Below are 72,089 nucleotides of genomic sequence, written 5' to 3'. Positions count from 1 at the left end.
CTCCCCCTTTTAGACTGTGAGCCCACTGTTGGGTAGGGACTGTCTCTAGATGTTGCCAATTTGTACTTCCCAAGCGCTTAGTACAGTGCTCTGCACATAGTAAGCGTTCAATAAATACGATTGATGATGACAGGGTAGGGGCCTGGGAGTCACAAGGATTGCTGCCATTTGTCTGCTGCATGGGGACAGGGTAGGGGCCTGGGAGTCACAAGGTTTGCTGCCATTTGGTTTTGTTGTCTGTCTCCCTCTTTCAGACTGTGAGCCCACTGTTGGGTAGGGACTGTCTCTAGATGTTGCCAATTTGTACTTCCCAAGAGCTTAGTACAGTGCTCTGCACATAGTAAGCGTTCAATAAATACGATTGATGATGACAGGGTAGGGGCCTGGGAGTCACAAGGTTTGCTGCCATTTGTCTGCTGCATGGGGACAGGGTAGGGGCCTGGGAGTCACAAGGTTTGCTGCCATTTGGTTTTGTTCTCTGTCTCCCCCTTTCAGACTGTGAGCCCACTGTTGGGTAGGGACTGTCTCTAGATGTTGCCAATTTGTACTTCCCAAGCGCTTAGTGCAGTGCTCTACACATAGTAAGCGTTCAATAAATACGATTGATGATGACAGGGTAGGGACCTGGGAGTCACAAGGATTGCTGCCATTTGTCTGCTGCATGGGGACAGGGTAGGGGCCTGGGAGTCACAAGGTTTGCTGCCATTTGGTTTTGTTGTCTGTCTCCCTCTTTCAGACTGTGAGCCCACTGTTGGGTAGGGACTGTCTCTATATGTTGCCAATTTGTACTTCCCAAGCGCTTAGTACAGTGCTCTGCACATAGTAAGCGTTCAATAAATACGATTGATGATGACAGGGTAGGGGCCTGGGAGCCACAAGGTTTGCTGCCATTTGTCTGCTGCATGGGGACAGGGTAGGGGCCTGGGAGTCACAAGATTTGCTGCCATTTGGTTTTGTTGTCTGTCTCCCCGTTTTAGACTGTGAGCCCACTGTTGGGTAGGGACTGTCTCTAGATGTTGCCAATTTGTACTTCCCAAGCGCTTAGTACAGAGCTCTGCATATAGTAAGCGCTTAGTAAATACGATTGATGATGACAGGGTAGGGGACTGGGAGTCACAAGGTTTGCTGCCATTTATCTGCTGCATGGGGACAGGGTAGGGGCCTGGGAGTCACAAGGTTTGCTGCCATTTGGTTTTGTTCTCTGTCTCCCCCTTTCAGACTGTGAGCCCACTGTTGGGTAGCGACTGTCTCTATATGTTGCCAATTTGTACTTCCCAAGTGCTTAGTACAGTGCTCTGCACATAGTAAGCGTTCAATAAATACGATTGATGATGACAGGGTAGGGGCCTGGGAGTCACAAGGATTGCTGCCATTTGTCTGCTGCATGGGGACAGGGTAGGGGCCTGGGAGTCACAAGGTTTGCTGCCATTTGGTTTTGTTGTCTGTCTCCCCCTTTTAGACTGTGAGCCCACTGTTGGGTAGGGACTGTCTCTATATGTTGCCAATTTGTACTTCCCAAGTGCTTAGTACAGTGCTCTGCACATAGTAAGCGTTCAATAAATACGATTGATGATGACAGGGTAGGGGCCTGGGAGTCACAAGGTTTGCTGCCATTTGTCTGCTGCATGGGGACAAGGTAGGGGCCTGGGAGTCACAAGGTTTGCTGCCATTTGGTTTTGTTCTCTGTCACCCTCTTTCAGACCGTGAGCCCACTGTTGGGTAGGGACTGTCTCTAGATGTTGCCAATTTGTACTTCCCAAGCGCTTAGTACAGTGCTCTGCACATAGTAAGCGTTCAATAAATACGATTGATGATGACAGGGTAGGGGCCTGGGAGTCACAAGGTTTGCTGCCATTTGGTTTTGTTCTCTGTCTCCCCCTTTTAGACTGTGAACCCACTGTTGGGTAGGGACTGTCTCTATATGTTGCCAATTTGTACTTCCCAAGCGCTTAGTACAGTGCTCTGCACATAGTAAGCGCTCAATAAATACGATTGATGATGACAGGGTAGGGGCCTGGGAGTCACAAGGTTTGCTGCCGTTTGTCCCCTGCATGGGAACAGGGTAAGGGCCTGGGAGTCACAAGGCTTGCTGCCATTTGGTTTTGTTCTCTGTCTCCCCGTTTTAGACTGTGAGCCCACTGTTGGGTAGGGCCTGTCTCTATATGTTTCCAATTTGTACTTCCCAATCGCTTAGTACAGTGCTCTGCACATAGTAAGCGCTCAATAAATTCGATTGATGATGATGATGATGACAGGGTAGGGGCCTGGGAGTCACAAGGTTTGCTGCCGTTTGTCTGCTGCATGGGGACAGGGTAGGGGCCTGGGAGTCACAAGGTTTGCTGCCATTTGGTTTTGTTCTCTGTCTCCCCCTTTTAGACTGTGAGCCCACTGTTGGGTAGGGACTGTCTCTATATGTTGCCAATTTGTACTTCCCAAGCGCTTAGTACAGTGCTCTGCATATAGTAAGCGCTCAATAAATACGATTGATGATGACAGGGTAGGGGCCTGCGAGTCGCAAGGTTTGCTGCCGTTTGTCTGCTGCATGGGGCCAGGGTAGGGGCCTGGGAGTCACAAGGTTTGCTGCCATTTGGTTTTGTTCTCTGTCTCCCCCTTTTAGACTGTGAGCCCACTGTTGGGTAGGGACTGTCTCTATATGTTGCCAATTTGTACTTCCCAAGTGCTTAGTACAGTGCTCTGCACATAGTAAGCGCTCAATAAATACGATTGATGATGATGATGATGATAAGGGCTAAGGGTGACTTTTGGAGTAGATGGAGCTCATCGTGGGCAGGGAATGTGTCTGCTTGCTGTTGTACTGTACTCTCCCAAGCGCTTAGAACAGTGCTTTGCACACAGTAAGCGCTCAAAGAATATGACAATAAATGAATGAATGAAAGATAGTTGAGTTTGATTGGAGGCTATTTCTTGGGGGAGGCAGCCAATGGGTTTTCAGGACAGCTTCAAAAGTGGGGAAGGATGGGGCCTGATATATTTGAATGAGGAGAGGGAATTATTTTGTATGGTATTCATTAAGCCAGGCACTGTACTAAACTCTGGGATAGATACAAGCTCATCGGGTTGGATGCATTCCATATCCCACGAGGGGCTCGCATTCTTAATCTCCATTTTCCAGATGAAGTAACTGAGGCACAGAGAAGTTAAGTGACTTCCCCAAGGTCACACAGCAGACGAGTGGCAAAGCCGGGGCTAGAACCCAGGTCCTCCTGACTCTCAGGCCTGTGCTCCACCCATTAGGCTGCACTGCTTCTCACTATTCCAGCAGAGTTCATATGGACTTTATATAAGAGACCTTTGAACAGGTGCTGAGAACCTTGAATGTCTAAGCTGGTTTAGCTCCTGTAAAGTTCCAAATAAATTAAAAATTTCCAGCTGCCATGATAGGACTATAACATACTTGTAAATCTACCTTTGTTTACCACAAGCGTAACTTTTTAATGATTCCCTTCGAGTCTGTTATTACCCTTCCTCTATTTTTATTAGCAGTAAAATTCAGCAGCAAAAAGATAATTCTGACTGACATTTAATTTGGGGAAATCACCTTATCTGAGCCGTTTTATATGAGTACTGTTATAACGTCATCGGAACCTCGTTCCAAATATTAATTTTAGGAGTTTCATTGATGACCACTCATTTTACCGAGTTTACTGGAAAGTATTTATTAAACCTAATGGCACAGAAATGGCATGAAAATAATGTATTATTATTCATTTTTAGGTGTGATAGCTTCCGATTATTAGTTTCCCAGCAGGTCTGCATCAACTCTAAGTTAATAAAGCAGCCCAGGTACATTGCTCATGAAACATGCTGCTCTGATTCTTCGGCTCACCACGCTTTAGAAGGGAGTTATATTAATAGAATGAGATCCTATTGAAATGGAAAATTTGAAGTGTGGTGCTTCGCCAGATGTTTCTGGTATCTTCTCTTATTACAAAGGTTTATGTTTTGGAGATTTAAAAAGTCCAATTTGCTGTACTGAGATTTGATAAGAGCCAGATGTTTAGATGTATCCCTGGACAAATCATATTCATACTCTCTTTGCCAGAGCCATGTCACCAAAGAATGATTCCTTCCTCCCAGCGTCCTTCGTGGCCATGGTTGGAGACAAAATATTGGGCTGGATGGACCAATGGTCTGAACCAGTATGGCTTTTCTTATGCCAGTTTCAGTTATTAAATTTGCATCAATCTGATTTTGGGAGTGAATTTCAAGTGAAAGTCAAGGGATCAGTCTCAAGCACTAAAGTATGTTAAAATTGACTTGCAGTTCCATTTTTAATTTGGCTCTTGGCCGCTCTTTGAAACTTTCGCCATGTTGAATTTGTTTCTGACACTTTTTAAAAGTTGCAGGTTTAACGCTTCTCGGTAGGAGGCAAAAATAAAGAGTTTTTTTAAAAGATCCCTGCCTCCTTTGCTTTTTGGAATCCGAAACTCGAATTTTAATATCAATTCTAAGTCACTCAACACTGCTGTAATGCAGTCATTATGTTCTTGAAGAAACTCAGGTTATAGGGAAACTGTATTATAGTAGCCATTGGTTCAGTGGGAGTGAATGAATTAGGGAGTCAATTCATTCAGTGATACCACTAGACTACGTGTGTGTGTGTGTGTGTGTGTGTGTGTTTGTGTGTCTATCGATCAATCAATCGTATTTATTGAGCGCTTACTGTGTGCAGAGCACTGTACTAAGCGCTTGGGAAGTACAAGTTGGCAACATATAGAGACAGTCCCTACCCACCAGTGGGCTCACAGTCTGAAAGGGGGAGACAGAGAACAAAACCAAACATACTAACAAAATAAAATAAATAGAATAGATATGTACAAGTAAAATAAATAAATAAATAAATAAATAAATAGAGTAATAAATATGTACAAACATATATACATATATATAGGTGCTGTGGGGAAGGGAAGGAGGTAAGATGGGGGGGATGGAGAGGGGGACGAGGGGGAGAGGAAGGAAGGGGCTCAGTCTGGGAAGGCCTCCTGGAGGAGGTAAGCTCTCAGTAGGGCCTTGAAGGGAGAAAGCCCTCATTTTCATTCCACCCTGCCCTCCAGGGACTCTGCCCCCCACCAAGTCAAATGCCTCCCGTCCTTCTCCAAACTCAAAAAGTACCGCCGTCCCCAAGGGGAATAACGTCAAATACACCCAAAGGACTCAAGCGCTTAGTACAGTGCTAGGCACTCAGTAAGCAGTCAATAAATACGATTGAATGAATGAACGAATGGTATGTGACATTATGCAATAAAGCAAGCTTTGGAGAACACTGAGTTAGACCCCCAAGCATTAACAAAGCAGAACCCACATGGGGCAAATCTGGCTCTGAGCCTTTCACTTCTGCCCAGACCCTTCCAGTTCTGGGAAATAGAATAGTTTTCATGTGGCACAGCTTGTCTCGGCTCACTGGAGTTTGTCCAGGTTGGGCTGGGGAGAGAGGGCAGAGGAGGGCAAACCTGCCTTAGTCCCATCAGAGTCACCCTTCTCTATAATAATGATGGTATTTGTTAAGCGCTTACTATCTGCAAAGCACTGTTCTAAGCGCTGAGGAGGTTACAAGGTGATCAGGTTGTCCCATGGGGGGCTCACAGTTTTAATCCCCATTTTACAGATGAGGTAACTGAGGCCCAGAGAAGTTAAGTGACTTGCCCAAAGTCACACAGCTGACAGTTGGCGGAGTCGGGATTTGAACCCATGACCTCTGACTCCACAGCCCGGGCTCTTTCCACTGAGCCACGCTGCTTCTCTGCTTCCAGACCTGAGGTGGAGGCGGGAGGGGATGGAAAAGAGGGAGGCTGAATGGACTCTCCCTCTCCTCTCCCCTCCTGGCCCTCCCCATTCCCCCGCCTTACCTCCTTCCCCTCCCCACAGCACCTGTATATATGTGTGTACATATTTATTACTCTATTTATTTATTTATTTTATTTGTACGTATTTATTCTATTTATTTTATTTTGGTAATACGTTTTGTTTTGCTTTGTTGTCTGTCTCCCCGTTCTAGACTGTGAGCCCACTGTTGGGCAGGGACCGTCTCTATATGTTGCCGACTTGTACTTCCCAAGCGCTTAGTACAGTGCTCTGCACACAGTCAGCGCCCAATAAATACGATCAAATGAATGAATGAATGAATGAATGACTCTGGCTCCCGTTTCTCCCAACAACGCATGTAGCTGCTAGTTTCAGGGATTGCTGGAAAACACGTGTTCAACAACAGGCAACCGTGATTTCTGCGGAAACCAAGTGCAACAAACACGAAGAAGAAGGACAAGCATTTGGGGTAAGAATAACACAGTTCCCAGAGAACCCCTGAAGTTTATAACTTCTTTCATTCCCTCCTTCCCTTTCTGTCTCATTACTTTCTCTTGATCCCATTTATCGGGTTCACACGACTCAAGCTATAAAAAGGGAGTCGGTTTGGAGTGGAAAACTGTTCATCGCTTCTTAATTCGGGCCAGAAGGATCTTCAGAATGACCCAGTCCCACTACAGAAGGAAAGCTGTGTGTTTCTAGGCGAGGAAATGAGTATAATTCAAAATATAGACTGTCTGAATCATCACACGCATCTGAATGTGTAGGCAGCTCTGAAAACTCATCTCAATCTTTTTCCACCCTCTGGGCTCATACAACAGCTGCAACAAAGACACAGCTATTTTCTCAGATGATGCTTAGAACAAAGGAAGAAAAGCAATGGGGAGAAAGAAGGATTGGAACCTTCAGATAGCTAAGCACTAGATATTCTCCCCACCCTCAGCCCCACCGCCCTTATGTTCATATCCTTAATTTACTCACTTAAATTAATGTCTGCTTCACCCAGACTGTAAGTTTCCCATGGGCAGGGAACTTGCCTAGCAGCTCTGCTGTACTGCACTCTCCCAACAACTTAGTACAGTGCTCCGAACCCAGTAAGTGCTTAGTAAATACCATTTACCGATTGATGGCTAGAGAAAAAAACTCACAGAACACAGATTATGCTGGCTGAGCGCTCAACAAATACGATTGACTGACTGAATGACTGACATAATTTGAACTCTGAGAGGCAGCCACTTTTTCAGCAATAACATTGCCGACCTCACTAGCCAAATCTGAGTCCCCAACAAATTGAAGCAGATGAGTAATTGACTGTGGAGATGACTCAGTAAAGTCCCAGTTACTCAGATTTTTACCACGGATAAATGCCACAGATAGCGTCAAAATTATGAAAACATAATGACACGGCCCTCGACTGACTCTATTTGTAATCCCTCAAGCAATTAGTACTTTGTTGTGCATGTAGGAAGTCCTCAAAAAATACCATCGATTGATCCTGAAATTAGAGAGCTATTACTCAATGGCTCCACTTCCTCAGGCAGATAAATTGGCTGGATTCTCCTTCATTGTACTAATGGATTAGATATACTAAAATGCTTTTCTGGCTCTGATAAGGAAGAATAGATGATGATGATGATGATGATGATGATGCAAGAAAGTCAGTTTCATCACCCAGGACTGCTGTGTATGAACTTGGACTAGTCACTTAACTTCTCTGGGCCTCAGTTTCCTCATCTGTAAAATGATGATGATGACATTTGTTAAGTGCTTACTATGTGCAAAGCACTGTTCTAAGCACTGGGGAGGATACAAGGTGATCAGATCGTCCCACCTGGGGCTCACAGTCTTCATCCCCATTTTCCAGATGAGGGAACTGAGGCACAGAGAAGTTAAGAGATTTGCCCAAAGTCACACAGCTGACAATTGGCAGAGCGGGGATTTGAACCCATGACCTCTGACTCTCAAGCCTGGGCTCTTTCCATTGAGCCATGCTGCTTCTCTAAGAGACACTGTGAGCCCCGTATAGGAAAGGAACAGTTTCTGATCTGATAACCTTGTATCTACCCCAGCACTTAGCACATAGTAAGCTCTTAACAAATGTCATAATTACTATTATCACATGAGAAACTGGAGAATTAAAACGTGAAACTCAACCTGGACTGACCTAGTACCTAAGGTCCAAGCCTTGGTCAAGAGTTAGCAGAGTGAACCAGGTGAGTTTTTATCCATTATCTCTTCCAAATTAAGGAAGGAAAGAAAACAGAAAAGAAAAAGAAAAGTCTGGGTTTGCATGAAATTTTCTGCCAGCAAGTGGAGAGATTTATAGAGCAAGGAAACGTACTTACCCTTCTTTGAAATGCCAACCCTCATACTACAGATTTGACATGCCCTTTGAGGACACCATGATAGGAGCGCTTTAAAGAGAAAAGGCAAAACACATTTTATTCTGTTTTCTAAGGAAGCATGTATTTTTCAGTAGGATGAACGGAGACATAGCAGGCATATAAACAACATGCTCGGGACAGATAAGTTTGAATTTAGAACGCTGAAAAGAATACAACATTTCCCAATTCCTTCGTCAAGAACATCTCCGGAATGACGCTTGGATGCTAGGTTTTCAAGCAAACCTTCCCACAACAAATTGGTCTTTGGACACCGACGTCTTCACTGACTATCTTCTTAAATCATGCTTTACTTGAAGAGGTGATGGAGAAGAGAGTTGTTGAAAAATGATGGAATTTAATAAGAGCTTACTGTATGCCAAGCACTGTGCTACGCCTTGGAGGAGACACAGATAACCAGATTGAACACAGTTCCTTTCACTCAGGGCTCACAGTACCAGAAGGAGAGAGAGCAGGTTCTTTGGCAACAAACAGCTTTTTTGCAATGCTCCATTTATTGCTGAAACAGTCTGGAATTCTTTGACTTTCCTGACGCATTGAAGTTGAGTCTCAGACTTGGGTTTGGGGCAGAAACCTCATTTATTTTCACTGTCAATGAACTTCTCTAAAAGGTCAAATGTCCATCTGCAGTGACTTATTTTGATGTGTGAGCTGCCTTTGATTTCTGGTCCACATCCTCTCCTGGCAAACTCACTTCGGGGGCGTCCCAGAGTCTCTGGCTTTGTTTAGTCACACTCTGGTTTGAGCAGAGTTAGATTTCTTTTCTATCCAATTTAATCTCACCCAGTGAATCCAAGCAGGGAGGTTAACACCTTGAGAGCCTTCCCTTGGGAGGCAAAACCATAACCCTGTGTTCTCTTTTATGCAGCATGTGAAAAAGACTGCTATGAGACACAATAGTTTGCGTTTCAGTATTATCAGGAGAGGGCTGATGCTTGGATAACATTTTAGTAATAATAATAATGAATAATTGTGGCATCTGTTAAGCGCTTACTAAGTGTCATGCTCCTTACTATGTGCTGGGATAGATGAAGATAGTCAGGTCATACACAGTCCTTGTCCCACATGGGGCTCACAGTTAAGGAGGGAAAGAGAACAGATATTCATCCCCATTTTGCTGAGGCACAGAGAAGTTAAGTGATTTATCCAAGGTCACACAGAAAGCAAGGGGTGGAGACAGGATTAGAACCTTGATCCCCAGACTCCCAGGCCAAGCCACACTACTTCCCATTCCCTTTTTCTTTTTATCTTTTTTTTTAAATTTTATTCTTACAAAGGTGGTGAAGTGGCTTGGTTTTCTGTATGCCTGAAAAGAATAGTGGTGGGAATGAAAGCAGAATCTACGGTAGCAGGAATGAGAGGAGGAAAGTTTTTGAAGGATGCTTTGCTTCTAAAACCCACCAGCTGCTCAAATGGAGTCTTTCGTCAAAGCAGGGATTGAGCTTCATGGCTGGGGGCCAGAGAACCTGCCTAGAGGAATTGATTAAACTTCTGGTGATTTGCACAGCACCAATCACACCGACTCAACCCCCGTGATAATAATTACTATTATTATCATGGTATTTGTTGAGAACTTACTATATGCCACGTACTGAGATAGATACATGATGATCTGGTTAGCCCAGTCTCTATCCCACATGGCGTCCACACTCTAAGAGGGAGGAAGAAGAGGTTTTCCATCCCCATTTTACAAATGAGGAAATTGAGAATTTTAAGTGAGTTGCCCAAGTTTACACAAGAAACAATCAATAGAGCAATCAATAGAATTTACTGAGTGCTTACTACTACTACTAATAATAATGATGGCATTTGTTAAGCACTGACTATGTGCAAAGCACTGTTCTAAGCGCTGGGGGAATACAAGGTGATCAGGTTGTCCCATGTGGGGCTCACAGTCTTAATCCCCAGATGAGGGAACTGAGGCACAGAGAAGTGAAGTGACTTGCCCAAAGTCACACAGCTGAAAGTGGCGGAGACTGGATTTGAACCCGTGACTTCTGACTCCAAAGCCCGTGCTCTTTCCACTGAGCCACGCTGCAGAGCATTGTACTAAGCACTCGGGAGAGTACAAAACAGAATTAGCAATCATTCATTCATTCAATCGTATTTATTGAGTGCTTACTGTGGGCAGAGCACGGTACTGAGCACTTGGGAAGCACAAATCGGCAACATGTAGAGATGGTCCCTACCCAACAATGGGCTCACAGTCTAGAAGCGGGAGACAGACAACAAAACAAGTAGACAGGCGTCAATACCGTGTCTGCGTCAATTAGCAGACACGTTCCCTGCCCATAACGAGCTTACAGGCAAGCGGCAGAGCCAGGATTAGCACCCAGGACCTCTGGCTGCCAAACTCAAACTCTTTCCATTAGGCCACACTGCTTCTTGAGCCCCCAAGTCACCTAGTTGGCTTGAGGTGCCAACAGGGGCTTTTTGTCTCAGCTTGCATTGGCCAGCCCCATAGGGGAGGTCCTGTGTGTTGGATACCCCGTCTCCTAGCTTGACTTGCTTTTGATTTGCCATTTAAGTCAGACCACATGTTCCTGCTAATGCTCTGGAGATTTATCTGCAAACAGGAGAAAGGCAGGGGCTTGTCAGTGGCGTGCTTTCAACTTCAAAGTCCGCTTCCTCACCCAGGCTGACGGAGTCCTGGGGTCTTGACCCGATGTGCTTGCAGCATGGCCTCATCAATAAGAAGAGTCTTGTTGGGTGAGAGGGAATAAGGCCAGCTGTATTGTTTTTCCTACTTTTCCCTTTGTACTGCGAGATTTTATGTTTCGTTTGTACCCGAGAGCATCCGTGATGGGACAATTATACAAACTGCAATTAAGCCGTGTATTGCCATTGGCTTATTCAGAGCAACGTAGCTTCCGGACAGAATCTGATTTTTCTGATGCGTAACACCAAAGGGGAGGTCATGTCCTCATTTACACAAACTCCTGTTGAAGAATGAAGGGACTGAGCTCTTCCTTCTTCTATTTCAGCTCCCTGCTTAGTGAAGTTGTTTCACGGAGTACTGCATAATGAAGGAAATCATCAGGCACTTGGTAGTTCCTTTACATGTCTAGATCGGATATTTCCAAGTGGCCTGCTTCAGGGAGCTGTTTGGCCTTGGATGTGAGCCTGGAGGGCTGGTAGTTCAGCACCACCCTGGATATTTGAGGTGGTAAAAGTTGTCTCCCTCATGGATCTAGAACTCTCAGAGAATAGATACCGAAATGAATGACATATGGCCAGCTCAGCTGAAAACCTTGCCTAGAGACACATTTCCACTAAACCTACACTGTTCAACATCACACAAGGGTGCACAGAATTCCTTCAAACATCACATCACATCGTTTCCAAATAATCTCCTGTTCGCAGAGGACTATTCCCTCATTACCTAACAACGTTCTAGCTAACAGGCGCAATGAAGAGAAGCGCTGTGGCAAGTGAACTTGGGTCAAAGTTTTTCCTGAGATCTTCTTTGACGCTGACAGAGAAAATCCCGGATGTGAAATTTTTCAGAGACAGGAGTGTCTGGGCTCAGATAGTGCTCATCCACTTTATCTCCAAATGCAACTCAGACGTCTCTGGGTAAGTCCACGGTGCCACTCCCCAGAACAGGATGTCAGTGATGACACTGTCCAGGAAATTCTCAGATCAACCAATTCATCCATTAATTCATTCAATCGTACTTATTGAGTGCTTACTGTGTGCAGAGCACCGTACTAAGAGCTTGGAAAGTACAATTCGGTAACAGATAGAGATCATCCTTACCCAACAACCAGCTCAGAGTCTAGAAGGGGGAAAGAAATCAAACAAGTAGGTAGTGTGACTCCCAGGGTCACGGTGCTGTGGGGTGGGTAGGGGGCTGTTCTTCTGGTCTCCCCTGCAAACTTTCTGGGGATCCCCCCTGCCAACAACTGCCCCTGCCCACCCCCTGGGAAGCAGCATCCAGGAGGGGGTCTGCTGTTTGGCCGCCCCCTCCCCTGGCTGGACCCCAGAACCCCTCCCTCAATTGGCCCCCGGCTGGGCCCAAGTAAGCTGGGCCTGGCAGGCCACCGTTTCACCGAGCCAAACTGAGCCCAGCCACGCTGAGCGGAACCCAACCGAGCCGAGCCATGTTTCAAGCTGCAACAAAACCACACCTTTTGTCTCCCAGGGTCCCTGGCCCAAACCTCTGTTTTTCCTTTCATTCCTCAAACGAGGAAAGGAAAATGGAGTCCAACGAATCCATCCTCTTATTTTACTTGTACATATCTATTCTATTTATTTTATTTTGTTAGTATGTTTGGTTTTGTTCTCTGTCTCCCCCTTTTAGACTGTGAGCCCAATGTTGGGTAGGGACTGTCTCTATATGTTGCCATCTTGTACTTCCCAAGCACTTAGTACAGTGCTCTGCACACAGTAAGCACTCAATAAATACGATTGATTGATTGATTGGTCCTCGTTCCCTGGTCTAGAGTCTCCCCTCTGTTACCTTCTTCCCCTGCCTTCCACCACTCAGCCTATCCTGGCCTTCCCTCTCAGCGATTGCCAAACACACTGCTTTTGGTGTCTTATTTTCCTCCTCCTCTACTCCTTCTCCTTTTCCTCATCTTCGTCCTCCTTTTCCTCATCTTTGTCCTCCTTAACCAATCAATCAATCAATCAATCAGTATGGTATTTACTGAGCTCTTACTGTGTGAAGAGCTCTGTACTAAGCTCTTGGGAGAGTACAATACAACAGAGTTGGTAGACACGTTCCTTGCCCGCAGCAAGCCTACGTTCTAGAGGAGGTGAGAGATTTGCTCGTTTGTTTTCTAATTCCAGATTTAACAATGTGACACTATATTTTGGGTCAAAAAATTAGTCAGAAGGAAGTTGAAAGATGGAAAGCCACCAGGACAATATTTGCCATAAATTTTAATTAAAAATGGGTATTCATTCACCCATTCCTTTGCTGTCACACTCCGACTGAAAAATACTCTCAGCATAATTCACTTTTTTCCTTATTGTGACATTGTTGTCTTGGCATATTAATCAATGCTCTTTCAATCTGGCAACTATAGCAACAAGTCAGGCTTCACTATCTATACCTCCATGTAAACAGAAGGAGGTGGATAATTAAAGATAGTTAGTTGACATAGCACTGCAAATTATATGCTTTTCCTGCCTCAAATTATACAGGGCCACAATACATCTTATAATTATACAATACATTGTTACAGGAACTGATGCGTTCTACACAGTTTGAACCGCATTTGCTTTCAAGGCATTTCAGCTGCCTTACTGTAGCAAACTACCTTTTCCATAACTTTATAAATCAAAATACCAAGCACACAGAAAGAGAAATAGAGAGTAAGATACTGAAAGTTTTAACTTTTATTGAAATCTGACAGTGGGCTAGGCAATGAGCAGAATAGAATGCCCCACCCTGGTTCATACTTTCAACATAACGAACCAAAATCCAAAATGGGCGGAGAAGCAACATGGAAAGAGCATGGGCCTGGGAATCAGAGGACCTGAGTTCTGATCCTGGTTTCACCACCCTTCTGCTGTGTGACCTTGAACAGGTCACTTAGCTTCCCTGTGCCTCAGTTACCTCATCTGTAAATTGGGGATTACGACTGTGAGCCCTATGTAGGACAGGGATTGTGTCCAACTGAATTATCCAGTGTGGCACAGTGGAAAGAGCCCCGGCTTTGGAGTCAGAGGTCATGGGTTCAGATCCCGGCTCCGCCAGTTGTTAGCTGTATGACTTTGGGCAAGTCACTTAACTTCTCTGTGCCTCAATTACCTCATCTGTCAAATGGGGATTAAGACTGTGAGCCCCCCGTGGGACAACCTCATCACCTTGTAACCTCCCCAGAGCTCAGAACAGTGCTTTGCACATAGTAAGCACTTAATAAATGCTATCATTATTATTATTATTATTCTCTGTGCCTCAGTTGCCTCATCTGTAAATCGGGGATTACGCCTGTGAGCCCTATGTGGGACAGGGACTGTGTACAACCCGATTATCCGCTGCTTAGTACATTGCCTGGCAATTAGTACGTGGTTAACAAATACCATCCCTCCCTCCCAAAAAGTAAAATCTATGCAGGGTAGCTCAGTGACCATTCAGCACTCAAATGGTCTTTTTTTAATAACAATTTATAGCAAATATATTTACTTATTCAGTAGAAGATCTAAAAGCCCACAAACATCTGAAATCCATAGGCTTAAGCACACCTGGTAAAGTTACCCAGGTGTTATCCCATTTCCAATATCCCCGCTTACTTTTCCTCCACGTGCCGGTCTCCTCAGCCAATTTAGTTCTGCAGTCCTCCCACGTGGTGGTGACGCCGGAGCTGCCTGCTGCTTCTGCCCTGCCGCCCACCACTCATACAGGCCTAGCTTCTTTATTCCCTTTAAGATCAGCCTAGCCCCAGCTCAGCAGAATCCCCATCCAAACCAAAAGGTAACCCCCTACGGCCACATGAAGATAAGCCCTTCCCTCCATGGTCAGACCCAAAGAAAAATGAGGACAGCAAATCCCGACTCCGCCGCTTTTCAGCTGTGTGATTTTGGGCAAGTCACTTAACTTCTCTGTGCCTCAGTTACCTCATCTGTAAAATGGGGATTCAGACTGTGAGCCCCACGTGGGACAACCTGATCACCTTTGTATCCCCCCAGCGCTTAGAACAGTGCTTGGCACATAGTAAACACTTAATAAATGCCATCATTATTATTACCCACCCTCCACCTGGTCTCTCTACTCCCGACTTGGGCAGGCCCAGCCTCAGTTAGGGAAAACCAGGGCAGTTGCCCCAAACCCTGTGCTTGAGAAGACCTTCCCTTCCACCCTTGCCCCCCAGCAGAGACACTTGCCCTGAGAGGAATCACCCAGTGTGGGACTGAATCAACGCTCAAGTTGCGAGCTACAGGGCTCAGTGTGGGAGGAACAGTTTAAGGAGAACTCCTGCCGAAGTAGATCATTCTATTGTGCATTCTGGCTGACATAGTACTGGCTCTGGATTCAGCAAGGCAGCTTTGAGCAGTCATTAAATAAAATAAAGTAAGCCTGCAGAGGAACCTAATCCACTCCACTTCTCCTTTCCCTCCCTTTTGCATGGGAACCTGGGTCTGTGGAGGAGCCCTGCGTCTATTCGCTGGAGGTGGGTGCTGTGCTCTCCTGACCGAGAGATGAGGGAAATGGTAAAGCAGAGGAAACACGGGCACAAGTGCCAGCAGACGGAGGGAGATTGCACACTCCTGGGTCCCCAGGTATAGCACAAGAGAGGCTGCAGTCTGAAGACCAGGGTTGGAGTGCGTGGGAAAATCTATCCCCAAGAGGTTTTCTCCGTCTCTGAAAAGACTAACTTCCAGCCCAGCTCATCATCACTGGACATGGACTAATCACTGAACATGAGATCATTTCCAAGGCTTCTCTGGGGAGATCCAGGTCTGCAGGAAGCTATATCAGATTCCTGCCTGAATCTTAGTCTGAGTCACAGACCCAGACTATCGCTAAGCCTTGGCAATGACTTCTTTCAGATTCTTGGAGTTGCTGGGATCTACCCACAGTTTTCCAGAGCATACTGCCTCCATCTCAGGCCTGCAGCTTCAGTGGAAAGGATGGGAAGTCAAGAGATCTGGATCTAGTCCTGGATTCACAAGTTGCCTGGTAGGTGACCTTTGGCAAGTCACTTAACTTCTCTGCGATGGGTTTCCTCGTCTATGAAATGGGGATTTCATACATCAGGTATTTTATAGATCAGATTTCATAGAACAGGTATTTTACTTGTTCTCCCTCCTGCTTAAACTGTGAGCTCCTTGTGATTATCTTATTTCTACCCAAGTGCTGAACATTAATAATAATAATAATAATACTTGCTAAGCACTTACTATGTGTGAAGAATTATACTAAGCACTAGAGTAGATACAAGATCATCACATTGGACAACACCCCAGACCCACAAGGGGCTCACAGACTAAATAGGAGGGAGAATGATTTAATCCCCCATTTTACAGATGAGGAAACTGAGGCCCAGAGAAATTAAATGACTTGCCCAAGGTCACACAGCAGACGAGCGGCAGAGCCGAGATTAGAACCCAGGTCCTCTGACTCCCGGGCCCATTCTCTTACTAAGCCAAGCTGCTCAAGTATTTAATATAATCACTTTTATTACTGGACAGTAAAATTGGAGCTTCAGAAAAAGGAACCATTCAATGAAGCCCATTCCTCTGGCAGAATGTTGACCTGTAGTTAGGAATCTTGCTTCATCCCGTTGGGATGGTCCAAGTTCAACTAGGATCAAATACTTATCCCAGGCCTGTCTCGATTTGGACACGTTTCCTCTCTTAGGAGAAGATGCGGGACTTAGCCATGTGACTTCTATCCAGTGCCCTCTCATCCAGTGACTTACAATCACTGATGGAAGAAGCCCGGCTTTGACCAGAAGCGACCCATTTAGCCCTTTCAGAGAGTGACCCTTTCAGAGAGCGACGCTTCCTCAAACCGAGGAGGGCAGGACTCTTCTAGATTATAAGACGAACTAGGCCCTCCCTCGGTGTACCAGTAACATCAGGGTCTAGTGAGGACAGACAGATGGCTGCCATATGACACTCTTCCGGACAGGGCCCGTCAAGGGCTCCGGAGACCAAGACCACAAACCGCTAAACGCCCCAGCAGAGCAAATTCTCTTTCCAAGTCTGTCTGTTCAACCCAGGCGTGCTTGCTACAGCCTTGCCAGCTAATGCGTGAAGTATGAAATAGGTCTGATGGCAGTTGCTTTTATGAGGCTTTCAAACATGCTTTTGGCTGTTGTTTCAGATTTCTCCACTTAGCTTTGCCAGAATTCAATCTGTGTTTTTTACTGTTATTAATAGAATCATTTCATTCCTTATTCCTTTTGCTTGGGTCAGGATCATTTCTCTCTAATTCTTTCATGCTATCCTAAGCACTTACTACAGTGCTCTGAGCATAGTAGGAGCTCAGTGAAATGCTACTGATCGATTGACAGATCGATTAGGATTGGAAGGGGTGGTAGTTCTTGCTGGTAATTTGCTTGGGGTGATCGGTTTGTTTGGTATGTCAAGTGCCACGTCTTAAGTGGTGCTTTGCACACAGTAAGTGCTCAATAAATATGAATGAATAATGTCTTGCACCTACCAAACTGGCTCGATCTTCCCTTGCTCTTGTTTTCTTGGAAGAAAGAAAGAGAACGTTTGACCCAGGCAGCCTAGGAGCCTCCCAAATGTGTTTTAAATTTGTTCTTGATTTGGAATTTCTAAATTGGGGGTGCGGCATTTAGTTCTGCCTCCGGTCCCGGTTTTGCCACCACGGTTTCATTTTGATTTCTTCTGCCTTTGGTCTTATTTTTAACAGCTGTTAGCTTTCTGCTTTGCTCTTTTCTCTGTTTGCTTTTAGTTTTGGCTGGGTTCCACCTCCCCTTTCGCTATGCCATAGCTCTAGCTTTAACTTTCTCCCCTCCAGCTTCTCCTCTCTCCTCTCAGCTCCCTCACTGTCACCTCCTCTCTCCTCTCAGCTCACTATTGTCACCTCCTCTTTCTTCTCAGCTCTCTACTGTCACCTCCTCTCTCCCTACAACTCTCTACTGTCACTTTCTCTCTCCCCTCAGGTCTTTACTGTCACCTCCTCTCTCCCCTCACCTTTCTATTGTCACCGCCTCTCTCCCCCCATCTCTCTACTGTCATTACATGTTACTGTCAATACCTTCTGGGCAGTGTAATATCTTGATTTGTTGGAGCTGTTTGGCATGCTCTAGGGGTCAGTTGGAACTTCTTTGTGGATCAACTCAGGTTGTCTGAGTTCCAGCTCCTCTGGACTCTCAGTCTAAACTCCAGGCAACCAGTTGAGCCCTATTTGATTGGTTTCTACCTTATTCTACCTCATTTAGTCTTCTAGACTGTGAGCTTACTGTTGGGTAGGGACTGTCTCTAAATGTTGCCAACTTGTACTTCCCAAGCGCTTAGTACAGTGCTCTGCACACAGTAAGCACTCAATAAATACGATTGATTGATTTAGAGGACATCATCAGTAGTTACCCTCTGCCCTGGACGGATCTTTACCAACCATGTTTCCCAAGTCAGTCTGATTGAAATTCCTTTCCCTTCCCTTCTCTCAGAGACACTCAGCCTTACTCATGTATTCGTATTTATCCTCCTTTTTCAAAGAATCATGAGCTTGTAGGTTCCATGCTTATTGATGCCTATGGCCTCCACAGTGTAACTGCCTATTAAAGACGGCCTTATGTTGCCATATTCCTGCATTATGTTTTGGCCTTTGTTGAAAGTCAACTATCATATTTTTGCTGCAATGAACCCTTTGTCTATTTACACTTTGAAAGCATTCGACTCGAGTATAACATCTTTGCCAACTGGGAGAAACACCATGGCTTAATGGAAAGAGCACAGGCCTGGGATTCAGAGGACCAGAGTTCTAATCCTGCCTCAGCCACATGTCTGCTGTGTGACCTTGGCCAAGTCACTTGACTTCTCTAGGCCGCAGTTACCTCATCTATAACATGGAAATTAAACCTGTGATTCCCACATGGCACCTGGACTCTGCCCAACTTGATTAGCTTGCAGTGCTAAGTTTAGTGCCTGGCAAATAGTAAATGCTGAACAAATGCCATTTAAAAAAAAAAAACTGCCTCTGGAATTCAAGCACTGAGGATTGCCACTCGTTGGAGACTTCCGGTATTAGACTCGAAAGCAAAAGCTTCATGAAATTGGGAATGCTAATCTGTACAACACCAAAAAGTTAACCGTCCTATTTATTTTCCGAACAATCCAAGAAAAATGTGGCATTAGAAACTCTAGCCAGAATTTCTATGAAAACTCCCTCAATTTTGGCAAATCCGATTCCCAAACCAAAACAAATGACTATAGGCAAGATTTAATCAATACTACAAACTGGAGAAAATACCAGTAGAAGATACAAAGACTAAGGTTTATGGAGTGATATTTGAAGTCACTGAACTTTAAAATACCAAATATAAAGCTTGACTCTCTGATTACCAGAAGCCACTTCCCATATACTTGACCACCTGGGCCTACTAAGGCTTTGTTTGGGGAAAGTGAATGGGCCAGACTTTACACAAAAAGAACGTCAAATTAGCTTGGCCAGCTTCCTTTTAACCCCAGGTGTATCTTAAGAAGAGAGAAACCTCTCACCTTGTAGAGGTTTCCTCCTGGCTGGATTTCAGGGGAGCAGCAGACAAAACAACAGTTCAAAATAGCTTGCAAGGAAAACCTAAGTGGGTTTTTTTTTTCCAAATTCCTTCTGAAGAAAACTCCACTCCACCCAGCATGGATGGAGTTCTACTGTCGGCAGTGAAGCCAAACTCATTCCAAAGTGCACCAATAGCTTCTTGTACTTGAAACCAGGCCCTTGGTATCCTGGGTTTTATAATTCTGTCCCTTTTCTCCTGTGCATTTATCTTACCAGTTTTTAAACCAGACCTGATTGAAAAGGCTTTAAAATATATCACCTTTCATTCATTCATTCAATCGTATTTATTGAGCCCTTACTGTGTGCAGAGCACTGTACTAAGTGCTTGGAAAGTACAATTCAGCAACAGATAGAGGCAATCCCTACCCAACAACGGGCTCACAGTCTAGAAGGGGGAGACAGAAAACAAAACAAAACAAGTAGACCGGCACCTTGGCTGTGATCTCACCCACTACCCCCTGGGTGTTTTGAATCCAGCCCAGGATTCATTCATCCAGTCGTATTTATTGAGTGCTTACTGTGTGCAGAGCACTGTGCTAAGCGCTTGGGAAGTACAAGTCGGCAACATATAGAGACGGTCCCTACCCAACAACGGGCTCACAGTCTAGAAGCGGGGCACAGACAACAAAACAAAGTATGTGGACAGGTGTCAAGTCATCAGAATAAATAGAAGTAAAGCTAGATGCACATCATTAACAAAATAAATAGAATAGTAAATATTTACAAGTAAAATAAATACAGTAATAAATCTGTACAAACATATATACAGGTGCTGTGGGGAGGGGAAGGAGGTAGGGCGGGGGGGATGGGGAGGAGGAGAGGAAAAAGGGGGCTCAGTCTGGGAAGCTGGGGCTCAGTCTGGGAAAAGGGGGCTCAGTCTGGGCAGTCCCAGACTAAAGACGAGCACGATGCTACGCTGGTGTCTATTTGCAAAGAGTTGACTGGATGTCTAGTGGAGTGGCAGTATGTGTGTGTGTGTGAATGTGTGGTTTGTGAGTTCCAGCCTGCCACCCTCCTCCCTCTCCGCGACCCTGCCCTCTTAGAGGCTCATCTACCCCAACCTTCTTCTTCCAATCCCATTCTCCCAGAACATCTGGTTTGCTCTAGTGCCAAGTCCAATTCTTCCCTGTATCATTGTCACCAGGTCCAGTTCACGTCCTGAGCTCTCACCACCTCTGCAACCCCAAGGGGAAGAAGGAGCACCTACACCATGCCAGTCCAGACTCCCTACTGACACCACCGTCAACTCTAAACCTGAAGACTCTACACACATCGCATCCATCCATTCTCTCAAGTGACCAATCCCGCCTATCGTCAGGCCATTCATTTTTCAGGAATAAAAACAACTGAAGATACAGAGGACTTTGGGCAGAATGTAATTACTCGAGATGGAATTGGTCCAGGAGCAAGGGCTAACCCCTGGATTTAATGAATAGTGTCTTAAGAGCCTTACTGACAACTAGGCTCTGGGCCTCTCTTGTGAATCACACCAGAGATAAAAGTTGACTCACAACATTGCAATACATTGTTATATAGAAGCTTTCTTGGAAGGGTCTTGGCTGCCCCTTTCCCCATCGCCAGTGGAGCAAACCAGGATTGTGTTTCCTACATAGAAGAGTAGAGTACACAGAGAGAGAGAGAGAGAGACAAACACTCACACCTCTGAGAGCTGCAGCAAACAATGCTTTAAGCCTTCTGAAAATCTCTCCCAACACAACAGATGATGAGCATCACAGGCACGAAGTCCCACAGTTGACTGTAAACCATTTGTCAGAGTCAGCACAGCACCATGAAAGACAGTCAGCATGAAGAAGATGGGTTTTGGGCCAGCCTCCCCCAGGGAACTATTATCCACCCCTTGTGGGACAGGAACTGTGTCTCATCTGATTATCTTGTAATACTACTACTACTACTAATAATAATATGTGTTCAGTGCTGTGTGCCAAGCATTATACTAACCGTTGGAGTAGATACAAGACAATCAGGTTGGACACAAGTCCTTGTCTCAAATGGGGTTCACAGTCTAAAGGGGAGCGAGAACATGTATTTCATCTCCAGTTTACAGATGAGGAGCCAAAGCATGGAGAAGTTAAGTGATTTGCCCAGAGTTACACAACTGGCAGGTGGCAGTGCCGGGTTGAGAACCCCAGATCTTTCCACCTGGTAACACTGCTTCCCACAGTCCTTCTTGTAACTGCCCCGACACTTAGCCCAGTGCTTAATGCACAGTTAATAAAGAGCATGATCATTTCTGCAAACCAACAACGTTCACCCCCAAATCAGAACTTAATGTGGGGAAAGAATAATCTTCAGGCTGGAGGCAAGGGTGTTCTGGGTCCAAATATCCATACCCTCCCAGTATTCCCCGTGTTCAGAAGGTGACTTTTGCTGTTCCAGTAGGATTGCAGCTACTGTAACATAAACCTAATGTGTCATACTAAGTACCGTGTTTTCTAAAATGCTGCAGAAAAAACACGTGAATGTTTTGGGATACATATGCCGAATGCTATAATTTTTAAATCTTTCTGTAACTAAAGAAACACGAAAACTTTTTTCCTGCCAAATTTTCATTTTATTCATTCTGTTGCTGAGTTACCTTTTTCTCAGTTAATGAAAGGTTTGGTGGGTGTTTTTTTTTTTAAAGTGAGAAGCACATTTTTCATACCTGCAAAATTCACAAAGAGCTGAAGTTCCTTAGTTGTAAGAAACCAAAAATATTTTGCTTTTGGTAGACGAGCATAGGGGGGGCTTTGGTCAAATGATGGGCAATTGAAAACCCGAGGGTGGAAAGGAGAGGAGAAAAAAGAAAATATTTTTGAAACATCAACAGTGGCATTTGGGACCCTGAAAGCTTTAGGAAGCAGTGGCCCAATTCTTCCTCTCCTTGCCTCAGGCACAACTTGTCTCCCCTCTAAAGAGCTCTTTACACTCAGAAGAGATAAAATGATGAGATTTCAGGCCCCTGGAAAAATGAGTGTTTCCTATTAACAATGCCCTGCGTCTATCGTCTCTAGCTAGTCAGGATAGCGTCACTGAGGACTAAGTGCATGGTTTCTACTCCATCCCGCTACTCACTCCCTTCAAGTGACGGGTTTTCCCTATCGCCTATCTGGATCCAGATGTGTCCTCCCTGCTCATCATGACTGGAGTGACTGCTACTGTGGACTCAGATCAATCCCCTTTCTCTGGGATATTATGCTGCTGCTGCTGCTTCTTCTGCCACGACTGCACTCCTCTAGGGTCCTTACCGTACTGGCCCAGGGCTGGCATCTGTGACCACACCATCAGAATTAGGAGAGCTCACGCGGGAGGGGATTATGACTAGCATGGAAGGAGGTGAGCATGTTCGTTCATTCATTCAATCAATCGTATTTATTGAGCCCTTATTGTATGCGGACCACTGTACCGAGCACTTGGGAGAGTACCATCGAACAATAAACAGATCCATTCCCTGCCCACAGTGAATTTACAGTCTAGAGGGAGAGGCAGACATCAGTATAAATAAATAAATTACAGATACAGGCAGAAGGCAGAGGGAGAAGAGGAAAGGAGGGCTTAGTCCGGGAAGGCTTCTTGGAAGAGATGTGCCTTCAGTAAGTCTTCGAAGTGGGGGAAAGCTGATGTGTGTGAAATGGGGGAATAGGAAGTATATGTGATATGTATATATACGTGTATACATACAGTCTCTAAACTGTTAACCCACTGTGACTAGGGGACATGTTTACCAACTCTACTGTAGTGTACTCTTCGCAGGGCTTACAAAAGTGTTCTGCAAACAGTAAGCACTCCATAAATACCGTTGACTAATGATTGATTTTACGCTGTTTCGAGGATATATAATAAGAAGACATTCATAATTGTGATATTTTTGAAGCACTTCCTATGTGGGGAAGCAGCGTGGTTTAGTGGAAAGAGCCGGGGCTTGGGAGTCAGAGGTCGTGGGTTCTAATCCCTTTTCTGCCACTTGTCTGCTCTGTGACCTTGGGCAAGTCACTTGACTTCTCTGTGGCTCAGTTACCTCATCTGCAAAATGGGGATTGAGACTGTGAGCCCCACTTGGGACAATCTGATTACCTTGTATTTACTCCAGTGTTTAGAACAGTGCTTGGCACATAGTAAGCACTTAACAAATACCATAATTATTATTTTTAGTATTATTATTATTATGTGCCAAGCCCTGAACTAAGCCCGGGGGTAGATACAAAATAATCATGTTGAATACAGTCCCTGTCTCATATGGCGCTCACATTAATGTTCCCCTCCATTAGAATTGATAATTGCAAAGTGAAGATTCTAATTTTATCTCATTAACCAGATAAAACAGAGAGCAGGTTTACCAACACATGGAATTTCTTCCCATGGGAAACTGTGCACATCCAAAATCTGAGCAGGTTCAAGGAAGGGTTTGGATAAATTCAAGGCTGAGGTTTTTGACTGTGAGTCCACTGCTGGGTAGGGACTGTCTCTATATGTTACCAACTTGTACTTCCCAAGCGCGTAGTACAGTGCTCTGCACACAGTAAGCGCTCAATAAATGCGATTGATGATGATGATGATGATGAGGTGGTCCTGGGAATAGGTTACAAGGGGGAAAGTTAGGGATGTACAAGAGAAAAGGAAGATTCTAGATGGTGCGTTCGCACTGTTGCTCTGAACATCTTGTTGATGATGATGATGATGATGGCATTTGTTAAGCGCTTACTACGTGCAAAGCACTGTTCTAAGCGCTGGGGGGGATACAATGTGATCAAGTTGTCCCACGTGGGGCTCACAGTCTTAATCCCCATTTTTACAGATGAGGTAACTGTCTCTCTTGGAGGCAGAATACTGGGCTAGATGGGCCAGTAGACTGATCCAGAAATGACAGTGCTTAAGTTCTGAATTTTCTGAACACCAAGGAAGTTAGGTTAGGTTAGTAAGTCACTTCACTTCTCTGTGCCTCAGTTACCTCATCTGTCAAATGGGGATGAAGACTGTGAGTCCTATGTGGAAAAGGGACCGTGTCCAACCCAATTTGTTTTTATCGATCCCAGTACTTGGTACAGTGCCTGGAACATAGTAAGTGCCTAAGAAATACCACCATTATTATTATTATCATCATTAAGCTACTTGTTTGAAAACATATATCTCATCCCTGTCCAAGGCAGGCAAGGGGCCTAATGCTTTTGATTCCCGATACGAAGCTGATCCTGTGAACGACCCACAGTCATTTAATAACCTTGACATTTATTAACCCAATATGTAGCTCCTCATAAAAAATGTTCAATGGAAGCACATCTTCAGCTCATAAGCATTTACAGTCTGTGACCCCCTTTTAATAATGTTCAGCATCACATTTTAGTATGATATCCTTAACCGTCACAGGTGAAAGAACTCCAGCATACTTCAAGTTTCCATAATAAGCATTTGTTTTCAACATGCAGCAGAACATTCACACAGCATTCAAATTTATTGAAATCCATTTCCCTGTCTTGAAGGAGCGTCAGTTCACCTCGGAGGAATTTCAAGGAACAAAGATCTTATAAACACATGCAAATCACTACTCTACTCTATTTTAAGGCACTTTGATCCACACAGCCTTGGGGACCTGAAGTTACCCTTAGAGAGTCAAACTCATAGACTATTTGTTTATTTTGGGATATACAAAATGTGTTTTCCATCACCGACCAGATGCATGGGCAGGACTGAGCCTATCTATTAAAAAATCAACAATAAAACATTGCCCTCATTTTTGCCTGCTTGCGTGTCCTATTGCCATCTCTTTAGCGAAGCAGCTCGGCTCAGTGGAAAGAGCCCGGGCTTGGAGTCAGAGGTCATGGGTTCAAACCCCAGCTCCGCCAATTGTCAGCTGTGTGACTGAGCAAGTCACTTAACTCTCTGGGCCTCAGTTACCTCATCTGTAAAATGGGGATTAAGACCGTGAGCTCCCGGTGGGACAACCTGATCACCTTGCAACCTCCCCAGCATTTAGAACAGTGCTTTGCACATAGTAAGCGCTTAATAAATGCTATTATTATTATTATTATTATTATTACTATTATTATTATTATTATAACTGAACCGAATCCACTTTCAGAGCTGGTTTTAGAAGCGGGTGAAGTGGGTAGTCATCAGACTGCCAAGTTTGTGCAAGAATTCACTCCCTCAGAGCCTGCTTTAGGGGAAGGCCACATGAGGAGCCACATAAGGGTCTCCACTGAAACCAGCTCAGAATGCTCATCGGCACCAATATGTCTGGTGCTCATGGAGCAGCCCCAAACGAGCAGTGTGGTCTGATGGAAAGAGTGCAGGCCTGTGAGGCAGGGGATGTGGGTTCTAATCCTGGCTCTGCCTCTTGCCTGCTCTGTGATCTTGGGTAAGTTGCTTAACTTCTCTGAGCCTCAGTTTCCTCATCTGTATGGTGGGAATTAAATACCCATTCTCCCTTCGTCACAGACGCTCAACCCTTAGCAGAACAGGAACTGTGACTGATCTGATCATTTTGATTTTGATGTGATCATCTTCTAGACTGTGAGCCCACCGTTGGGTAGGGACCGTCTCTATATGTTGCCAGCTTGTACTTCCCAAGCACTTAGTACAGTGCTCTGTACACAGTAAGCGCTCAATAAATACGATTGAATGAATGAATGAATTTTGAATCTACCCCAGGACTTAGCCCAGTGCTTGGCACGTAGTAGGCCTTCCCAGACTGAGCCCCCTTTTTCTTCTCCTCCTCCCCATCCCCATTCATTCATTCAATCGTATTTATTGAGCACTTACTGTGTGCAGAGCACTGTACTAAGCGCTTGGGAAGTACATGTTGGCAACATATACGTATGTATTTCTGAAGTAGGTGAGCAGGAAGGACATGGGTAGAAGGAGTTCGATGAACGTACAATAGAGTGACAAATAGTTCCCCTCATTATGCCCACTCTGACTCAGGGCTACAAAATTCCAGTTTAATAAAACCTGTATATATGTTTATACAGATTTATTACTCTATTTTACTTGTGCACATTTACTGTTCGATTTATTTTGTTAATGATGTGCATTTAGCTTTTATTCTATTTGTTCCGACGACTTGACACCTCTCCACGTGTTTTGCTTTGTTGTCTGTCTCCCCCTTCTAGACTGTGAGCCTGTTGTTGGATAGGAACCGTCTCTATATGTTGCCAACTTCTACTTCCCAAGCGCTTAGTACAGTGCTCTGCACACAGTAAGCGCTCGATAAATACGATTGAAAGAATGAATGAATGAAGCGTTTAACAGACATTACCATTATTATTAAACTGGAATTTAGTAGCCCTGAGTCAGAGTGGGCATAATGAGTGGAACTATTTGTCACTGTATTGTACATTCATCGAACTCCTTCTACTCGCGTCCTTCCTGCTCACCTATTTCAGAAAGCCTTGGCCGAGGTGAGGTGTAGAAAGACCCCTGACCTTTGTGTGGCCTGACAGTGAGGTGAAAAAGCCCACCGATATTGGATCTGACCTGGCTTTGAGGACGGGGTGGGCAGAAGACACCAACAGCATAAGGAGAGTCACAGAAGAAGTGTGTGGCGCTGGCATCTCAGAGACAGGCAGATACTGTATCTTCTCTCTGTTCTAGTAATTGCCTGACACATTTGGATGTACAATAAATCATATTTGATAGCGAATTTAATGGCCAATGCCAATCAAAAAATATCTCTTCCTTTCTCGTCCACATACACAGAACTGTGCCCTCAAAAAAAAGTAACGGCCAATTGATTAAGAAATGCTTTGCCCAGAAAGATAGCAGTCAAAGCAAAGGTCCTATTTATTTTTAGACTTTTATTATACTAAAAAATTAGTAAATGTTTTTCATGAATTCTGATCAGGATATTACTCTGGGTGTCAGGGCATTCTCATTATAAAACTATACGATAAACCTAAACTCTTCTTCCTTATCAGACAGATGGTAATTGCTTTTTAAAAAAATATACAGCCTGTGTCTTATCTGTTTGAATTATCTGCATTTGGTATATCAACTAGGTGACACCTATCTTTTAAAATTACCTAATTATTTATTCGGCAGAGACTAAAACAGCTCTCTAACTTTGGCTTTCCTGAATAAAACATCGCTGCCTTAATGGAAAAGCAGGACAACAAAAATATTTCCTCAAGAAAGAAGAAATTACAAAATGATACGACTCTGAGATATTGAAGATTCAAAGAAATGTTTAGTTTTTTTCATTTAACTGTTTTGATACATTTGAATGCAAGACAAAGTTCTGACTGCAAACTGACATTAGAAGAAATGTAGGATGCAGGTCTTAACAGATTTCAGTAAATACTGCACTCTGCATGCTATAGTAATTCTTCTGTCATGGTTTACAAGCCACCCTTCTCCTGGCACATAAAAAATTTCATGCTCAACAAATTCAAGGCAGTTTTTAAAATGTGTATAAAATGAGAGTATTTTTTTTGCAGTTTCTCTATCAAAGGCCTCTTCATTCAGACAGATCCTCCCAAATACTTTTTGGAACTAAGTTAGGCACACTGGGAAGATTATTTACTGTAGCAATCAATGATCACATGGCATTCCAGTGGCCTGAAAGAGTTAGAGCTTTTCCCCAAGTTTCCAGCATACTCAGAGGAAGTAATCAATGCCCTGGGAAGATGTGACTGATTATTTAACTAAACAATGTTACATTGGTTTCCTATTGCACCAAGTACCAAGAAGTCATATCTGATGTCTCTGCTTTATCTGCCAAATAACATCAACAAATGTGCTACTGGAAACTCTTCAATTTTACATTACTTCCGAAGAAGAAAATCACATATCTCCCGCAAAGATAACAAAGAAATAGAAAATAACATCTGGATAAATGCTACTCCAGTGCAGAACCTCATAATGTTCTAAAAAGGTCAAAGACCCATCCTTTCCCAGTGAAATGCTGCTTGCTCATTTTCTCCCAGATGCTCAGTCTCATTTATATGTGCTCACAGTGTTTCTCCACTGGTACAAGAAGCAATCCCAAGGTGCCTGGAATTCTTCTACAGGGACAGCAGTGAAACTGCTCAGTTCAGTCAGATAAAAAAGCAAATTAAAACTGGGACTCATGGGTTAATTTCAGGGTCTTTGCCTCCTCATCCACTGTGGGTGGCCAAACTTAAAACTAACCTGCCCGTTAAACCCAATCTGTCAGCAAATCCTCTTGGTTCAACCTTCACAACGTGGCTAAAATCAGCCCTTTCCTCTCCATCCAAACTGCGACCGCTTTACTCCAGGCACTAATCCTGTCCTGCCTCGATTATTGCATCAGTCTCCCTACTGAGCTTCCACCCTCCTGTATCTCCCCACTTCAGTCCATCCTTCTCTCTGCTACCCAGCTTCATATGATCTTGTAAGAGTTATGGAGTCATATCTGACTCCAGTCTTGATCAATCAATCGTATTTATTGAGCGCTTACTGTGTGCAGAGCACTGTACTAAGCGCTTGGGAAGTACAAGTCTGGGTAAGACATTAAAGTTTAATTATGACCTCTGTGCTCTGTTAAAATACTCATGCAAATTGACTGATCCTTTTTTTTCCCTCCCGGTTGTTTTTCAATCAATTACCACATCATCTCAGGTAACATTTGGGTGTACAATTCATTTCCCTCCTGTTTTCACAGACGAAAGCCTGGTGCTGTCATCCCAGTTGATTTCTGTGTGAGAAGTGCTCACACGCCACACACTAAGGGTAAACTCTTCCTTGAACATGGGGCTGTAGCGCGCAGGGAGAGGCATGATCTCAGTCAGTTAGGGAGCTGACAGTTTCCACGCTGCCAACCGGCAGTCACGACTGCGTCATCGCATTGGAGTGTTTGTACTTCCCAAGCGCTTAGTACAGTGCTCTGCACATAGTAAGGGCTCAATAAATACGATTGATGATGATTGGAGTGGAATCAGTCCTGTTTACTTTCCCCAGTCTGGAAGTCCAGTGATGTCCCCCAAAGGAGGGAAGAGTAGGTTTGAACTCTCCTTATGTCTTACCTGGTTAAAAGCGGGAACTAACAGTTCTGCAGCAGACGATGTGATGCTCAGTTGGCACAGCAAGGACAGCTTACATTCACAGAACCATGTATTCACTAAAGATCCATGCTGTTGGCCGTCACCATAGATAAATCTGGGGTGCTCTTCTTCATCCAAGCGGTAAAATCACTAGTGAGAGTTGCTTTCATTAGGACACGGAAACTGAGCTTGAGCTTGCTTCCATCTTGCTGCTTACTATTTAAATACTCCACACACCCCCACTCCCGTCAAAACAATGATAAGAATTCATTCATTCATTCAATCGTATTTATTGAGCGCTTACTGTGTGCAGAGCACTTTACTGAGTGCTTGGGAAGTACAAGTTGGCAACATATAGAGACGGTCCCTACCCAACAGTGGGCTCACAGTCTTGAAGAGATGATGGGGAGGGGATAGCTGTGTCCCCAGGGGGCTTCAAAATCAATCAATAGATGACAATTTATTGAGTGCTTACTGCGTGCAGGCACTGTACTAAGTTTTTGGGACAGTACAATACAACAGAGTTGGTAAACACGATCCCTGCCCACCAGAAACTTACAGACTAGAGGGGAAGAATGACGTTAAAATACATTACAGACCAGTATATACACGCTGTGGAATTGATAATTATAATAACTATTATTATGGTACTTGTTAAGCGCTTACTATGTGCCAAGCACTGTTCTAGGCACTGGGGTAATACAAGTTAATCAGGTTGGACACAGTCCCTGCACCACATTGGGCTCTCACTCGTAATCCCCATTTTTTTACGGATGAGGTAACTGAGGCTCAGAAAAGTTACTTGTCCAAGGTCAAACAGCAGACATGTGGCAGAGCCGGGATTAGAACCCATGACTTTTGAATCCCAGGCCCGTGCTCTATCCACAACTCTGTGCTGCTTCCATAATGCCAAAATGCCGATCCTCAAATCCAACACTACCCGAGTGAGAGATTTCTGTGCAAAAGACCTGTCATATTCTAGGCTCCTGGCAGCAACATCATCCATGTTAAGTGCAGATGCAACGCCACAGATGCAGTACTTACACCTACCAATGCAACTTCTCCTGAGATTGATGGTACAATTAGGTGATCTGATGCTCATTTAGAGCTCATTGGGTCAAACCAAATTGACAGAAATTATTTTTTAAATGAGGGCGTGAAGGAAGATTCCGCTTCTTCAAGTTATTCCACCACTCCGAAACACTGATGTTAATAAAAGATAGCTAATGATCTTTCCATCAGAATTGCTGGCAGTGAAAATAAGAAAATTAGTCTGGCCCCTTAAAGGTCCTTCCTTTATTACATACAAACCAAGGAAAAATGCTGAGTTACTTTTTTCTGCTTAATTTTGAATTCCCTTTAAATAAAATGTGTGATCCCGTTGCCTATCCCTGTCTGTGCCACCTTCCTATTTCTGTTTCATAAAGACCATCACTGACTGCCAATGAAGCGGTAAGCAAAGAAAAGAATCCTGAAGGGAGGTAAAATTTGGCCCACAGCTATACAAAATAAGAAATGACCCCTTTAAAAGAAATACATAACAACCCCCTGAAAAACTCTTTGCCTTAGGTAGCTGTATGCTTCTTTCAGGGAATTCCAAGAAGATTCAGTCTGGCCAGTTTTCTACATGACCTGGTTGCAGCTCTACGTGCCCTAGCTGAAGTTGTAATAGAGGAGCAAAATGAGAATTTCTCTCTGTGGTGAAGAACCCAAATCCAAGCATTTTCAATCTCAGGAGACGGGCCTAATGTGTTTTTTTCCCAAACTTGCCTCAACCTCCAGAAACTCTGGTTCCGAGTCTCTACTACTTCCAACTTCTTCTTCCAGATCCTTGCTCAATGATGTAAAAGAGATGGTGAAGAAGTTGGAAGAGATCACTCCTTATGTACAAGGTACCCGTAAAAAGCAAGCATGTGTGAGCAGGCTAAATTATTTATCCTAAGACCTTCATCTCCCGCTCAGCATTGCCAAATGAGAAAGTCTCCTCTTTCCTTACAAATTCATTCATTCAATTGTATTTGTTGAGCACTTACTGTGGGCAGAGCACTGTACTAAGCGCTTGGGAAGTCCAAGTTGGCAACATATAGAGACGGTCCCTACCCATCAGCGGGCTCACAGTCTAGAATGCGACTTCAAAAATAATTTCTGTGCTGCTTCTCATGGTTCAGTGGACGACTGCCAGTGTTAACCATGGGGAAACTGGAGGCTGTGTCGGCAGGAAGGCATCAATAACCAAGTTGGGACTATTATCCTTCAGATAAGAATATAAGAACATAAACATTACTGGGTCATTCAACTCCATATTCAGTTTCCCACTCTCTCTTAAGTCTGTCTTCCCCTATCTTCCCACATCGCTCATTGCCCTTCCCCATCTTTCCTTTCTTCCCTTTCTCACCCTCTTCCTTCTTCCTCACCTTCTTCCTACGTCTCTCCTCATCACTCTTCATCTTCCCCATCTATACCTCTGTTTCCCTCATTTCTCCTCCAGTCTCCTTTCCTTCTGATCTCCCTGGACTTTCTCACCTCCGGCGACTTTGCTTTCCAACCTCCTCTTCTTTTACAGCCACCCATTTCCTTGCTCTTGCCACTACTTCTTCTTAGATATGTGAGTGATAGAGGAGGGCAGAAGCACCTCAGCCACATTTATAGCTGCCAGTACTGTGATGGCAATGCCTCTGTCCCCTTCTCTGGACATACAAGCCATGACAACTGCAAATACCCAGGGTAGCAGGCATAGAGGTTCCTTTTATAACAATACAAGTACAGATGATAGCCACCCACCCAAAATCTCCTTTGCAACACTGTCCCATGAGCAGAAAAGCACACATTCCCCGAGCCAGCGTGTATGTCCAGTTACCCTGGAGCGCTTGCCATTTTTCATAATTTGGAAAAACAGTGAAGATGGTGAGCAGACAAAGGAATTAATCAGTGGCCTGAAATTTGAGAAATAAATGTCATATTCCATGATTTTATTTATTGGCTCTCACTTTCGAAATCCAATTCTGAAAAGTCAATAATGAAATTTGGAGTTATAACCCAATTGACTTTATATGGTACTATCTGTAATAGCCTAAACATGAATTTGTGACTTTGGTGAACTCTGGCATCCCAGACCAATGGCTAGCCCCAACAAACTCGGGAGGGAAAGTCAAAGAGAGGGTTCAGAAAGATGAAAGGGCATCTACCAATAACTCTGCACTGCCCTATTCATATGGCACATTGATGCAGCTCACCACCCCGCTTACAACCCCCCCCCACACACAAACATACACACGCCCCTAATTAATTTTTATCTGTCCCAGTGCTTAGAACAGAGCTAGGTACATAGTAAGTGCTTAACATGTACAATAATAATAATAATAATAATAATGAAAATGATAACACACACAGATTTTATCTCTAGCTAGTGCTTTGTCCTGCTCAATTATTCATTCACTCATTCAATCATATTTATTGAGCACTTACTGTGTACAGAGCACTGTTCTAAGCGCTTGGGAAGTACAATTCGGCAACAGATAGAGACAGTCCCTACCCAACAACGGGCTCGCAGTCTAGAAGGGGGAGGCAGACAACAAAACAAAACAAGTAGACAGGTGAATTACTTCAGCCTTCTCTGGGTTCTTGTCCTAGCTCTTTGTACTATACTCCTTCAAGTGCATAGTAAAGTGCTCTGCACAAAGTGCTCAATAAATTCCATTGATTGATTGAGCTTCCCTTCATCATTTTCACCCATTCTTCTTCTGCCCGCCCCCATCCCCAACTATGGGGGTCCTGCAGGGTCAGTTCTGAGTTTCCTCCTATTCTCCATCTACAGTCCCCTCACCTGACTTTCCCATCACTACTGACTTTCCCTCCCTGTCTCACAGGCCCATAATCTTGGCATTATCTTTGACTCATCTCTCTCTTTCAATCCCATATTCAGTCAGACACACAACATCTCCAGAATCAGTCCTTTCCTCTCCACCCAAACAGCCATCATGCTGGTCCAAGCGTGTATATCCTCATATCCAATAAGTACGATTGATTGATGGATGGATGGATGGATTTAGCCCAGCTCCTCCTGGGGTCCAAACATTGCCCCTTTTTTCTTTTTTTTTTAACCTTGGGAGGATGGTCCTTTCTTCTCAGATCTCCAAACTCAGGGCAGTGACGCTCCTCTCTCTTTACTTGGGGGTCCTACCCGGTGGGGACACAGAGGAGGCTTTCAGCGGCCTCTTTGGGCGAGGGTCTCCTTCAAGCCCGTCACAATCTATTGCTGCAAACATTCTTTCCAGGACCGGCCCGGCCTTGAGCTGGACAGTTCTTTCAGATGCTAACAAGGCTTTGGGGCTTCTTCCATTACAAAAGTCAATCTATTGCAACCTAATGCTCCGAGACAAAGGGCAGGCTGCTTCACTTACACACACACTCTCTCTCTCTCTCTCTCTCTCTCTCTCTCTCTCCCTCTCTCCCTCTCTCTCTCTCTCTCTCTCTCTTTCTCTCTTTCTCCCTCTCCCTCCCTGTCCCTCCCGATGTTTGGAACAGCAAAAATTCAACACAACCTTGCAGGAACAATTATAAATGCTTCACATACACACACAGTCTTCTAGACTGTGAGCCCACTGTTGGGTAGGGACCGTCTCTACATGTTGCCAACTTGTACTTCCCAAGCGCTTGGTACAGTGCTCTGCACATAGTAAGCGCTCAATAAATACGATTGAATGAATTGATGAACACACACACACACACACACACTCGATGTTGGGAACGGCAAAAAAATTCAACACAACCTTGCAGAAACAATTATCAATGCTTCACTTACTCTCTCTCTCTCTCTCTCTCTCTCTCTCTCTCTCTCTCTCTCTCTCTCTCTCTCCCTCCCTCCCTCCCTCTCTCCCTCCCTCTCTCCCTCTCCCTCCCGATGTTTGGAACAGCCAAAATTCAACACAACCTTGCAGAAACAATTATAAATGCTTCACACACACGCACACACACGTCTTCTAGACCGTGAGCCCACTGTTGGGTAGGGATCGTCTCTATATGTTGCCAACTTGTACTTCCCAAGCGCTTAGTACAGTGCTCTGCACATAGTAAGCGCTCAATAAATACGATTGAATGAATTGATGAACACACACACACACACTCCCTCTCGATGTTGGGAACGGCAAAAAAATTCAACACAACCTTGCAGAAACAATTATCAATGCTTCACTTACACACACACACTCCCTCTCGATGTTTGGAACAGCAAAAATTCAACACAACCTTGCAGAAACAATTATCAATGCTTCACTTACACTCCCTCTCCATGTTTGGAACGGCAAAAATTCAACACAACCTTGCAGAAACAATTATAAATGCTTCACACACACACACACACACACACACACATTCTCCCTCTCGATGTTTGAAACAGCAAAAATCCAACACAACTTTGCAGAAACAAGTATAAATGCTTCCTCTTGTAACTGTTTCGAATATGGCCCTCTATAACCTACTGTCTAGGTGAGAATCTGTGCGCGTTAAAAAAGAGAAAAAAAAGAATTCGAAATCGAACCTGAACCAGATAAAGCTTTGTTAAGGAAACGAGGGGAAAGTAGACAATACAGTCTGGCTCAGTGGCAGCAGCATGGCTCAGTGGAAAGAGCCCGGGCTTTGGAGTCAGAGGTCAGGGGTTCAAATCCTGACTCCGCCAATTGTCAGCTGTGTGACTTTGGGCAAGTCACTTAACTTCTCTGTGCCTCAGTTACCTCATCTGGAAAATGGGGATTAAGACTGTGAGCACCCCTGGGGGACAACCTAATCAACTTGTAACCTCCCCAGTGCTTAGAACAGTGCTTTGCACATAGTAAGCACTTAATAAATGCAATTATTATTATTAACAACCCAGGTTTGGGAGTTGGAGGTCATGGGTTCTAATCCCGGCTCCGCCACTTGTCAGCTGTGTGACTTCGGGCAAGTCCCTTCACTTCTCCGGGCCTCAGTTCCCTCATCTGGAAAATGGGGTTTAAGACTGTGAGCCCCATGTGGGACAACCTGATTACCTTGTGTCCCCCACCCCCCAGCGCTTAGAACAGTGCTCGGCCCATAGTAAGCGCTTAACAAATGCCATCATCATTATCCATACGTAACCCCCGTCAGTCCAACAAATCCAAAAGGATGGACTCTTCAATCTCAATGAAGATGTTGTCCCCGCCACTCCATCTAAGAAGCCTGCTGAGTTCCCTTCAGTCGGTCTTTCTGCAATGCCAGAAAAAGGTTTTCCGAGGCAAACAACTCTTTTCAAAACAAGGGAGACCTTTCAGGGCACAGCAGGGTGGGTAGAAAACATTTATTCATTCATTCATTCATTCAATTGTATTTACTGAGCGCTTACTGTGTGCAGAGCACTGGCCTAAGCGCTTGGGAAGTACAAGTTGGCAACATCTAGAGTCGGTCCCTACCCAACAGCGGGCTCACAGGCTAGAAGGGGGAACACTTATAATACTTATAGTACTTTCTATTTATAAAACATTCATTTATGTTGCCAATTTGTACTTCCCAAGCGCTTAGTACAGTGCTCTGCACATAGTAAGCACTCAATAAATATGATTGATTGATTGATTTATTAAGCACTTACTATGTGCCAAGCACTGTTCTAGGTGCTGGGGAGGTACAAGGTGATCAGATTGTCCCACATGGGGCTCACAGTCTTCATCTCCAATTTACAGATGAGGTCACTGAGGCCCGGAGAAGTGAAGTGACTTGCCCAAAGTCACACGGCTGACAAGTGGCGGAGCCGGGAGTTGAACCCATGACCTCTGACTCCAAAGCCCGGGCTCTTTCCGTTGAGCCACGCTGCCTGTCCCCAGATTTATTCCTTCGCCATTTAAGTCCTTGGGAAGGATGGCAGGTACCACAAAGCCCAAATCCCAGGGCACACCCTGCGGATAATAATAATAATAATAATAATAATAATAATAATAATAATAATAATAATAATAATATCATGTTTTAAGCACTTACTGTGTGCAAAGCACCATCCTAAGTGATTGGTAGGGGGGAATACAGGTGATCAGGTTGTCCCACATCATCATCATCATCATCATCAATCGTATTTATTGAGCGCTTACTATGTGCAGAGCACTGTACTAAGCACTTGGGAAGTACAAGTTGGCAACATATAGAGACAGTCCCTACCCAACAGTGGGCTCACATTCTAAAAGGGGGCTCATAGTGTTAATCCCCATTTTGCAGATGATTATGCAGATGCCATATCTTCCCGGCCTGATCTGGGGGGGCATCGATAAAACGGGATGAACCCCAGTTTTGCGCGAGGTTTTCCTTTCTGGTTTCGCTCCCTGCGCTTGGGGCTGCGGGGACGTGCGGGATAAGAGAAGCAGCGTGGCCCCGAGGAAAGAGCCCGGGCTTGGGAGTCAGAGGTCGTGAGTTCTAATCCTGGCTCCGCCACTTGTCAGCTGTGTGACTTTGGGCAAGGCACTTCACTTCTCTGGGCCTCAGTTGCCTCACCTGTCAAATGGGGGTGAAGACTGGAAGCCCCACGTGGGCCAACCTGCTGACCTTGGAAAGAGCCCGGGCTTGAGAGTCAGAGGTCATGGGTTCAAATCCCGGCTCCGCCAATTGTCAGCTGTGTGATCTTGGGCAAGTCACTCAACTTCCTGGGCCCCAGTTACTTCATCTGTAAATCAATCAATCAATCAATCGTATTTATTGAGCGCTTACTATGTGCAGGGCACTGTACTAAGCGCTTGGGAAGTACAAATTGGCATCACATAGAGACAGTCCCTACCCAACAGTGGGCTCACAGTCTAAAAGGGGGAGACAGAGAACAGAACCAAACATACCAACAAAATAAAATAAGTAGGATAGAAATGTACAAGTAAAAGAAATAAATAAATAAATAGAGTAATAAATATGTACAACCATATATACATATATACAGGTGCTGTGGGGAAGGGAAGGAGGTAAGACGGGGGGATGGAGAGGGGGACGAGGGGGAGAGGAAAGAAGGGGCTCAGTCTGGGAAGGCCTCCTGGAGGAGGTGAGCTCTCAGCAGGGCCTTGAAGGGAGGAAGAGAGCTAGCTTGGCGGATGGGCAGAGGGACTGGGGGCATTCCAGGCCCGGGGGATGACGTGGGCCGGGGGTCGATGGCGGGACAGGCGAGAGCGAGGTACGGTGAGGAGATTAGTGGTGGAGGAGTGGAGGGTGCGGGCTGGGCAGTAGAAGGAGAGAAGGGAGGTGAGGTAGGAGGGGGCGAGGTGATGGACAGCCTTGAAGCCCAGGGTGAGGAGTTTCTGCCTGATGCGCAGATTGATCGGTAGCCATTGGAGGTTTTTGAGGAGGGGAGTAATATGTCCAGAGCGTTTCTGGACAAAGATAATCCGGGCAGCAGCATGAAGTATGGATTGAAGTGGAGAGAGACACGAGGATGGGAGATCAGAGAGAAGGCTAGTGCAGTAGTCCAGACGGGATAGGATGAGAGCTTGAATGAGCAGGGTAGCGGTTTGGATGGAGAGGAAAGGGCGGATCTTGTAAAATGGGGATTAAGACTGTGAGCCCCACGTGGGACAACCTGCTCACCTTGCATTCTCCCCAGTGCTTAGAACAGTGCTTTGCACATAGTAAGTGCTCAACAAATGCCATTATTATTATATTATTATTGTAACTATCCCAGCGCTTAGAACAGTGCTTGGCACATAGTAAGTGCTTAACAAATGCTATTATTGGAGAAGCAGCATGGCTGCCTGGAAAGAGCCCGGGGTTTGGAGGAAGAGGTCATGGATTCAAATCCCGACTCCGCCAATTGTCAGCTGTGTGTGACTTTGGGCAAGTCACTTCACTTCTCTGTGCCTCAGTTACCTCATCTGTAAAATGGGGATTAAGATTGTGAGCCCCACATGGGACAACTTGATCACCTTGTATTCAGCCAGTGTTTAGAACAGTGCTTGGCACATAGTAAGCACTTACAAATACCATTATTATCATTATTTGCGGATGTGAGGGGCTGGTGAGCCTGAAGGGGCAGGGGGTCTTTCTGCCCCCCTCCTTCCCGCCTGCTCCCACGGGGCAGGGTTGTGGGGTTTGGGGTGTAGAGGGGGAGGGGCAGCCTGCCGAGAGGGGAATTTGGGGGTTTGGGGTGTAGAGAGGGTGGGACAGACAGTTGGTGGCGGGGGGGGGTCCTAGGGTTTGGGGGTGCAGAGAGGGAGGGGCAGCTGGCTGGGGGGGCTTTTAGGGCTTGGGGCTGCAGAAAGGGCAGGGTGGACAACTGGGGGGGTCTGAAGGTTTGGGGTGCAGAGAGGGAGGAGCAGCCGGCTAGGAGGGGGCTCTTAGGGTTTGGGAGTGCAGAAGGGTCAGGGCAGACAGTTGGCGGGGGGCGGGGGGCCTGAAGGTTTGGGCCGCAGAGAGGGAGGGGCAGCCAGTTGGGGAGCTATTAGGCTGTGGGATGCAGAGATGGAGGAGCAGCTGGCTGGGAGGGGGCTCTTAGGGTTTGGGGGTGCAGAAGGGGCAGGGCAGACGGCTGGGGGGGTGCTGAGGGTTTGGGGTGCAGAGAGGGAGGGGCAGCCGGCCCGGGGAGGGAAGGGCAGGTGGCTGGGGGGGCGTCTGAGGGTTTGGGGGTGCAGAAGGGGCGGAGAGGGGACTCTGGGGATTTGAGGGGCAGGGAAGGAGGGGCAGTTGGCTGGGGGGGATCCGAAGGTTTGGGGTGCAGAGGGGCTGGAGAGGGGACTCTGGGGATTGGGGGGGCAGGGAAGGAGGGGCAGTTGGCTAGGAGGGGGGATCCGAGGGTTTGGGGTGCAGAGGGGCTGGAGAGGGGAATCTGGGGATTGGGGGGGCAGAGAGGGAGGGGCAGCCTGCCGGGGCGTGGGGGGGGGGGTCCGGGTTTGGGGTGTAGGGAGGGAAGGGCAGACAGCTGTGGGGAGGGGGGGCGGTCCGAGCGTTTGGGTGTGCAGAAGGGGCGGAGAGGGGACTCTGGGGATTGGGGGGGCCGGGAAGGAGGGGCAGTTGGCTAGGAGGGGGGGGTCCGAGGGTTTGGGTGCAGAAGGGGCGGAGAGGGGACTCTGGGGATGGGGGGGCAGGGAAGGAGGGGGGATCCGAGGGCTTGGGTGCAGAGGGGCCGGAGAGGGGAATCCGGGGATTGGGGGGGGGCAGGGAAGGAGGGGCAGCCGGCCGGGGCGGGGGGGGTCCGAGGGTTTGGGGTGCAGGGAAGGCAGGGCACGGCCTGCCGAGAGGGGACTCGGAGGGGTGGGGGGGAGGGAGGGGGCTGCCCTCCTTAGGCGAATGACCCGCTGGCGCCTCCTCGGGAGGGGGGAGGGGGGGCCCCTTCTCCCCGCCCCTTCTCCCGTCCCGTGCCCTCCCCCGCGTTAGCGCCGCCCCCCCCCCCCGCCCCGCCAGCGCGCCCAGGGCGGCCCCGGCCCGGATTGCAGTGCCAGGCCGGCGGCGGCACCGGGAGGGGGCACCGGGACGGGGGCTCCGGGAGCGGGAGCGGGACCCACACAGGGAGCGGGACCGACAGAGGGAGCGGGAGCGGCGCCCCAAAGGCCCCCGGCCCCCAAAGGCCCCCGGCTAGGGGGCCAGGACGCCCGGGCCCGTCCGGGGCCCCGCACACACACACACACACACACACACACACACACACACACACACAGACCGCCGCCCCCCGACCGCGGGGCCTGGGCCCGGGGACCGGAGCGGACCGAGGGGAGCGGAGCGGAGCGGAGCGGAGCGGAGGGGTGTCCGGGCCCGGTGCGGCGGTCTCCGGGCCACCCGCCCCCGAGGCAGCGCGGGCCCGCGAGCGGCAGCCTCCTCCGCAGCCTCCCCAGCCAAAGGGGCAGCCTCGGGGGCAGCCGGCAGCAGGGGCAGCCTCCGGACCAGCCGGCAGCAGGGGCAGCCTGCGGACCAGCCGAGGAGCAGGAGCATCCTGCGGACCAGCCGGGGAGCAGGGGCAGCCTGCGGACCAGCCGGGGAGCAAGGGCAGCCTAAGGACCAGCCGGGGAGCAGAGGCAGCCTAAGGACCAGTCCAGCAAAAGGGGGCAGCCTGAGGACCAGCCCGGCAAAAGGGGCAACCTCCGGACCAGTCGGGGAGCAGGGGCAGCCTCCGGACCATCCGGGGAGCAGGGACAGCCTGAGGACCAACCCGGCAAAAGGAGCCGCCTCCGGACCAGCCGGGGAGCAGGGGCAGCCTCCGGACCAGCCCGGCAGCAGTGGCAGCCTGAGGACCAGTGGCCCAGAAGGTCAGCCTGAGGACCAGCCCAGCAGCAGAAGGGCAGCCTGCGGACCAGCCCAGCAGCAGAAGGGCAGCCTGCGGACCAGCCCAGCAGCAGAAGGGCAGCCTGAGGACAAGCCCAGCAAGAGGGGCAGCCTGCGGACCAGCCGGGCAGGAGGGGTAGCCTGAGGACCAGCCCGGCAAAAGGGGCAGCCTGCGGACCAGCCGGGCAGGAGGGGTAGCCTGAGGACCAGCCCGGCAAAAGGGGTAGCCTGAGGACCAGCCCGGCAGGAGGGGTAGCCTGAGGACCAGCCCGGCAGGAGGGGTAGCCTGAGGACCAGCCCGGCAGGAGGGGTAGCCTGAGGACCAGCCCGGCAAAAGGGGCATCCTCCGGACCACCCGGGGAGCAGACGGACCACCCGGGGATCAGGAAGGGAAGCCCCCGATCGCGGGTGGCAGGAGGAGCCCACCGGCGGACTGCGGAGCCCCAGCAGTCGCCCTGCAGCAGGACCGAGCTCGCCTTGCACCGCCCCCTCCCCCTTTTTCCTCCTCCTCCTCCTCCTCCTCCTCCTCCTCCCTCCTCCTCCTTTTCCTCCTCCTCGTCCTCTGGCCGCCGGCTCTCTCCGGGCCCGGACACCCACAGCCCCCGGGCTCCGGAGGGCGAGGCCGGTGGGCTCGGGGGTGGCACCGTCCCCCACCCCCCTCCCCCAGCCCCCCAACCCCCGGGCCGAGGCTCGGGGAAGACGGGAAGATGGCCACTCTGCTCCGGAAAATCGGGCTCATTCGGCTGCACAACCGAGACACGGAAGACCCCAAGCATCACCACCATCATCACCATCACCACCATCACCATGGCAGCCAGCATCACGGCCTGAGGGCCGGAGGGCAGCAGGGCTCCTCGCTGCGGGCCAAGGGCGGCCAGAAGAACGGCAGCAACAAGCAGCAGCAGCAGCAGCAGCTGCAGCAGAGCCAGCCCGGAGGAGGCGGTGGCAGCGGTAATGCCCAGGAAGAGGGGAGCCCCGGCCATCCCAAGGGCAAGCAGGCCTCGGAGCCGGCCGGACGAGAGCAGCAACAGCAAAAGCAGCAGCAACAGCAGCAGCAGCAACAGCAAAAGCAGCAGCAGCAGCAACAACAGCAGCAACAGCAGCAGCAGGGAGGGCCGAAGGAGAAGCCAGGGGGGCCCAAGGAGGTCCCGGCCTCCAGGGAGGCCAAGCCGCAGGCCTTGGCCGTCAAGGGGTCCAACGGGCCGGGCTCGGCGGCCGGGAGGTCGCAGCACTGCACGCAGGTCCGGAGCCGGCGGCTGATGAAGGAGCTGCAGGACATCTCCCGCCTGAGCGACCGCTTCATCTCCGTGGACCTGGTGGACGACAGCCTCTTCGACTGGAACGTCAAGCTGCACCAGGTGGACAAGGACTCGGTGCTGTGGCAGGACATGAAGGAGACCAACACGGAGTTCATCCTACTCAACCTCACCTTCCCCGACAACTTCCCCTTCTCGCCGCCCTTCATGCGGGTGCTCAGCCCCCGGCTGGAGAACGGCTACGTGCTGGACGGCGGGGCCATCTGCATGGAGCTGCTCACCCCCCGGGGCTGGTCCAGCGCCTACACGGTGGAGGCCGTCATGAGGCAGTTCGCCGCCAGCCTGGTCAAGGGCCAGGTAAGGCGGGGGATGGAAAGGGGGGACCCCCTCCCCAGTGGCCTGGGGAAAAGGGAAAGGACAGCTGAGAGCCCCCCCTCAAAACGCACATACACACACACGCTATCAGATGTTGAGGCCCAGCCTGATTTATCGTTGTTGAGCGTTTACTACGTGCCAAGAACTGTTCTAAGCGCTGGGGTAGATACAAGGTGATCAGGTTGTCCCACGTGGGGCTCACAGTCTTCCTCCCCGTTTCACAGATGAGGTAACTGAGGCACGGAGAAGTGAAGCGACTTGCCCAAAGGCACGCAGCTGACGAGCGGCGGAGCCGGGATTAGAACCCACGACCTCCGACTCCCACTGAGCCACGCTGCTTCTCTATTGAGCCGTTACTGGGGGTAGAGCACTGTGCTGAACGCTTGGAAAGTGCAATACAAGCAATAAAGAGGGACCACCCCTGCCCCACCACGAGCCTCCCATTCCCATCAGAATGCTTGTGAAAACCCTCCTCCTCTCCCAACCTCCTTTCCCGCCGCCCTTCAGTTGGTCTCTCTGATGATTAAGGTGTTTGGTTAAGCGCTTACTATGGGCTGAGCCCTGTTCTGAGCGCTGGGATAGAGAAGAGGTGATCAGGCGGTCCCAACTGGGGCTCGCAGTCTTCGTCTCCGTTTCCCAGATGGAGGAACTGAGGCCCGGACAAGTTAAGCGACTTGCCCAAGGTCACGCGGCAGACAAGTGGCGAAGGCGGGATTAGAACCCACGTCCTCTGATTCCCAAGCCCCCGCACTTTGCCACTAAAGCCACCTTGCTTCTCAACCATTGAATACCCTCCTCTTCCCCCCGACCCCACATCCTTCCCCGGGTTCGCCCCGCTTCCCGAAAGCACTGCGCCCCAAGAGCCTGGATCTCCTCCCCCTATCCCTCTGCAGCATCCCAGATGTTGAGGTGGAAACTAGCGAGCAGTCTACATCAGGCTGTAGCTGAACTTTTCACTCTTCAGGCCCAGAGAAATCCCTCCCGTCCGGCGACCGCCCCAGAAGGAGTCATTTTACGGCCCAGGGATGGACAGGGAGACCGAGTTAGGCTGGTGAATCTGTTTCCTTCCACCCCCACACCAGGTGCGTTTTTAGAAAGGCACACTGGTGCAGTCTGCTGCTTTTCAGAAATACCACGAGGAGCCCCAGGATTCAAGAAGATGAATCGACCGAAGAACTGCCTTGCTTTTCCTGCAGCTCCCAATTTCCCTCATTCCTCAGCATGTTGTTTCTCCTCCTGGGGGTCTGCTCATTGACTAAGTGTGTTCTGGTAGTGTACTTGCCAGGTGTGGAAAGACCGTAACCGCTGACCCCATCCAAATGGCAACACGAAATCACTGTAAGGAAGGAGCAGATAATCGCCGCACCTCCACTTGTCTCAAATACCCGGTGGCATAGGCATCACCTCAGGTCTTTTGATTATCCAGGGGTTTAATTCCAGAACGCTTGCAAAAAGCGAACATCACGAGAGGGTGGGTTACTTCCACCTCACCAGAATACAAAATCGCTTGCAATGGGAGTTGGTTCTTATAAGAGCATGTTGACCGTCCTTTATGCACTCTTCTTCATTGCCCTCGCCCCCGTATTCCACCGCTCCACATCCTTCCATTTGAAATCTTTATCGCAGTCTGTTAATCCGGATGAGAGATGTTAAGTTAATAGAGAAAACAGGATCGTGTTAAATAACTGTTTTTTTTTTTAAAAAAAACAGATCCGAGTATGCTGTTAGAAAGTTTGCTTAAACTCCTGGCTATTGACCCGTTTTCTCCTCACCTTCCCCTTAAATGTCACACATACACACAGAGAGACTCATCTTCTTGACCTAACTGGTATAAAAAGATAGGGTTAGAGTTAAGAAAATGGTTCAGGGGTAGATTTTTCTCAATCTCCTTGGAGTGTCAAACATTGACCTTCGATTTAGGAAAAATAGGTGCTTACTTAGACTACCGTCAAGTGCATATCTAGGATATTTTCCAGTGCTTATCTAGGACATTTTCAATGTCGCTCGAGGCTTCGCCGTCCCCCAGTTGTTTGCCCCCCTTTCTGGTGGTCCTTTATTTTAATCTGTTTGAATTGGACTCCCTGTTTCATCCCCAAAGGTCAAGGCCCACAGGGCACCTTGGTTGTAGGGAATATCCTTCTAATTCCCCAAGGGGAGATTTGCTTAATTCCTAGTAGACTGAAGAACTCTCTTTCAAGGGCCACACATTCACGCTGATTTTATACTCTCTTCCTCATAGCAATCCCCTTTCCCTTCCGCATTTGTATAAGGACCGAGTAAAGCGGAGCTCAGTTCCATCAATAGCATCTTTAACTGACAGAGGATATTATCAATCGTCTAGTAGAAGGTTGAACCGAAAGAGCTGAGAACATTTTTTTTTTGGGGGGTGGTATATTTTGTATTTTAAAGGAGGATTTATAAATTGGAACAAAATGCAAAAGAAATACCCATACTGCGCTCACTTAACCTCTTTTTCGAACTCTCTGGAAAAATCTGCCACCTTCTGTCCATAACCACAAAGAAAATTTTTCTAGGTGGAAGGAGAAATGTACTTTGTAGTGGTGATGAAAAGTGTCTCCCTTTTAAAATTAGCAAGTAGGCTTTCTTTTGCCTCACTGCTAAAATATTATGTAGTTGGACGTATTTGTGTCGACGTCGGTCGTAGTATATCTTGGTCTGTTTGTAGATACAGTAACTAGCCATAAAAGGGGAACTAGAATATTTGAAATGGGCACAAGGTAACCTGATATTGTTGCTAAAATAATTAGTGGTGCATTAATCAGTGATACCTGTGATACACTATGAATACGCTATCCTAGTACCCCAAACTGAGACTCGCTTTAGTTTGCTAAACACATGCATACATTTCCTCTTAATTCTGTTGCATAAAATAGACCGTCCATATCTCAAAGTTCTGTAATACCAATTCAACTTTTCCCCACATTTTATAGATTGATATTCTTAGTTTATCAGATAGATCCCCAAAAGGGAAAAGCAGAAAAAAAAAAAATTACCTAAAGAAAAAAAAGGTTCCAAGTGTGATACCGCTTTAAGTTATAGCCAAAAGTGTAAATAAAAACCTCGCAGGGAAATCTCTAATTTGGTATTCTGTGGAAGGCTACCCACATATTAAGCCAATTATCTTCCTTTTGTGAATTCGCTGCTTATTTTTCCATGCCTAGTCTGTTCTCCTCCAACTCACCTTCACCTCCTTGCCTCACTGTTAGAAAACTACTGCTCTAAGGGGACTTTATCGGGAAAGGATATAAAAATCATTCCTTAAAAATCAGTCCATGTTTCTAGTGACATCGTGCGTGATTGAAGGACTGGAAAAAACGAAATCCAGGTGATCATTTGTTTGGGGTTTACTTTTTGATAATAAAAGGACTATAGAACTAGGTAAGCCGGTTATTAGTCGATTTAGATTTTACCTCTTGATGTTAAAGCCTAAGTATTGCTGGGAATGTCTAAAATTCTAAATAAAAATTTCACTGGTAGTATCGTGAAAGCATTTCTACCGATGTTAGGTTTGTTCAATCTTTTACTGCTTTAAAAATGGAAATTTTGGCCTTAGTCGCATAGCAGGGTCTAGGATCAGGGGCTCTGATCATTTACAGAGACTTTTCATTTGACTGTAAAAAATCAGTCCCTGGTTGAAACAGGCATAGTAAAAGCTTAACTGAAAAGCATTTTCTCATTTGGTTGCATTTTAAATAAATGCATATAACTGTTTTAGTCCTATATACTTTCAAGGGATGTCAGAATGCATCTTTCTCTTAATAACTAAATTATTTTTTCATCCAGATAAAAAGGATAGTCAGAAAATCTTTTACTACGGAACTCTAAGAGTAATTATTATAGTTATTTAGATTACACCTTCTGAAATGATGAAGATGCAATCTGACGCAAAAATTGAATTGCTCTTTTACCGGACGAGGAAATTGTCAATCCATCAATCAATCGTATTTATTGAGCACTTACTGTGTGCACTTGGGAGAGTACAATTCAACAGAGTTGGTAGACACATCTATTGTCCACAACAAATGATGTAAAGAATTTCAGTCTGCGTGATGCGCATGTAGACTATCTATGGGAAAAATGAGTTCATTACTTTTGAAATACGTCGAAGCTAGCGGTCACGGTGCAAAAATGAGATTTCATCTAAAATCTGACTTTTAATCTGAATTTTTGCCCGTAATGAGAGTTTTAACTCAGATACTGACTCTGCACATTGATTTACCAATATGTCAGAATCTGAACTTTACTAAAGTCAAATTTATGAGAAACATTGTTGTTGCTAATAGTCTTTTTGTGCTATTGTCCTTGCTTGGTTCAGTGCTGACTGTGTAGAAGATTCTGGGATGCAATTTTGATTCCCAGTACCAGCCACTGAATATTTTGAACTTGCGTAGCACATTTATTTTTCCCAAGCACTTTCATGTTGTCATCTCATCTTGTCCCCGCCACATCTCTGTTTGGTAGGAAAAGGTAGGTATCGATCGATTATTGATTACTATCCCATTTTACAGATGGGATTAATTGAAGTACAGAAAGGTCTTATTCAAGCCACACAACAGGTCAGTGGCAGAGCTGACAATAGGATCCGGATTCTCGGACTCCAAACACGGTGCCTTTTTAAGGAGATTTGAACAAAATACGCTGTTTTCTTATACTGCAGAGATTATGTCCTTGACAAAACCAGCTTTTAGGAAAATGTGTGTTCTAGTATGCACACCTTGATGGATAGAGGTCATGCGGCATATATTTGTACCACCATTCCCTGCCATCACATCGTGTCCGTCTAGATAGGCATTCCATGATTCCCCAGTGGCGATCTACCCGGGGAAGGGTGGAGCAAGGAGAGAACTGCCCTCAGCTTTCTTTTTCTAATCAATCGGTAGTATTTATTGGATGCTGACACTGGGCAGAAAACTGCACTAGCCAGTCAGTCGTGTTCACTGAGAGCTTACTGTACGAACAGCACTACACTAAGCGCTTGGTAGAGTACAATATAATGGACACATTTCCAGCCCACAGTGAGCTTACGGTCTAGAGGGGGAGAAAGACATTAATATAAATAAATCATAGAAATGTACATAAATGCTGTGGGGCTAGGAGGGGGAATGAATAAAGGGAACAAGTCAGGATGACGCAGAAGGGAGTTGAAGAAAAGGAAAAGCGGGTTTAGTCGGGGAAGGCCTCTTGGAAATGTGCCTTCAGTAAGGCTTTGAAGGAGCGGGGAGAGAACTTGGAGATTCATACAGTCTCTCTCAGAGTCACTTCCTTGTTCTTCAACTCTTTCTCCTCCCCTGCCCCAGTGCTTACAATAGTGCTTGACATCTAGTAAATGCTTATCAATCAATCAATCAGTCAATCAATCAATCCACTCTTCCCTCTGACTATGGACCCAAGGATCATCAACATGATCTGGTCACATACGTAGCGTGGCTCAGTGGAAAGAGCACGGGCTTTGGAGTCAGAAGTCATGGGTTCAGACCCCGGCTCTGCCTCTTGTCAGCTGTGTGACTCTGGGCAAGTCATTTAACTTCTCTGGGCCTCAGTTACCTCATCTGTAAAATGGGGATTAAGACTGTGAGCCCCACGTGGGACAACCTGATCACCTTGTATCCCCCCCAAGCGCTTAGAACAGTGCTTTGCACATAGTAAGCGCTTAATAAATGCCATCATTATTATACAGGACGTGACATTCAAAGACATGACCAGGTGCTTCAGGTCACCCGCCATTTTGGTGCATCTGCGAAAGCCTTGTTATGACCAAATTTTAACTGAAAACCAGGTTTCTACAGCATTCTTACCAGACTAATATTGTTGTCTATCCATCACTATGTAACTGAACATTTTTCTCATCAGAACAACACCCACAGTCATCCATCAACAGAAGAACTAAAGAGTGAAAGAGACTTGTAAAAAAATTACTTCAAATTTTTCTTTTAAGTAAAATCTGTTTGTCATTCTAGAACCATTTCATTGTCCCAATAGTACTAATTTTCTGTGATGTATGAGTGAGGGAAATTGGAACACTGCCAGGCATTTTGTAACAGAAAAATAAAGTAAAGGTCTGATGCATGGCTGAGATGAGCAACAGTGCTCTATTTATTTCATGAGCCACTGAAGAACAAGAATGCAGAAAGTAAGCATTCTCCAAGATTTTCTCTCAAGTATTTAGTAATGTCCCCAGGAAGGGCATCGGCTAGTTTTATATAGCGTTATGGACTCACTGAAGAATCTAATCGTATCAAGTGAAGAATAGTCTCGACGACCGACAGAAGACTCCAAAGTAATCACATGAAGCAGTAAATGTGGATTGCTTTAAGAAATTAGCACTGGGCAGTCCAAAGATAACTTCTTACTTATGTCGTGGTTGAAAAGTAACATGAAGACATAGGAGCCTTTTCATTCTAGCTCACTGCCATGCACAAGGGAAGACTTGTTCAAATGTTATTTATTATTGATGAAGAGGCGGAATCTGTTTTAGAAGCAGGAAGGGGAAAGACACAGTGTTGGGTAGTGGGAAAGGCAAGAGAGTGCTAAGCGAAAATAATACCCCACCTGAAACGGTTGGGAGATTTCACTTGTATATTTCTGGTTCCTGGACTAGCTACGGACCCTGATGTTTGGTTGGGATTTTTATATCTTGTTTCCCCACCCCCTACCTTAATGTAGGGGACAAATATAATTAACGCCAACTGACTCTGCGATCCTGTTAAACCCGGCAGTCGAGGAGAAAAAGAGCGGTTTCTTAAATCAGCTAGGGCAGGTGTGTTAGCGTAGACAGGATCGTCATCCTAAAAATAGTGAAGTACCTGAGAGTGTTCTGACATCTGTAAGACTAGCGGTTGCTTTCCTCTGACAAAGTTAATAATAGTAGCAACTTACTTTTAAATTGACACTTTGTTTCTTTCGGTGGAGTTAGAAAGTATGAGTGAGTGATTGAAATTTGTAATACAGCAGATTACATTGTATCATTCAAGTTTCAATTTCTAAGTTTAGGTTTTAAAGTTGGTTATAATAGCATACGTCTCTCTGTATTTTAAAGGCGAGGCATCATATGTCTCTTTGTATTTTAAAGGGAAAGCACTGGTGTGAAATTACAAACACTCCCACTCTCATTCAGTTGCGTGTAGCCTCCACGAGTATATCAATCCCCGATTCTGCTTCCTGTTCCTCCTTCCCCATTATGTTCTGTCCTTGGAAATTGACCTAGTAGGTTAGTGGAGCCTGAGTTTCATAGAAAGAGGGCCTGCTTAACTCAGCACTTCGACTGTGATGTCTGTTGAGTTGGCAACCGCTGTTTCCAGGATGGCATCCCGTCTTTTGACCGCGAAGGCTTCTGGCCATTACTGGTGAGAGGGAGGGGATAATAATAATAATAATGATGGTATTTGTTAAGCACTTACTATGTACGAAGCACTGTTCTAAGTGCTGGGGAGATACAAGGTGATCAGGTTGTCCCACGTGGGGTTCACAGTCTTAATCCCCATTTTACAGATGAGGTAACTGAGGGCCAGAGAAGTTAAGTGACTTGCCCAAAGTCACACAGCTGACAATTGGCGGAGCCGGGATATGAACCCATGACCTCTGACTCCAAAGCCCGGGCTCTTTCCACTGAGCCACGCTGCTTCTCTAGGGGATGGTTTTGGAACCCTAGCCGACATGGACCCTCAGGTTTTTGGGTAGGGTCAGGTGAAAAGGCAAAGTCCTTGAGCGTTGAGTATCATGCGTGGATGCCTCCAAATTAACAGGTGAACCCTGGGAAGGGAAAGCTGCAATAGAAATGGTGGTAAAATTGTGTGAAGAAAATTACACAATTTCAAAAAGCACGTGTGAGGTAGAGAAGCAGCGTGGCTCAGTGGAAAGAGCCCGGGCTTGGGAGTCAGAGGTCATGGATTCGAATTCTGGCTCCGCCAACTGTCAGCTGTGTGACCGGGCAAATCACTTCACTTCTCTGTGCCTCAGTTCCCTCATCCGTAAAATGGGGATGAAGACTGTGAGCCCCACATGGGACAACCTGATCACCTTAAACCCTCCCCAGTGCTTAGTACAGTGCTTTGGACACTTCGGGAAAGTACAATACAATAAAATTGGTACACATGTTCCTTGTCCACAGCGGGCTTACAATCTGGAGGACTGTAAACATTTATAAACAATTAGTGGTTATAACAACAAACACTGCACTTACAACTGTTTTTGTTGGTAGCACTTTGATATGACATTGGCCTCCTGAGTCAATTTTCTTGGTTTATCATCTCATATGTAATGGAAGAGAATTGTTTTCCTCTTTCCTATTTTAGAACCCAATCTCTCAGACCCTGAATTTTCACTTTGGTTCTCACCCAGATTTTTGCTGGTGGCCAGAAGGGAAATCAAGCATATTAGAGGTTAGATGACCCAAAAACTTCTCAGGGACAGGGATGAAGAGAAGCTAAGTCTAGATTCCTTATAGGATAGGGTTGTTGTGTTTTAATAGTATTTATTAAGTGCATACTATGTGCGGGGCACTGTACTAAGTGCTGAGAGAGACTGCCCAGGTGGAAAGTTTTTACAGTTTTAAACCATCCTGATCTCTCCTGCGGATAGCAGAAAATAGGACTCAGTGGCCTTGGTATTTATTTCCATTGTCCATTGAACAAAAGCAGGTGCCTTAGAAACATCTCTAAAATTTTTTGTCTCTGCAGTTAATGTTTTGATGTTTTCTGAAACCACACTCCTGCCTGCGGATAAACTATTTTGAAAGAGAATAATCAATCTAAAACGTTCAGAAATAGCTGAGTTAGAAGCATCCTTTCACACTTAGGCCGCAAAACGCGAGCTACTAAGCCTTGAGCGGTGAATGAAAAGAAACCCGATTAAGGTTCACAGTAGGTGATGGGATTTGTTAAGATTGATCCTTCCCTCATTTGTAATTTTAAATTGTCTCTGTAAAAGGCGAAAAACAGGCATCACTTCGTGAAGTTAGTGACGGATAAAATGAGCACAAATCAAAAGGAGATATTTCTTCACATGGCTTAGAAATCAGCTGATAAATTCATGGCTGCTTAAGGTCACAAAGTCAGATTGGATTTGAAAGTCTGACGAATGGTGAATAACATTCAGGATTGCCTCTACTTAAATAGAGCTCATTGAATACCAAGCCTCAGTTTTCCTTTAGTTTTACCCAACTGTCCAGATTCTTTATAGATGATATTTTTTTCCTCCTTGTAGCAACAAGAATGAGTTTTAGGAGACTGGTCTTTTGAGGATATATGATCTGATCCAGGACATCAGGTCATATATATCTGGGTGCTTTTCCGCTGTCTAATGACCTTGCTCAAACCTTTTAAGTACCGTGGAACAAAAACATAATGTCTGAATAATAGTGGGCCCACTTCTGAGGGAGTTGAGAACAAATAAAGTCTGTTATCAGAATGGGACTTAGAAAAAAATGATTACATTTCACCTTCTACCTCACTAAACGAGCAGCCTAAGAGAAGCTGATGTACTGAGAGGAATAGGATCGGAGAGATTGCCTACCTTATTCGCAGAGTTCATCCGCAGTCAAGGAGCAGCGTGATCTAATGGGTAGAGCACAGGCCTGAGAATGAGGGGAACTGGGTTCTAATGTGGGTTTCACCCTTGCCTTCCATGTGGCCCTGAGCAAGTCACTTCATTTCCCTGAGCCTCGGTTGCCTCGTCTGTAAAATGGGGATTAAGACTGTGAACTCCATGTGCGACAGGGACTGTTTCCAACCCGGTTAGCTTATATCTATCCCGGCGCTTATTATAGTGCCTGGTACATAGAGGCCTCTTCAGCTGCAGATCATGTCAGAACCTGGTGTATTCCAAATGAAGTGTTCACTGTCAACAAATGTGCCAGTAGAGCTTTCTGAGATACAGACCTGGGGAAATGTTTCTTTCATTCATTCAATCATCGCATTTATTGAGCGCTTACTTGTAGTTTCCCAAGTACTAAGGACTTGGGAAACTACAGCACCACAATGAACAGTGGCATTCCCTGTCCACAACAACCTTACAGTCTAGAGGAATAATAGGTAATATCATTTCTTCTCCTTTTTTACCATTTCCCTTTACCTGATAATGGGTCAGGTGGGTAAAACGACCTTTAAAAAGGACAATGATAATTCCCAAGAGGATTTATCTGTTATATCAGGTGTTTTCCTAATAGCAATGCATCCCTTCTGCTCTGGAAATGACTCCAGAGGAAGACAGATGGAGCAATAAAAAGGAGGTAGAACCATGAAAAGAATCAAGGGTCCTCATTTGCCAAGAGTTGGCTAAGACACCACAGATTGGAAAGAAGAGTCTCTCCTCAAGGACTTGGTGGTGGTTGGATAGAGTGTAAATCTTGACCTGATTTGCTCAAAGAACATACCAGTATCTGATTTTCTTACTGCCTTCTACACTCAGTTCTGCCATAGCATGCAAGTTTACTGCACATTTTGGCTAGGGAACTAGGCAACATTTCTGCAACAATCCAGACCTATTTGGATACACCACACCGAGATGTTGGAAGAAATGGTGGTGCCTTTTGCCCATGTGTGGCAATCAGAACGGGAAAGTCTACCCTACAAATTTTCCTTAATGCTGGATTTTGCCAGAATGCAAGCCGCATATTATAAGGAAACTGGGTGTTTACATGTGCAAGAAATCTACAGCAAAATCTATCTTTTCCTTAAGCCAAAAGAAAACTCCTTATCTTCCCTCCCACACCCTGTCCTCCCCATCTTTCCCTTGCTGTAGACAATTCCACTATCCTCCCTATCTCACAAGCCCAGAACCTTGACTTTGTCCTTATCTCATCTCTCTCATTCAAACCACATATTCAATCAGTCACAGAGAAACAGCGTGGCTCAGTGGAAAGAGCGCAGGCTTGGGAGTGGGAGGTCATGGGTTCTAATCCCGACTCCACCACTTGTCAGCTGTGTGACTTTGGGCAAGTCACTTCTCTGTGCCTCAGTTCCCTCACCTGTAAAATGGGGATAAAGACTGTGAGCCCCATGTGGGACAACCTGATTACCTTGTGTCCCCCCCAGCGCTTAGAACAGTCCTTGGCACATAGTAAGCGCTTAACAAATACCATCATCATCATCATCATCTATCAGCACATCCTGTCTGTTCTATCTGCACAACATCGCTGAAATCCATCCAAACAGTACTTATCCTATCTCATCTTGACTACTGCTTCTGACTCCTCGCTGACCTCCCTCTCTCCTGTCTTTCCCCACTCCAGTCCATACCTCACTCTGCTGCCTGGATCAGTTTTCTAAAAAGAGTTGAGTCCGTGTCTCCCCACTCCTCCATTACCTTCAGTAGTTGCTCGTGTGAGCCCGTTGTTGGGTAGGGACCGTCTCTATATGTTGCCAACTTGTACTTCCCAACTGCTTAATACAGTGCTTTGCATGCAGTAAGCCCTCAATAAATACGATTGAATGAATCCGCCCTTTCCTCTCCATCCAAACTGCTACCCTGCTCATTCAAGCTCTCATCCTATCCCGTCTGGACTACTGCACCAGCCTTCTCTCTGATCTCCCATCCTCGTGTCTCTCTCCACTTCAATCCATACTTCATGCTGCTGCCCGGATTATCCTTGTCCAGAAACGCTCTGGGCATATCACTCCCCTCCTCAAAAATCTCCAGTGGCTACCAATCAATCTGCGAATCAGGCAGAAACTCCTCACCCTGGGCTTCAAGGCTCTCCATCACCTCGCCCCCTCCTACCTCACCTCCCTTCTCTCCTTCTACTGCCCAGCCCGCACCCTCCGCTCCTCCACCACTAATCTCCTCACTGTACCTCGCTCTCGCCTGTCCCGCCGTCGACCCCCGGCCCACGTCATCCCCCGGGCCTGGAATGCCCCCAATCCCTCTGCCCCTCCGCCAAGCTAGCTCTCTTCCTCCCTTCAAGGCCCTACTGAGAGCTCACCTCCTCCAGGAGGCCTTCCCACACTCAGCCCCTTCCTTCCTCTCCCCCTCGTCCCCCTCTCCATCCCCCCATCTTACCTCCTTCCCTTCCCCACAGCACCTGTATATATGTATATATGGTTGTACATATTTATTACTCTATTTATTTATTTATTTATTTATTTTACTTGTACATTTCTATCCTATTTATTTTATTTTGTTGGTATATTTGGTTCTGTTCTCTGTCTCCCCCTTTTAGACTGTGAGCCCACTGTTGGGTAGGGACTGTCTCTATGTGTTGCCAATTTGTACTTCCCAAGCGCTTAGTACAGTGCTCTGCACATAGTAAGCGCTCAATAAATACGATTGATTGATTGATTGATTCAATGAATGAAATTGACCTCCACATCAAGCAGAAACTCCTTACCATCCGCTTGCCCCCAACTACCATATCTGACTGATCTCCTAGTACAGACCACACACCACACTTCACTCTTCTAATTACCGCTTGCTCACCATGCCCCAATCTCATCTATCTCATGGCTGACCCCTTTCCTCCATCCTCCCTCTGCCCTGGAACTCACTCCCCCTGCTCTTATGCCAGACCACCACTCTCCCCACCTTCAATGCTTTATTAAGGTCACATTCTGGACCGGGAGCCCGTTGTTGGGTAGGGACCGTCTCTATATGTTGCCAACTTGTACTTCCCAATTGCTTAGTCCAGTGCTCTGCACCCAGTAAGCGCTCAATAAATGTAATTGAATGACTCTCCTCCAAGAAGCCTTCCCCAATTAAGCCCTCTTTTTCCCAGCTCTATCCCTTCTGTAGCATCCATGCACTTGGAACTATGATCTTCTGGCCTTTATTATCTACCCCTCACCCTCAATCCCATAGCACTTATGTCCATACCTATAAATTATATTTTATAAATTATACTACATTATTTCCCTCTAGACTGAAGCTCATTGTGGGCAGGGAACATATCTACCAATTCTGTTCTTCTCTCCCATGCACTTAGTACAGTACTCTTCACACCATAAGTGCTCAATAAATACCACTGATAATACAATATATATATATACATTCATATTTATTGAGAGCTTACTGTGTGCAGAGCACTGTACTAAGCGCTTGGGAAGTACAGGTTGGCAACATATAGAGATGGTCCCTACCCAACAGTGGGCTCACAGTCTAGAGGGGGGAGACAGAGAACAAAACAAAACATATTAACAAAATAAAATAAATGGAATAAATATGTACAAGTAAAATAAATAGAGTAATAAATACATACAAACACATATACATATATACAGGTGCTGTGGGGAAGGGAAGGAGGTAACGTCAGGGGGATGGAGAAGGGGAGGAGGAGGGGGATATAATACCATTATATAATGTTTTACTGTAAAATCCAGTTGCCCTATACTGTAGTTGACATGATTCCAGCAAAGCCATTTGTTTTCTGCCAAGGAAAAAGTCTTGGGTATTTTGGAAAAGGAGCTATGATTCTAAGAAGGAGAAGGCCTCTTGAAGCTTTGGCGTGTAAAATTGAATCGATTAAGACTACCCAGTTAAATAAGCCAATAGAAGCTATCGTAGTGTGTTTGTCTTTGCTGAGAAGGCTACGAGAAGCATTTAGTCTTCATGAATGAAGGTAAAGGCAGACAGGACTTGATTTGAACGAATGATTAAAAGAATGAAGTTTCTTTGATGAAATCATGTGTACTCTGCTTGTGATTTCCTCTTCCAAATTTGGAATTATAAATTGTGTTCTGCCCCATAAAAATAAAGGTTAGTAGGTTGAGTCATTTTCACCTTTCTTCAGAACTGTTTTATCTCTTCCCTGCCTTTTACTCTCTTTGAAGTCAAAACTATATCAGCACTTCATAAGATGAGTAAAGGGAAACGGATTCTAGAAGTTTTTGGGTGGTAAGGAGGGAAGTTTTTCACTATCAAAAAATTCAGATGAAAAAACCCAGAATCTTGAAAACATAGTCCTGCCTTACAAGTATGTTAAATACTTCTCTTTTAGGCCTTAAGAGCTTTCAAAGGTGTCTGTTCAGCACTACAACATGTGGTATTTGGGCCTGAGGGTAGAACTGAAATTTGATTTCTCTTTGAATAAACTTTGAATTTACATTCCGTGGTGGTCCTAATAAACCATGCCCAGGATAGGATTATCCTTGTGATACATGGTGTTGAGAAAAATACTGTAACCTGGTGACAGATTGGTAAATCTTGTTCCAGGCTAATGGGTTTTCGTGTCATAGACTCATAAACGTGGGTACGGTGTCTTATGATCATGGAAAATAGCCTCAAAACTGCTTTTAGATCAGTTCTAATACAACTAAATTTAGTGTATGCATTCACGATTTTTGCAAAGTTTACTGAAAGGCTTATGATGAATCAGCTGTCACATTCTTGTAGGGATTCAATCCCACCAAGACTCCATTTCTTAGAAAAATTCTTAAGCAGTTGTACTGAGGTCTGGAATAGCATATGAATCCTCTTCTCTTTCAAACTCTTTATGGAGTTTGATAGAGGCCTGATATAGAGAGGAGTAGAGAGGGGAAATCCTGAATTACCATTTAATTTGTTGTAAATATGCATTATAATAATACACTTTATGCCCAAGCTAGCCCCCCTGCAGGGTTTTTAATGCGTTAATGACATTTCAGAAGTTATCTATTTGTGTGTGCATGTGGGGAGTTATTTTGTGCCTGTCTTTATTCTCCTGTGAGATTTTCACCCAGTGAAACAAGGAATTCATGTTAGAGCAAGCAGGTATGTTTTGAAGATAGCATCAGAAGCTATACTTTTGATATTAAAACCAGCCCTATTATTTACAACTTGTGCTGAAATGCAGCATACTTTAAAATAAGCTTTCACTTTTAACTTCTTTGGAACTTTATTTCAGAACAAAGTGGCAGTCTATGCCGAAGTTGGTTTACTAACTCTGTCAGAGTAAATCTTCACTATTTTAAAGTAGTAAGAGAAGGCCAGTACTGAATATTTTCCTTTAAATATTCTGCAAACTAGAAAATGAAACAGACCAGTAAGAACTGGTTTCCAAATTGAAAATTCCTGGGGCTGGGATTAAAAACGCCCCAAAATCCTTCCCAGTGAAATCTCTTTCAGTGCAAATGAATGAACGTTTAAGTAGGAGTTACCTATTCGTTCATCAGTACCCCAGATTTCAAGTTCTCCCTGTTGATAGGCACCTGATGATTTTTTGAGAGAAAACATTTTACAGAGTCTTGAACCCATTTGGAACCTGTTCTTTATAGGAATGGAATTATGCCCTGCTTCCCCTGAAGCTTTCAGACAGGTAGGGTGCCTCACATGGATTGTCCCTGTATGTTTGTTTTTGGTATTTGTTAAGCACTTACTATGTGCCAGGCACTGTACTAAGCGCTGGGGTAGATACAAGCTAATCAGCTTAGATGCAGTCCAGGTCCCATACGGGGCTCACAGTCTTCACCCCCATTTTACAGATTAGGTAACTGAGGTCCAGAGAAGTGAAGTGACTTGCCCAAAGTCACACAGCTGACAAGTGGAAGAGCCTGGATTAGAATTTAGGTCCTTCTTACTCCCAGGCCTGTGCTCTAGCCATTAGGCCATGCTGCCTCTCAGCTTGTCCTTAGCTGGGACGCTCTCCTTTTCAGTCCAGCACAAGACCGGCTGTTCTAGAGCATCGAGGAAGGTGGTGGAAAAAGGCCAGAGACTTTCTGAACAGATGGAACTGATTATTGATTGCTTAGTGAGAAAAACTCACGAAAAAAATCAGCACACTTCTGCCTTAGGCAGTCCCTGGTAAGAGAGAATAAATTCTAAAAATACATTGTGCTGTTTTGTGGCTTTCTACTAGAAAGTCAAGCAGCCAAAAGCATTTGAGCATTTACTGGGTGTGAAGAGCACTATAATAGGAGCTTTGAGCATCAGGATAGAGTGTCAGTTCCAGAGGAGTTGTTAACCCGGCACTGAGCAAATTACTGCTTCCCAACTGATTCTGTCTGACCCCTGACTCTGGCTTGCAAAAATAGGCACCTCTTTGAGCAGAGTTAAGGGCCCTGTCTTGTGCAAGATTAGCTCCTTATGGGCAGGGATTACGCCTATCAACTCTATTGTATCGTTCCCTCTCTAGCGCTTAGTACAGTGTTCTGCACACAGCAAGCACTCCATTCATTCAATCGTATTTATTGAGCGCTTACTGTGTGCAGAGCACTGTACTAAGCGCTTGGGAAGTACACGTTGGCAACATATAGAGACGGTCCCTACCCGACAACGGGCTCACAGTCTCAATAAATACCGTTGATTGACTGCTTGACTATGTCTGGATGTGTGGCCTCTTCGGCCTCTCCAACCTCCCCTCTTCCCCCTCTCTCTCCAACTTCAAAACCCTTCTGAAATCACAACTCTTCCAGGATCCCTGATTAATTTCTCACCTGCCCACTTTATAGTCCACTTCAGCACTTACATGTCATCAAAGGACTTATGTACCTATTTTCATACTTGATTACTTCTTCCTATGTGTATCTTATTTTAAGGTCTGTCTCACTAGACTGGAAAGCTCCTAGACGGCCCATATCACATACAGTAATCCATTGCACTTTCCCAAGCATTTAGAACAGTGTTCTGCTCATTCAAGAGCAGAAGAGAAGCAGTGTGGCTCAGTGGAAAGAGCACGGGCTATGGAGTCAGAGGTCATGGGTTCAAATCCCAGCTCCACCAGTTGTCAGCTGTGTGACTTTGGGCAAGTCACTTAACTTCTCTGTGCCTCTGTTCCCTCATCTGAAAAATGGGGATTAAGACTGTGAGCCCCACGTGGGACAATCTGATCACCGTGTATCCCCCCAGTGCTTAGAACAGTGCTTTGCACATAGTAAGCACTTAACAAATACTATCATTAAAAGAGGCAAAAGAGAATCATTGCACCGCAGCCACACATGGACAACTAACCCCAAATCATCACCATCAAAAATATTTATGGAGCACCTACAATTGTGCATCATATTCATTCAATTGTATTTATTGAGCACTTACCCTGTGCAAAACACTATGCTAAGCTCATCATATGGAGAATATACAAGAAAAACTGAATTAAGGATAATTCCCAACCATAAGGAGTTAAGGATCTATTAGGGTAAGACAAGCCCAAAACAACTTACCTTTTAAACCACTGCAGTTCAGCAAGATTGCTGAGAAGAGCCCCAGGATTCCCCTGGCCTTCTTCCTGTGCCAATTTTATAGCCTCCATTTCTGGCCAAGTGATAGAGCTCTTAGTTGGAGTGTTTATAAAGTGTTTCGTGGTGCTTCAGTGAGAGGAAAACAATGACCATGAAGAAAACAATGAATTAGATAAGTGATAAGGTCAGCAGAACAAGATAACAATGTTAAAATAAACAAATAAAACCGTGTTTGGAAAAATAAACAAATAAGACCGTGTTTGGAAAAATAAACAAATAAGACCGTGTTTGGAAGGAGGAATTGTCGGACTCCCTGGACTCCAGACAAATCAGGAAACTGCCAGAATCCCCAGGCTCAAAACCTGCTGGTACAATGTGGGCGGCTGGTCTGAATTTTGGGGGGCAGTGACCCGCAGTGCTTCTGATTTTAAAGGGACAATATACCATAGGGTTCTTAGTTCCTGACCTCCCTGGCTGAATGGCCATACATTAGCCAGTCAATTCTTAGTTTCTCAGATTAATAAATGTATAAGTCATTTGTTCCACTAAATGATGTCCATTATGTGAAAACTCTTCTAGTGTCAGAATCATCCTGGAAGGGCCACTTGCATATTACCTAAAAAAACCCCCCACATATGTTAATGTATTTTTGGTGTTTACTTCCATTTTGGATTTAAAAAAAGGGGCAGTTTGGGATGATTCCGAAACACTTGAAAAAGATGTACTATTTTGAGAGCCTGAGGACATATTTCAGTTTGCCGCATGATTGAGATTAGATTGGTGTCTCTTTATTGCTATATGTTATTGACTTTGTTATCAGCTGAGCTTTGAGGAAGAAACCACATGAATCAGGAATACAAATAAGGCTTATTCTAGGTAAACATAGAGGAGATATGAAGGATTCTTTTCAGTGGTCAGGATACTGGGATCACAGTAAGATATTTTATTTTAAATTGAACCATTTCCAACCTAATCTGCAAAAACAGACATTTTCCTGCTGGAGCACAATAATGGGAAGTAGTGTGGCTTAGTGGAAAGAGATGGGCCTGTGGAGATCCTAGTTGTAATTCTGCTCAGCCACTTGTCTACTGTGTAAATTTGGAAAAAATCGCTCAATTTCTTTGTGCCTCAGTTTCCTCATCTGTAAAATGGGGATTAAACACCTGTTCTCCCTCCCCCTTAAACATGTAACTTGTGTGACATGGACTGCGCCCAATCTGATTATCTGACATCAGACCTTAGTACAGTGCCTGGCACATAGTAAGCCCTTAACAAATGCCAGAATTATTATTATTATTAGTGATCTAGTGTCCAGCTTTCTACTTTTTTCACTGATTTCAATCATTAACATCCTAGGCTAGAATGCATCCATTGCCTGGCATATCATATGGCACGCAGAGAAGCAGCGTGGCTCAATGGCAAGAATCCGGGCTTGGGAGTCAGAGGTCGTGGGTTCTAATCCCTGCTCCACCACTTGTCTGCTGTGTGACCTTGGTAAATCACTTCACTTCTCTGTGCCTCAGTTCCCTCATCTGTAAAATGGGGGTGAAGACTGTGAGCCCCACGTGGGACAACCTGAGTACCTTGTATCTACCCCAGCGCTTAGAACAGTGCTTGGCACATAGTAAGCGCTTAACAAATACCATCATTACTATTATTATATTACTCCCACCCATCAGAGCTCACTCTTTGACAGCCTTGTGCAGAAGTTGCTAATGAGGTGCTAATGAGGTGTTGAGGCTAAGGCGCTAATGCAGAATAATGCTTCCTCTCCATAGGAAAATAATTACCCCACCCTACACACAAACACACCTCAACTCCTTTTGAACCCTACTAGACTGAGGTTTCATTCCTTGCTAGAGAATTTTGCTTTATAAATCTAGTGAAGACTCAGGGAGGTTTGATACTTAAATAACTTCAAAAGAACCAGGATGTAAATGTAAAACAAATGGCTGGTGTGACAATCAGCTCGTATTTATTGAGCACTTACTATGCGCAGAGTACTGTACTAAGTGCTTGGGAGAGTACAAAATGACAATAAATAGACACTGCCCCTGTCCCAAGTGGGGCTTAAAGTCTCAATCCCCATTTTACAGATGAAGTAACTGAGGCACAGAGTGGTTAAGTGACTTGTCCAGAAGCAGCATGGCCCAGTGGAAAGAGTCCGGGATTTGGCATCAGAGGTCGTGGGTTCAAATCCAGGCTCCGCCAACTGTCAGCTGTGTGACTCTGGGCAAGGCACTTAACTTCTCTGTGTCTCAGTTACCTCATCTGTAAAATGGCGCTTAAAACTGTGAGCCCCCTGTGAGACAACCTGATCACCTTGTAACCTCCCAAGTGCTTAGAACACTGCTTTGCACATAGTAAGTGCTCAACAAATACCGTCATTATTATTGTCCAAATTCACACAGCAGACAAGTGACGGAGCAGGGATTAGAACCGATGACCTGACTCCCAACACCGTGCTCTGACCGCTGTGCCATGCTGCTTCCCATAGACTATGAATCCCATGTTGTTTATGACATGATTATCTTGTACCACTCCAATGCTCAGTAAAGTGCTTGGCACATAGTAAGTGTTTAACACATAGCACAGTTGTTACTACTTAGTAGTAGTGATAGTATTAGGTGTTTACTATGTGCAGGGCACTGATTAAGCACCGGGGAAAGAATAACAGGTGGGAAACAGACACAGTCCCTGGCCCTTAAGGGGCTCACGATCTCAATAAGATGGTTGGCTATGAGGAAATTACTATTGTCATTTACCCAGTGACCTATGTATTTTGTGATTTGGTTAAATTTTTCAGTGCTATGTTACCTTTGGTTTTGCAATAGGAAAGTGAACTGAGGGAAGAGTCTTGTCTGAAGCATTATTGGAAGTCTGGTAAATGACACATAGCTTGGAGTAAAAAGTCAATACAAATGCTTATTGGGGTTGACTGATGTCTCTGAGGTAGTTTGAAGTGTGTACTTACCATCAATGGTATTTATTGAGCACTTACTGTGTGCAGAGAACTGTACTATAAGCGCCTGGGAGAGTACAGTACAAAAGAGTTGGTAGAAGGACTACAGTTCCTGCCCCACCTGGGTTCACAGTTTAAGGAAGTTTTCTAGCCCACTGTTGGGTAGGGACCGTCTCTATATGTTGCCAACTTGTACTTCCCAAGCGCTTAGTACAGTGTTCTGCACACAGTAAGCGCTCAATAAATATAGAGAAGCAGCGTGGCTCAGTGGAAAGAGCACGGGCTTTGGAGTCAGAGGTCAGGGGTTCGAATCCTGGCTCCACCACAAGTCTGCTGTGTGACCTTGGGCAAGTCACTTAACTTCTCTGAGCCTCAGTTCCCTCATCTGTAAAAATGGGGATTAAGACTGTGAGCCCCACGTGGGACAACTTGATCACATTGTATCCCCCCCAGCACTTAGAACAATGCTTTGCACATAGTAAGTGCTTAACAAATGCCATCATCAATAAATACGATTAAATGAATGAAGGAAGAAGTGGGGTTCTAGCTGAAACTGGAAATCTGGAAGTGGATTTGTGTATTTTGTAAATGCAGACAAGAGGACTTGAGAGACTTCTTCCCAGGGCCCTTTCCTTTTTGGTTCAAAGGGACTTCAGATAGAGAATAAGATGAGCTGTGTGAGAGAGAAAGAGAGGAAGGGGTGAAAAGAGAGGGGAGGAGAAGGTCAGTTTGATCATTTGAAGAGGAACCCACCATTCCATGAAACTGACCACAAGCATCCATGAGAGCCAAAGGAGAAGTTCAGGAAACTAAAGAGATGAGTTGAGCTATTTCTGCTCAGAAATAGGTTAAATAAAAGCAATCACTACCAAAGATTGATATGACAGGGAAGGAGGTTGACTCAACAGAAGAAGAAAGCTGGTTTTAAGGTACCAGAAATGAAGAAAAATACCATGTCTAATTCTTGATCTAATAGTTCAATTTTCTTGAACAGCAGTTTAACTCATTCTAAACCACGTAGCTGTGCTTCTGGCAATATTGTTCCCATTGACAAATTGATTTTGACATAGTTTTGTGCTCTAATAGCATACATTTTGTACCTTTACTAATATTAAGAGAAATAATACCCTAATTGAAGTCTGCATTTAGGGTTTCCTGCTTATGAGTGCAGACTGTGATATTTTACTGCATGTAATGATGATGGAAATGATCAAAGGCATCACAGCACAAAAAGAAACTATGGAAATTGTTCACATTTTAGTACTATCTTTCCTATAAAATGCCACCAAGTGGGCCAAACAGCTTGGCAGTCTTAGTTGGGATGCCTTAGAATCTGTCAGCGCTTAGTACAGTGCCTGACACATAGTAAGCGCTTAACCAATGCCATTATTATTATTCCCTTGTGAGGTTAAATGTGGCTCGAGTTTTTCCACAGAGACTTTACATGAGTCTAAAGTTGGGTCTTAGATCAGCTGATGAAGGTGAGCAAGATTTCCTCCACTGGCTAACAATAAAAGGGGAAAAGATGGGGAAAAGATTGGAGGGTGAGGGAGGAAACACAGACCCCCAAAACCCAGGTAAAGCTGGGCTGCAATTGGCCAACTCATTCAATTGCTGACAGATTAACTACTATAAGAAGAGCCATTTCTGAAGCTCTCCCTGTCTTGAGAAAAGTTGTCCCGGCTGAGCAGATACAGTTATTTGACCCTAGTAAGGAGAAAGACCTTACAGATTACAGAGGGGACAGTATTACCTCATCTGATCTCAGTGGCAAAATCCATCCAGCAAGAAGCTAATATAGGAATTACTTCTGAAATGCCATTTCCTTTGCCAGAATAGATGGAGCTAAGAAGTCAGAAGAGGATGAGCAATTTTAGTGATGAGATATGAATTGAGAGACTATCATTTTATCGGTAGGTTTTCTTTAAAGGTCTCTGTTTTCTCTCTACATAAGATAGAAATTGTCTGTTTGGGTCATCACCTCCTTGAATTCCGAGTGGAAGGGAGATAGCTTCCAGATGATGACTGGGTAGGAGGTCTTGCGATTGTAGAAGCAAGGTGGGAGGTGAGATTCTCTTACCTTAGGAGAGAATCTGGCTTCTGAGGAAGCAGCAGAAGGAAGCGGGAGAACTTACCGAAAAGTGATGACAAGAGAGGCAAGAGGGTGAAACACACAGGGCAAGGATGAAAGCACTCAGTTGTAGAGACAAATGCGGTACTGCTGGGGATGAGTTTAAATGTCAAGTCACTTTATTATCAGCTTGGAATTCTATGTGCTGAATTAACTGAGGCTTCACTATTATGGGCTTTATCTTCATCATCTCTCAAAGAGCCACAAAGAGGTATCTGTTCATTTGTGCATTTCAGTTGTTTTTGACAATTGGTACTTTGACAAACAGGGCAGAGCATGTTTTCCTGCCAAAAGGGCAGAATATATTTTGATACTTTCGAGGCCCTCCTTGAATGGTTCCTTTCAGTTCACAAGTCTCCAAAGATATCATGCTGAAATTATTTCAGAATGGTGAAAGTATAGAGGTAGCCCCCTAATTACATTTCTTGCACGAAAAATGCAATTCTTGATATTTCTAAGAACCATTTTCTGCATTAATTAGGACTAAATTCTAACGGAGCATTGCAGTAGCACATATTTAATATTAGAATTTGTTCCCCATTAGACTTCTTAAGATAATATTTGTTTTTTAATGGATTAGATTTAAATTGGGTCTAGTCCCGTATGAGTTCAGGCATCGCAAAGAGAACCTGAAATGAGAAACATCATCAAATTAAAACTAGTAAGGTGAGTGGAGGTGGAAACGTGGGGAGCAGGGAAGGGGCAAAGGATAAGTACCTAGAGTTTAGGAATGGAAGGGGAAAAAGAGGAGGAAAACACATCCCTCTAACTGTGCCTATTTAAACCCAACTTAACCTCATTCAGATATTCAAAAGCACATTGGGTACCTGAAGGAGAAAGATTCCTGCCCTCCTTAGCTCTTATATGGGCTCCTTGAGGAATAGAGACTGTGTGTCTGATCCACTTATTCTATATCTACTCTAGCCCTTAATATAATGCTTGCAAATTGTAAAAGTTTAAAACATTTCATCAATAACTACTGAGGTGCTGCCCTGCTGCTGACCACATGAAACTAAACATCTATTTCCTCATCACCTCTAAAGCCCACCCATCGTCTAAAAACACACCCACACACACCCCAAATTGTATTGGGGGCCAGTAGATTTAATCAGCTGTTGAGAAAAGATCAGAATTTATTTGCCAGCTCTCACATTGGCCCATCTTTTTAATTCCTGAGGGAGGCCAGAGGAAAGAGACTTAGGAAAACTCAGGAGGCACTACAAAGAACCTAGAAAATAACTGTTTGACAAGGAGCCAAAACCTAGTCAGAGATCTGGCAGGAATTCCAAGAGTGATGCTTTAAATCAGGAAAGCCATTTGGCATGAAGTGTTCTCTGGAAAGTCCAAAGTAACCAAACTCAGTGGAGTTCCTTCAGCTCTCCTCCCTCTTAATAATAATGGTATTTGTTAAGTGCTGGGGTGGATACAAGCAATAATCTTGTCCCACGTGGGACTCACAGTCTCAATTCCCCATTTTACAGTTGTGGTAACTGAGGCACAGAGAAGCGAAGCGACTTACCCAAGGTCACACAGCAAATGCAGGCAGGGATGGGATTAAAACCCAGGTCCCTTGCTCTTTCAGCTAGGCCAAACTGCCTCCCTAATGGGAATCACTTTTTGGTTTGCAAATGAGGTTGGGTGTGAAGCAAACTGACTTAGGTACAAAAAAATCAGTGGTATTCGCTGGGAAAGTACAATAGCTCACTTAGGTCCCAATAGACAACAGCTCCTACCGCAGATTCTTGAATCAATCAGCAGAACACTGTACTAAGAATTTCGGAGAGTACGGTACAACACAATTAGCAGACACAAGTGGTTGGCATCAAGACTAACCCAAGACAGCTCAGGTTCCTATCGCATCTCGAGGTGATGACAAGCAGGATGCCCCACAAAAGTGTGTTTGTGTGGGGGGGTGGAATACAAGCCAGGTGTGAGTGTGTAATGGTGGGATTTTTGCAGTCTGATTCTAAGTCGAGACACTGCGATGTCATAAATTAGTCGTGCTCGGCAAAGATCCCATGAAGTTGGACTTTTTACCACTACAAAAGGCCGTAAGGCAACAAGTTAATAATAGACATAGGAAAGCCCGTAGGACGTGTCAACTATTTGTTAGATTCATTTTCATTTGGGGAACATCGTCTCGAAGCTGAAGTAAATATTCAAACCCGTGTAGGAGGTGCATATATGAAGTCTGGAAAAGAGCGCATAGTCTTAGGATCCTTTAGATATCATTTCTAATGGATAAATCCTGATGTTTCTCCTCTTCTTTGAAAATTATTTAGTTCTAAAATCAGCCTGCTGAGACTATCACTCTGAATTTTGGAAGTTGTCCACTCTAGGGTTGATTAATTAGAACAGTGCTTTGCACATAGTAAGTGCTTAACAAATACCAAAATTATTATTATTATTAATAGTAATTGCCTTTTAATTTCTAAGTAGTCTGTGGGTATGCACATTTTTGCTCCAAGAAGACAGGCTCAGTAGATTACCTTCAGAGTGTCAAGGGCTCACAAATGCTCACAGGGCATTATTTGAAAATTCACTTGGCCATTTCTTGGTGCTCAGACCTTTATTCAGTTCACATGAGTAATCCCTGAGTCTTTCAGCCGCAAGCACAGTTTACTGGTTTCCAAGACCCTTGAGAAAAAATAAGTCCCAGATCTTAAATTCTAGGTTCTGCTGGTGGTCAGCTGTTAAGGCTACAAGAGGGTCTCCCTAACCCATTTCCACTAGAATATGGTTCTTCAGAGCTCCGGTTTGAAAGGGATTCTTATACTAGAATTCCATGAACAAGATTTGCTTGAAACGCTTTGTCAGTTCAAGAAACTGCTTTTTCCTGTTTCCTGGCTAGTGGCGGTAGCGAAGAGCAAGCAACCTCTGGGAAATTGTTGGACTTAAATTTCCAATCATGTTACCAAAGTCAGCTCTCCATCAAAAACATGTATTACACAGAAGCGTTTTAGCTCTTTAAAGCTCACATAAATAATGCTAACCAATTAGTGTACTAAGAAGCAACATGGCCTAAGGGAAAGAGGATGATCCTGGGATCCAGAGGACCTGAGTTCAGCCACTCACCTCTTGTGTGACCTTGGGCAAGTCATTTAACTTTTCTGTGCCTCAGTTCCCTCACCTGCAGAATGGGGATTCAATACCTGATCTCCCTCCTACTTAAATTGTGAGCCCTATGTAGAACATGATTATCTTGGCTCTACCCCAGAGCTTAGTACAGTGCTTTGTACATCGTGCTTAAAAATTGCCACAATCATCATTATTATTATTACCAATTTTATTATACCCAGTTGGCGTCCTGTATCACAGGGATTGCACTGTTGTAAAACCTTATTCTAGTACTTGCCCATTCCAACATTGCACACGTGCTTATGACTATTTTTCTGACACCACGGATATATTGTTTCCCAACATGTTCACAATGCTGGATACAAGTTCCTTAACAATGTTCTAACCAAAATGTAGAGTGAAAACCTGCATTGTAGCAGAATTGTGCTGCCATACTTTCATCAGTGGGTTGAGGGAGTAAAGCATTCTTTGAGTTTCCCACTCACACTTGGGGAACAGCAGGGCTTAGTGAAAAGAGCAGTAATCTGGGTTCTAATTCCCAGTTCTTCCATTTGCCAGCTGTGTGACCTTGGGCAAGTCACTCAACTTCTCTGTGCCTCGGTTTCTCCTTGTAAAATGGGGATTCATTACCTGTTTTCCATCCTACTTAAACCGTGAGCCCCATGTGGAACAGGTACTGTGTCCAAATTGATCATCTTGCAACTACTCCAGCGCTTGACACACAGTAAGTGTTTAACAAATACCACAATTATTATCATTACAAAATAATTCAGGTTGTGTTGCCCAGCCCCATTTACCAATCTATCAATAGCACGTACTGAGTACTTATTCCGTGTCAAGCACTGAACTAAGCCCTTGAGAGACTACAATAGTTAGGAAACGTGACTGCTGCCTTCAGGAGTTGATGATCCCATTTTTTTCATTTGTTTTCAGAAGTCATTTAAAACATGCAGCTTTACTTCATGCGTGCTCGTATATTTTACAAGAATGAAAATGACCTGCTACTGAATCCTTAACGTGGACTCTTCTCTGTTTTTTGGCACAGGGTCGAATCTGTAGAAAAGCCGGTAAATCAAAAAAATCCTTCAGTCGCAAGGAAGCTGAAGCAACATTTAAGAGTTTGGTGAAGACTCATGAAAAGTATGGATGGGTCACCCCTCCGGTCTCCGATGGCTGATATTTGCAGCGTGGGCGTCAGACGCTAAACAAAACAAAAAACAAATACTATGACATCTCCTCAGTGCTGTACATCACCCATCCTTTTCTACTTCAAGTTCTGTTAGAAACTGTACCATGAATATCAAGGAGACATTTAAGTTATTTATGAACAGGCATGTTTACAGAGAGAGAGAGAGAGAGAGAGAGAGAGCGTGAAAGAGAGCGAGAAAAAGAGTGTGTCTGGGAGCAAAAACACTGTTGTTGAGGATTATGTTTTGAGAATGAGTGATCATCTTTAAGTCACTTTTGAGCAGGTGTTGAGATTGTGACATTTACCCCTCCCCTGTTTCCTTCCCCTACCTACAGACCACATTATCTCCAGCTTCTTTCCATGGCAGCAGCAACACCAAAGAGCAGTTGTGGAAATTCTATCCGTTTCTGCTCAGTTCATTTAAATGTAAATGAAGCCGTTAATATTTAATAGGAAAGCAGTGCATTGCAGGTATGTTTGCTGTGCTGTTTCTCTTCGTTCCTTTTCCTAGCAGGTCAACACAACTTGAAGATTTGTCTTTATGTGGAGCTGTGGTCTGTCGTGACTCAATTTAGGCCTCATCTGTGCTCTCTATGACCTTTTTGGCTCATGAAAACAGAATTAGAATGATGCTAAAAGAGCCGTCCAATGAACTTGCCCAGTTGTTCACAGTGCGCTATCTATGCTGATTTTTTTGTGGTGTGCTGTTGTTCTGAGATAAGCCGATGCCTTCAGATGAAAGGCAAGGATGCTTCCGATATCAGATGCATCCACCGCAAGGCTCAAAGCCCAATCTGACCAAGGTAATGCAACACTCCTAGCACAGCATGTTTGCTGTCAACTTCTGACTGGCGAAACGCTAAGGAAGCATAAGTCAATGAAACGTTCACAAAAGTTATCTGACATTTAAAAATTACGTGCCGGTGTCCGTGCAACTCAGATCTTCGAAAAGTAACACAAGTGATTTGTAAGATGATTTGCATGACTGGATTTTTTTTTTCTTAAGCTGAATAGTCATTGTGTGTACATTGAGCCCGATATCTGAGCCTGTATATAAATGTCCTGTTACTTCATCTTTCAAATTGAACTTCTCTCTTCTGTTACGTTTCTTAGAAATTTCTAAGGGACTCCATGAAACCAGAAGCTAATGTTTATAACAATATGCAGAAAGAGGTGAACAATGTCGAATCTAAGTGCAAAGTCTTATTGGGCCCATTCTGAATAAACTCATCGGTTCCCATTATGTTGCCTCAAAAATTCTATCATTTTGGGCTGTTCCTTCATTTCAAACATTTGAATGAAAGCCTAGTATTCTAAAACCGTCAAATAGTACTGATATTTTGACTTGAGTAGCAGCATTTTCCTGAGGAAGCAGGACATGACTGATAGCCCTGTTCAGTCCTGTCAGAAATGTGTATTTTTAAATGTGTCCATTGTGTGCACAGAGCCATTATTTTCTCATCAAGTTGCCTGAATTGTTTGTTGCTGCTTACGTTTTACGACCAATTATTTATGATGATTCAGGAATTTCTGGCTGTTGAGTCACCCTGTTCATCCCTCTTCATACGTTCTTCCCATCTTAAAGTTCACAAAGACATTTCTGCGAGGGGCAGATATTTCTGGGTTCCCAGTGGTTGGCCAAATTCAATTCTTTCCCCTTATGGGCAAAATTTACCAGTCTGTGTTGACCAAATCAAAAATGACTCAAAATATACTCGGTGTCTGGGGCCAAGGCGGGATCTTGAATGTTGGTACCAGTTGGGAGAGATATTTTCCTGCTCACGGTGCTAAAACACCTGTTCTTCAAGGCAGAAGTAGAATAATAAAATGAAAGGATGGGGAGGGTTTCCTTTGACCCTCCTCCTTGGTGGAACTCTCGGCCTGAAAACTGGAAGATTAGTATCCTTCTGGTCCAGGGCTTAAGCGGGGAGGTTTCATTAGAATTGAACTCCGATCACATGAAATTCTGTTCAGAGGACTTTACAAGTCACCAGTACACTTAAAAGGATGATACCTGAAGTTCTCATCCTTCCTTTCAAACCTCCCTTCCCACACCATTTTCCATTCTGAGGTACTTCATTTCCTTTTTTCTTTTCCAGTGGTATTTGTTAAATGCTTACTCTGTGCCAGGCACTGTACTAAGCTCTGGGGTAGATGCCAGAAAATCAGGTTGGACACCGTCCACTTCCCACGTGGGGCTCACAGTCTTTATCCCCATTTTATAGATAATGTAACTGAGGCACAGAGAAGTTAATGACTTGCCCAAGGTCACATAGCAGACAAGTGGTGAAGCCGGGATTCGAACCCAAGTCCTCTGGGTTTGAGGAAAGATAAAAAGGGACCATTTTCTTGAGTGCTGTGCCTTGTTCAGTTAAATGAAACAGAAGCAGAATTACTTATGCCTCAAGCTATTTAAGCAGTTTTTTAAGTCACCAACTCTTCAAATATGCAGGCGATATAAATGGTGAAGAGCTACGGTTCTAACAGTGGTTCTATCTGAATTGGGCCTACTCTATTTTTCACTCACTACTATGCTAATTTGTAAAAAAAAATTACTTTTTTGCATTTTCTCACAGACTTTAATGTACCTTTGGCATTTAAGACTTCCTTGAGTTTTATTCAAACTCTGAAGAAATGCAGGAAGTGGCCCAGTGTGAATGGTTAGACTGGGACACTAAACGTTTCCGGTTCTTTTTCTTTTTTCAGTCTGGTATTTGTTAAGGGCTTCCTATGTCCCAGGCACTGTACTAAGCTCTGGTGTAGATACAAGCTAATCAGATTGGACACAGTGCATGTCCCACATGGAGTTCACAGTCTTAATCCACATTTTACAGATGAGGTAACTGAGGCCCAGAGAAGTTAAGTGACCCACCCAAAGTCACACAGCAGACAAGTGGCAGAGTCAGGATTAGAACCCAGGACCTTCTGACTCCCAAGCCCATGCTCTATCCACTAAGCCACGCTGATTCTCATTCCTATGTCTATTTACTGGCTCACCATCTGACGCTGAGCACGAATCATGAATCAGTCCTCTGCTTGCCTCATTTAGAGTTATGGCACAAAACAGTGTGGTTGTTTGTGTTGGATTGTGTCTGCTTATCCTATTGTACTCTCCCAAGCACTTAGGACAGTGCTTTGAACAGAGTAAGCATTCAATAAATACCACTGATTGATGGAATGAATCATTATTGTCTGTTTTAGCATGAAGAGGTACATCTAGAAAGGCAGTCCTTCAAATCCAAGCCCAAAACAGGGTGCATTGTCATTTACACTTTACTAGTTCCCAAGTTTGGAAAAGAGTTGTCCACCCACACAATTTCAAGTTGCAAAAGTTTTTGCTTTAAGTTTTT

At 45.2% G+C, this 72,089-nt stretch overlaps 1 protein-coding gene across 1 annotated transcript; it reads left to right on the top strand.

The window, feature by feature from the left end:
- The first annotated feature begins 41,315 nt into the window (after window positions 1-41,315).
- Window positions 41,316-69,998, top strand: UBE2QL1 (ubiquitin conjugating enzyme E2 Q family like 1). The gene is made up of 2 exons (XM_038770516.1): window positions 41,316-42,262; window positions 68,596-69,998. The coding sequence occupies exons 1-2, from the start codon at window positions 41,357-41,359 to the stop codon at window positions 68,725-68,727; spliced, it is 1,038 nt and encodes a 345-aa protein (XP_038626444.1). The 5' UTR covers window positions 41,316-41,356; the 3' UTR covers window positions 68,728-69,998.
- Window positions 69,999-72,089: the final 2,091 nt, after the last annotated feature.

The sequence above is a fragment of the Tachyglossus aculeatus genome, chromosome X3, assembly GCF_015852505.1.
Source record: "Tachyglossus aculeatus isolate mTacAcu1 chromosome X3, mTacAcu1.pri, whole genome shotgun sequence".
NCBI lineage: Eukaryota > Metazoa > Chordata > Mammalia > Monotremata > Tachyglossidae > Tachyglossus > Tachyglossus aculeatus.
Note: the sequence above shows the minus strand (reverse complement) of the source record. Positions and strands in the feature narration are given on the sequence as shown.

Excerpts from the sequence above, each read along its gene's own strand:
- UBE2QL1 (XM_038770516.1), top strand. The coding sequence starts at position 41,357 with ATGGCCACTCTGCTCCGGAAAATCGGGCTCATTCGGCTGCACAACCGA. Across the intron at positions 42,263-68,595 it reads CCAGCCTGGTCAAGGGCCAG|GGTCGAATCTGTAGAAAAGC; the intron begins GTAAGGCGGGGG and ends TTTTTGGCACAG.